The 72089-nt window shown below is 36.6% G+C and overlaps 2 protein-coding genes and 1 pseudogene across 2 annotated transcripts; 2 read left to right on the top strand and 1 right to left on the bottom strand.

Annotated features, from left to right (window-relative positions):
• Positions 1 to 13278: 13278 nt before the first annotated feature.
• Plcz1 (phospholipase C zeta 1) lies at positions 13279 to 64958 on the bottom strand (the record flags this gene model as incomplete). Its single annotated transcript, XM_027955948.2, has 12 exons — positions 13279 to 13364; positions 14122 to 14271; positions 18563 to 18692; positions 23796 to 23965; positions 24988 to 25104; positions 28422 to 28578; positions 30109 to 30357; positions 31520 to 31669; positions 37186 to 37330; positions 41565 to 41766; positions 46464 to 46695; positions 64827 to 64958. Coding segments are annotated over 12 exons (1920 nt in total), but the record flags the coding sequence as incomplete, so codon positions are not given.
• LOC114108385 (U6 spliceosomal RNA) lies at positions 16911 to 17009 on the top strand (annotated as a pseudogene).
• A 1868-nt stretch (positions 64959 to 66826) lies between the features above and the next one.
• Positions 66827 to 67726, top strand: Capza3 (capping actin protein of muscle Z-line subunit alpha 3). The gene has a single exon (XM_027955998.2). The coding sequence runs from the start codon at positions 66827 to 66829 to the stop codon at positions 67724 to 67726; it is 900 nt and encodes a 299-aa protein (XP_027811799.1).
• Positions 67727 to 72089: the final 4363 nt, after the last annotated feature.

Here is a 72089-nt window from a genome sequence, read left to right as displayed (position 1 = left end):
ACAACCCAAGATAACTTCAACATACTACCTGGAGAACATTTTTAACTTCTCTATTCTTTATTGTCTTCATTTGTAAAATATTCAGAAATCATTATCAGGGTTAAATTTGTGCAAGGCAAGCAGTTAACACAACGCTTGGAATATAAGTCTTTATGTCACTATTAATATTATCATTGTTATTACTGTTATCATCACTGGTGATGATAGGTGGAAGTGCATGTTATGGTTTGGATAAGAGGTTTCCCCCAAAAGCTCCTGTGTAAAGGTAGGAATATTCAGAGGTGAATTATTAAATTATGATACTAGTAGTAGTAACCTGATCTATCCATTCTAGCTTCACAGACTGACTAGGTGATAACTGTAGGCAGGTGGGGAGTGGCTAGAGGTAGATTACTGAAGTCATGCCCTGGAAAGGTTCATCTCCTCTACCACCCCTTCCCCTCTCTCTCTGCTTCCTGGTCACAGAGCAGTGCTCCTCCACCACACTCTCCTGCCATGAGGTTCTGCCTCATTTTGGGCCCATTTAAACTGAACAAAATAGATCTTCTGATGCTCCAACATTTATATTGAAAGTCCTTCAAATGAACTCTTTTTTTATTTCTTCAAACAAATAAGTTTTCATTTTGTGTTGGGCTGAGGCTCAGACCCTGGGAAACAGATTTGGAATCCCAGCAGGTGAAAGAAGATGCAAGGCATTGTAGACATGCTCTATTCAGAGGTGGCAGCAGCCCCAAGGCTCCCAGTCCAAGCTTCCCGAGTCTTTCCACAGGCCAAACAAAGAAGGCACGTTGCCAACAGGTTACATAAGTGAGCACATGCTCATAAGCAAACGTTTATGACCTTGAGTACATATGCTGAAATAAAGTTCCTGACCTTGGCTACATACTAAAAACACAGCCACTGGAAGTCTTAGAGAGGGAGTCTATCTATAGCCATCTTGGGTCTTCCCTATAACCCACCCCTTCAGTCCACACATTTGAAGTCTTCAGCAATGATCCCTTAGTGTAAAGAGCACAGCCCCACATCCATGGGCCACAACAACCACATAAGCCACAACAATACACAGCCAGAAAACAAACCCCATTGCCTAGGATTACTAAAAGCCATTGCCTTAGTTTCATCCCACATTGAAGTAGCAATGAAAGTCTTTCTCAGCCACATTCAATTGTCAAGGATCATAGTCTGGGGTAGTTCAGCAGCAGAACTCACAGGCACTTCAGTGCAGACCAAGCAGGTATTCACTACTCTAGGTTAAGTGTGTGCAGAGTCCATGATGGCATTGGTGAGGACACACCTACTGATGAAAGGACAAACTAGTTAAAGGCACTAAGCAAGGCAAATCATGTCTATCCAGGAGAATGCATGCCAGCTTTGAGTCTTGGAAAAGCACAGTCAACACCTGGGGTGGCTTGCCTGACACAGTAATACCATATTCATACAGCTTGGTCCTCTACTTCGGTAGGCTCTGTGTTTGCCAGCATTGAGGAACTCTTAACTGGCCAAAGGGAAATGACAAAAGTGCCCTTTAAAATCTATGTCCCATTTGCAGGACCTGGCCAGATAACATGTATCTGAGGGGGCCACTCACTAGTTACCCATGGTGTCACAAGGAGATCACTTTCAAATTTTTCCCCCGTGGGGCTAACAGAGTTATCCAGTGAAGGTAGGGAGCCTGTGTTGTCCAAGGCCATGTCCAATCCACAGTTTGCCCCCCATTCAATCCAGTGGTAGCAGGAAAAAGAACATTCCCTTGCTGCCCAAATCCAAGCTTAAGTACATCTTTTGTTGTTACTTGGATCTGTATTGGGGACACTGTGCAGTGCAGCAAAGCCCCCATAAGAGCTGGTCCCTCATGAGGGATACTCATTCAGACCTCGTACAAGAACTCAGAAATGCTGTACCCATCCCTTCATAAAATGTGGATTGAGTTCAGTTTTAGGTCTTTACGTAAGCAGGCCATTACATCTCTATTATGCCTGCAGCCTGTGGATGACATGAGACATGCAGCTTCATTGAATCTGTAACTGAGTTGCCCATCACAGCACATCCTGACCTGTGATAACTCTCTAGTGTGAGGGGCTGGATGCACAAGGCCCTTAACACTATCAGGGCCTTATACTACACTGATTTGCTTGACCACTGGGCCAGGCAAATAAGCTGTATCAACTGCCATCAAGGTAAACATGGTCCCCTCCAACCCTGGTAAAGGAACAATCTAGTCAACCTACCATTATGTCAAGGTGACATGCCCACACATTACCTGATCATCTGTGGCTCCAAAGGATCAAGGATGATGATGCTCCCAAGGGTGAATCAGGAGTGCTCCACATCAAAGGCAGACCCCACTGTTTGACTACATTCCACATGATTTTCACACCTGCATGCTGTAGGCAGCAGTGCAACCAAGCTGTCAGGTTGGTGGGAAGTGTCTGTTTCAACCACTGCACCCCAGACAAAACATCTGCTTCATCATTCCCTGGGCCAATCAGGGGAACATGGCCAGTAATATGCCCTGTAGTCACCTGTTCCTGGTGGCTCAGCTCCCAGAGAACTTGGCCCTGACCCATAGCACAGCTGTCAGCATATATCACTCTGGGGGATACTTCATTTGCTATCATCATCTAGACAGTGTGTAGCTCACCTCACCAGCTTTTTTCTCTTTTACCAGTGTCAAACTAGTTTGTGTCTGTCTTTGGTTCCACAGCCTCTGCCATCCACACAGGCAGTTGTCCGTAGCTGAAGACATCAGTATAACAAACACTGGACAGAATAGGTGCTTTACCTCCAAGGAATGGCATGTTTCTGGTTTACCTACATAGATAACAGAGTTTAGCATTTCCTAAAGTCTCTTGTCCTGGCCAGCTCCTAGCACACCTAGGCTGTCCTGGCCCATTTAAATGCCTTCATGTCATTGATGGTTTTGCAACCTCTGCTATAAGAAGTGCTAACTTTTTCCCCATTTTTAGGGCACTATGCATAACATCATCCACCCCAAATCTCACACGTGTAACAGTAAAGCAGCCAGGGGCTCTCCTGGCCTCTGTCTAAATTGCTTTCCCAAGCCCACCTACTCCACTTGGTAGATGAAATATGGTGGATTTAGTTACCTGCACTGATCCTGACAGCTGTTCACCAGAGCCATTGGCTGCTGCTTTTTAATTTTCTGCATTACCACTCACCAGGCTTCCAGGTATTGAACCCCTTCCTTCTCCTCTTCTGACTCCATCGCACACCGTAGAAGACAGAGGGGTATTTTCAAAGTATACTGGAGATCCTCCTCCAGTGACCATACTGTGGCTTCCAAAACCTCTCCCTTATCTTGAAATTTCCTGTCCTGGCAGTCTGTCATAAAGCTGCATCAGTTTTTGCTCTTAGAGCTGTAACACCTGTCTCCTGTCTCCATCAGCCATGTGTGTAGCTCCTCAGGCTGTGTCTCTGCTGGGTTCACACCAACACTGCCATCTTTCTCCTTGGTCACAGGCCACACCTGGATTCCACCACTCCTTTCATAGTTCACCCCCTGGGTCCATGTTCACCCACAGAACAGTCAGAAAAATTCAACCCACTTGTCACGTTGTCTTCTGAGTGGCACAGTCTGGTAAGTGGGCGCTAAGTGCTTGTAAAGCCTTCTCTATGCTCACAAGGAACTGATCCACCATACCCCAATTCTCCACAGAAGTCCATGTTAATTGGACTACGATAACCAAGTGATATGTGCTGCTTAGTGGCCATAGGTCCCCCCCCCTTTCCCCACCCATCTTCCAGGGTTGAGGTATTTCTCACCTCTATGAGATTCTACTGACTCGCCAATTTGGGGGCTGAGTCTCAGAAACTGGGAAACAGATTTGGGATCCCAGCAGGTGGAAGATGTGAGGCACAGTTGGGATAGCAGACTTGCTTTTTTCGGAGGTGGAAGCTAGACTTCCAACTCCAGCTTCCTGAGTCTTTCCATAGGCCTTTTTTTATATGTAGGCCAAACAACGAAGGCATATTACCAACAGGTTACATAAGTGAACACATGCTCACAAGCAAATGTTTATGATCTTGAGTACATACATTAAATCAGGGTGTTCATAACCTTGGCTGCATACTAAAAACATAGCCTTCCAGAAGCCTAAGTGAAGGAGCCTAACTATACCCATTTGGGGTCTGCCTTGTACTTGGGAAAATAATTTAAGTTTCTAGTTAAGTGTATTATGAAGATAAAACTAATGTGTACAAAAGCATTTTTGTAAACTAAGTGCTATACAAAGAAGATATTGTTTGGTTGGGTTTTGTTGTTGTTGTTGTTGTTGGCATTGAATACATAAAAGAGTAGGAGGTTTGGAAAGAAATAAACATGTCAGAAAAATAACATATGACCATGGCATTGTATGCTAAGGGATTGTGTATGAGTCAGTCAGCATAATGAAAGAGGCTTGCCTGAATCTGAGAAGAGCAGAAGTGATGCCCACATTTGAGACCTGTGCCCTCCACTGCAGTAGACACAAGCCAGATGCAGCTACGTAAATTAACTAAAATAGAGAAAAACTAAAAATTCACTTCTTCACTAGCCACAAATGATAAGCAGGCACATGTGGCTAGTGGCTTCCCTTGTAGACAGCTCAGATATGAAACAATCCCGTTACTGAAGACGATTCTATGGGACACCCTAGCTCTAGAGAAATGATGAAGAAAAAGGAGATTTGAATATTGTTTTCAAACTGCAAAAAAACAATCTTAATCCATCCAGACTGTTATAATAAAACACCATAAACAAAGTGCTTATAAACAATGCACATTTAGTTCTGGAGGCTGAGAATTCCAAGATAAAAGTGCAAATTGGGCATCTGGTGCGGACCCATTCCTCATGCACAGATCCTCTCGCTGCATCCTCACGAGATGGAGTGAGCCAACAAGCTCTTTCAGACCTCTTATTTAAGGGCACCAGTTCCATACGTAAGAGCTCCACACTCACAGCCTAATCACCTGCGCCTCCAGAAGGCCCCCGTCTCTTAATACCATCACACTGGGGATTAGACTTCAAAGACAAACTTGAAAGAAAGGTAATTATTTTATTTTGTTGCAGATCATGATTTTTAACTTTATAGTTTTGGACATTTCCCAGTTTTGTAGAACTAGCATGTATTTCTTAGAAAACTGTTTTGTTTTGTTGGTTTTTTTTTTTTAATGAGAAAATACAGCTGGTACTCATTCTAACTTAATTCTCAGCACCTCTATTACTATTCATTATTAGTCTTCACTGCTCATTTAGCCATACCTTTTCTGAATTAAGATAAGGGTTAGGCTTTTGATGGATTGTTTCTTTACTTCTACTCATTATGTTATGTGCTAACTCATTTCTCACTAGAATATTTAATGTGTTATCCTCTGATGATGTCAATTTCAATATAGAGTCTAGATAAAGTCAAATAACTCAAAAAAGAAAAAATAGTCTAAACTGGCTGTATAACAACTATCTAAAAATAATTTGTATCATTTACTATACTTTTAACGTTCCATATGGTACAAGCTGATTTCTACTCCCACTACAAATCACACTTGAATGAACATACAAGAAAATCAGAACATTTATTTTCATTCTTTGACATTTTCATTACTGACTCTGACTTTCCTATTGACTAGAAACCAGAAGGGTACCAAACCACAATGAGGAACATGACCACCCCCAGGGGATCTCATCTGGAAGGAAGAAGAGGAATAGATGTCCTAACCTCTTCCATCCCTTTAGTCTCCCAGTGGGCTTCTCCACATGGCCTGACCCAACAGGAAACCAGTGCAGGAATCTCTGGATGTAGCCCATTCAGACCCATCCCTAGGCAGAGAGCAAGGTGCAGCAGGATGGAGAATAGATCTTCACGAGCTAGCAAAAAATGTCTGGCTTAGATGAAACTAATCCACAATGGTTTTCCAGAAGTTTGCTGTAAAGTCTAAACTGTGCGTGAACTGGTCAGAATAAATTAAACTGCAGAAATGTTTGCCAAGATGGTACATATAAGAGAATTCAAAGAAAATTAATTTGGTTGAAATAGAAAAATTTTAGAAATTAGTTTGGAAAGGCATGAAAAACACAGGCTTGAGGAAGAATAGAATGTATTCATGTGTTTAATGGATAAATTGATTCATATACTGTACCTCAAAAAGATGAAAAAAGGACCCTTTCAAAAGTTTTAAATGTTCTAGATGATTCCAGTGTGCAAATAAGGTTGAGAATCACTTGTCAAGACTGAGGACAAAAATAACTGAGTAACTTAAACAGATAAATCTAAAATGTTCAAACACAAATCTATCCTTTGTTTTAAATATCTATAATTTATTAATTTCAGCATAAAACGTGGTACTTGTGAACATGTGTGTGCATGGATGCATGTGTGTTTGTGCATATAGAATAATGTATGCATTTGTGTGTGCAAAAATTAGTTTCAATCAAACTACCAAAGAAGTGAATTAACATTTTTAAAAACTCTAATCAAGAGTTTACATTCCAAAGATGGCTAGTCACAAATATATAGTAAAATGCTTCAAATGTACCTGCCTATGTCTATATAAGGATGTGTCAATTAGCAGAATATGAGAAATATAATTTTCAGGGGTTAAATAAATAGTATTGAGAATTTGTGGGTTGGCTATAAATATCATACAAGCAATTCCATACAAGTTGCCGGCAAACCCAGCATCCCACAGTCTAGAACAGTGCTCTGTGCTCAGTATTCATTCAATCTTATGTTCTCCCACTTAGGGAGGATTCAATCACTTGATCAGATTAGAGGGCTGGCTAATCCTGCTGTTAGAAAATATATCGAACATATTGTCACATTTGAGCAAAGTAAACCCTTCATATATTGTTAATGGAAGTTAGTAGTCAGAATTCCCAAAAGAGAGCTGGAACCATTTATTTTTATGATTTATAGTTCTTCAGCTTTTGAGATTTAATTGAAGTTTATTATACTTCACATATTTAAACTATAATTTGATTAGTTTTGAAATTAAACCATTTTCATAATGTCACCAAGATAACATTTCATCAATGCCAAAAGTTTCCTTGTGGCTCCTTTTTAATCCATTCCCAATCCCAGTGATTTACTTTCTGTCACTTCAGATTGCATTTTCTATAGTTTTAAATAAATGGAGTTTTTTGTCTACCTTCGGTCATTCATTTTAATGATTTTTGAAATTCATTGATATTAATGCATGTATCAATAATTTATTCCTTTGCTGCATTAAATAGTATTCTATTATATGCATATAACACAATTTATTATCCATTGACCTACTAATGGATATTTGGGTTGTTTCCAGTTTGTGACTATTGTAAATAAAGCTGTTATTGACAGTGTAGGGAAGTTTTATTCTTTCCCTCTGAAAACTTTATAAATAAGGTGACAACAGGCAGATTAACAAAAAATAAAAAATTTATTAATGTACCTAAACACAGAAGCCACACATACACAGAAAGAGTCAAGGAGGGCTGGACAGTTGCAGAGCTAAATGAAGGGCTGTGGTCTGGGCTTCTGGAGAGAAGGGAAGCAGCAACAGGCTTTGGCAGAGGGAGGAGAGGCACTGATTGTCCTTTTATGTAGATAAAGTCTCCCAGATAACAGCCACCTATGGTAATCTGTGTGCAGGACAGATATGAGACCCCCAATTCCTTCTCCCTATGAAAAGATATTTCCAGAAGAAAGGAGAATAACAGATAGAAAAGCCTGTATCTGCTGGCAGTTTAGTTCACTAATGTAGTTTTCCTTTATGGATCTGCATTTCTTCTACAAAAGGGCTGACTTCCAGAACCATTCCTGAGTCTGCAGAGGCCTGCAGATTCTCTGAATAACTAACCTGAAATATGTCAAAGAAATACATTTGGGGTGGGATATTTTAGTCTCCCACAATCATCATGTAAGGGTTCTGTGTGGATATGTGGTTTTGTTTCCCTTGGCTAAGTCTCTAGGAGTGAAATGGCTGAGTCATTTGATAGGTAAATGTTTAACTTTATAAGAAACTGCCAAACTCTTTGCAAAGTAAGTGTCCCGTTTTACATTCCCACAAGCAGTGTACAAGAGTTCTGTTTGTCCATATCCTTCCCGACATTTAGTATGATCAGTCTTGTTTTATTTTAGTCATTCTAATGAGAACTCCTTGACAGGGATCAGATAGACATGAACAGTGGGAACATGAGGTTAAAGGAATAATTCTATAAACTGGGCCCAATGAGCTGACCCCACATGCTTTCTCTTTCAAAAAAGAAATTTACCTTAAGACCAGTCTGACAAGTAGTCAGGGTATGTACATTATATTCCTCAGCAAACTACCTGTTATACACAGGAGAAATGCAGACCCAAAATTCTGATAACAACAGCACAGGTTGCCCTGAAGATGGGGAAGACTTTTGTGAACCTTACACAGACCAGAACTGAGAACTCAGAGAGGTAAGAATAATTCCCCCAACCATAAAATCTATAAGAACATGTTCCAATTAGAACTAGCCAACATGGACCAAAGTGACCTTGAGTTGCCATGCACAGTGGAGACTTGAAAGTCTGATGTTGTCCTGCTGTCAATCAAAAGTCAAGAGGTGGACTCTCTGGAAATTTCCTTGGGACCTCCAATGAAACTGGAGGGCACCAGGGTGCACCATCCCTTTCCTCTCTGAGGGGCCCCACTCTTTCCCTTGAGAGTGATCCCTTTTCCCTTTACCTATCCCTTCTAATAAACTCATGACTGCTACTCTGAGCAACATATCTGAAGTCTTTCTGACATAGAGGTGAAGGGAGGTGAAGGGATACTTTGGGGACAGCCTCGTTTTGCAGGAGTCCTCATGCCCTTGGAGTTCTATTTTGCATTCCCCTCATGTTGGTCACCTTTTCATATGTTTACCAGTCATTCACATATTTTCTTGTAGAAAGTGCCTGTTCAAATATTTGGCCCATTTTTCTTAGTGGGTTGTCCTTTAATGTGTATGGTGGTAGTGGTGGTGGTGATGTGTCTATGTGTTTGTGTGTTACAATATTTTTCATATTTTTTAACTTATCTTTTCATTATGATGTATTACAAAAAGCAAAAATTTTTATTTTGATGAAGTCCAATTTACCATTTCTCTTATGTCTCAATCATTAAATGTTCCACAAAACCTTTGCAACCTACCCCAAGGTTACAAAGGTAGTTCATCTGCTTTCCTCTAGAAGTTTCATACTTTTAGGTTTAAGTTTATGATTACTTTTGGGTTGTGTAAGGTAAGTGACAATATTCTTTTCTTTCAGACTAGTCTGGATTAATATTCCTGGTTCTTTCATTTACTATAGACCACAGGAAAATCAGTGTCTCTGGCTCTGGTTCATTAATGCCATGTAATATAGGATTGCAGAAAGGATTATGGTTAATTTATATTTAATACTAGGTGCACATTAGGCCCTGCTAACACTACAGATATAGTGTCTATCACATTAGAAGAGTGACTGTCTTGGGACAAGAATGGGAAAGATAACTGAAGTATATGAATTAAACTGTGCACAAATTGAAGGTAGACAGAGGCACTGATCCCTGAAAATGATAGGTAGTTGAAGCATTTACAACCAACTCCTCACTGTGTGTTAGGCTGGTGTATAAGGACAGGAGACACACAAATGACCAATCTCCTCAAACATTCAAATTCCACTTCAATTCACCCCTTTGGTGTTTGAAATGAAAAATTTCCAAAGTCCTTACAGAACCAAGTTTCACAAACGGCTCATATTTTGTGTTCCAAGAACTCAGAATGCATCTTAGTTCTAAGAGCTAAGAATCCTTTGTTGATAGACAGACTTCCAGAGGATTATTACTTTGAAAGTAATGCAATTTAACAAATGTTTTTGCAGTACCAAGAAAATGAGGGTCTTAAGAATTCTTGAAGAATGGAATCCAGTTCATATATTCCCCAAATAAAACATCCGTTTTTCAAGCCCACTATTAGAGTTTCACTCAAAAGTGAAACTCCATTTTCTCTGTATTAACTGCATGTGCTTCTTCCCAGTGTGGCTCCCAAATCTCCCCTGCTGGAAGCCCTTTTTGGGGTGCATGTTTTGCATTCCTTTAAAAATATGTTCTTCCATATACCAAAATTTCAAATAGAAATCTTCTTTTCATGGCTACAGAGAAGCTTCACTACATCTCTTTCAGAGAAAGATTACTTCATTCTTCAGCAACAAGCCTGTCATTTATCCTCCAGTGCCCACCATTCCCCAGACAGACGCCATGGTAAGTCTAGGTGAGGAGACCATGCTCTACATGTTTCCTGTTCGAGCCCCAAAAACACAACAAGAAAAAAAGAAAAGCTCAACATTAGCAACATAGTAAAACTTCCCATCACACCGATCCATACAAAGTAAAGAAGAGTCTGTGTCATTCTTCTTTAGCCACAGACCACTGGGGTCACACACCTGGTTTCATTGCTCATTGCTCATTGAGGTGCATGCTATAGGGGTTCAAGAGTTGTCTCCACAGGAGGGTGTTAGCAAGGCTCACTCTTGCATTCAGGCTGTGTTAGACCATGTAGGGGAGGGTCAAGGAAGTAAAGCTCTCCTCTATATCGAATGTCATCAAAAATAGAGGGCAATGGTATGATTGGACTAAATCTTACACACAGGAACAAACTGAAACAAAAGGTAAAGAACCAAGTCATTCCTGCTCCAGGATAGCATTTGTTTGTTTTTAACCAGGGATTGAACCCAGGGACACATGACCACTGAGCCACATCCCCAGCCCTTTTTTATATTTTATTTAGAGAAGATGTCCCACTGAGTTGCTTAGGGCCTCGATAAATTGGTGAACCAGCCTTGAACTCATGATCCTTCTGCCTCAGCCTCCTGAGCTACTGGGATTACAGGCATGTGCCACCATACCTGGCAATATAGGGCATTTTTTGTGTTTTGAAAATATTCATACTTGTTGAAATGTGTTGAGTCATGATTAAAAAGGGATCCTCTGCTTTTGTCCTGTTGCTCCATAACATAGAACAACCTTGTTTGGAATTGATGTTCTGCGAAGTCATTATGGTCAGCAAGGAAACACCTCGTCCTGACACTGAACCAGATCCAGCTCCCAGCATCTCCAACGCTTAGTTGATGGTGTAAAGTCAATTCCTAGCTGTCACTTTTATCAGTTGTAAGGAAGCATAAACCAAGGAATACAACTTTATCTGGGAGAATATGAATGGCTTCCCTGAAAGACTGATTTTTTTTCTTTTTCATTGTAGATGGACACTATACCTTTATTTTATTTGTTTATTTTATTTTTGTTTTTTTAATGTGGAGCCGGGGATCAAACCCAGTGCCTCACACATGCTAGGCAAGCGCTCTACCTCTGAGCCACAACACTGACCCCAGGAACTGATATTTAAACTGAGTTTAATTTAAACGGTCTTCAGTCACCACAGTCCAGGAGTTCATTTAGTCTTTTCTTCTTTTTTCCTCAACTCATAACATTACTGTTTCTTACAAATGAATTACGCTTTAAAAGGAAGAGTCAAAGCTGGCTTCTCACACTATTCCCAATCTTCTCTAAATGTGAGAACATTCCTTGGTCATGGAGTTTCTATGTGTACTATGTATTAAAGGTTCTTGTGGGAAAAAAATATCATAAGACATCATAAAATTGTTGGACAAGAATATTGCACTCCAAATTGTATTTCTGATGGAGAGTAAAATATTAAAAAATGAAATAGTTGATTTTCAAAGTCACTGAGGTGAGTTTGATGAGTACCTGAAGATAAGAAAAGGAAATGCATCCTTTTTTCTCCCTTATTTCAGAGCTGCATGGTAAAGACCAGAAATAGAAGTTAATTTCACTGTAGTATTAATGAATTTTCCTGCAAAACTCACTTGATGAAAGTCTTCAAATCTCATGAGATTGCAGATCTTCAAATGGCTTTAGGAGATTAGAGAAGGTTAAAGTCTTGGGTCAATGAGCTGAACATCCCACCTGCTGTCAGGCTGGACAACAGATAATTTAAATAAGATCTATCTATCGTCATCTGCAAACTGGAAACATCCCTCTAAGAACTGGCTGTGCACGCCTACTGAGAAAAATGCACTCTGTGGAATATTAATTTTCCAAAAAATTAAATCCAGACAGTTCATGTGAATCTGTAAGTTAAGCATTGAGTAATCTAGGATATATCTGACTATTTATGGCTTGGAAATTTAAATTCACACAGGTATTTGTATTTGTAATATTTGTTGTTGAGGGTAAATAAATATCAAATATGCTTGATGGGTTATTTTACATTTTGTGGTCATCAAGAAATAATACATTATTATACATCTCAAACAAATAGTCATTTTTGTTTTGTTTTGTTTTGTTTTGTCCAAAGATTGGATTTAGTTTCAACAAGTATCTACTGGAGACCACCTTTATTTATCAAACATTGTCCTGAGGGCTTTCACACATCACCATGAGACAACAATATGGCAGGATAAGTGTTAAAACCCCTGGTGTTTTGAAGAACAGTTTTAAAAGATTCATATTTTTCATAGCATTTAGTAAAGCAAAGTCCTGCAGATGGTGAGAAGTCCAGTGTGAGAAGTAGCACGGGAATCTTATGCTGACCCAGAGACAGTCTTGAAAGTTCACTTAGTACAGAATCAGAATATTGCAAATTAATTCAAGCTCCAAGCATGCAAGGCACCATAGTAGCTTTCTTTTATAGATATGGAGCCTAAATATAGTTTGAATGCACATCAATTTCATATGCACTTATAAAGATGTCTGTATAATTACAGGGTACCAAATCCAGTGCACAGTATCTAAGAACTAACATGAGATTCAGGGCTAATTACTCTCAAGGATAAAAAAGGGCATAGAGGGTCTGGCAATCTAATTTCTTCTCACTAAAATATGCAGTAGTGGGTGCCTGGGAGTTAAAACACTCAGACTTCACATCGTTCATACTGTTAAATATTTGCCAACATATCTTATACAATCAGACATGTTTTAAAAGCTTGTAAGTCCTACTCATTAAAAATGATGGAAGCAAGTTGAAAAAGCAGTGTTGGTGATAAGGACAGAGAACCAGCAGATAAGAACCCCACCTGAGAAAAGGGGGAACCCACTGAAGTGCCTGTTTTTGTTTTTCCACTGCTCTATTTTGCATTATTTAAAGCAAAGTCCTCATGAAGTGAATGAGTTCAATATTTCTGTTTTTATACATAAATATTTTGCTTTATGTTAAAAAAAAGAAAAGCTATGGACATTCATTTTGGCTGTTTTATTGTGGTGTATAGCTAACAATGTGTCAGGTACTCTCTGTTGCTATCTGATGTACCAAACATAAACAAACAGTGAAGCAGGCTCAAGATTCTCACCCGTTTTGGAACACAGAGGAATACGACGGTAACCTGCAAAAGGAATTGTATTGAATTAAAACAATAACAACAAATTAATCAGTTATGAACCCAAAAGCGCTACTGAGAAAGAAGGTGCTTTTTTCTAAATGTACACTTAAAACCATGGCTGTAGAATTATAGTTCCATCTTGAATGTTAATTTTCCACACAAAAAAATTAAATACTTGCAGTTTCTATTCTGACTTCCAGAATTATGTGCGCCTGAACTGAGCACACAGCGTACTCCAAAATTAGCCACTTCTCTGCTTCGAGAAGACTCTGTTTCCTAGGTACACCTCAGATGATGTTAGAAAAGTTAGCATGCTGAAGCAAGGTAATTAGGAGCATAGTATAAATCACCCTGGCAGCCTTGGAAAGGGTGGGACAAGGATCATCTCTGGCCCCAGTCTCTTTTCCTCAGGCAAGAGTGAATTATTATTGCCTCTTCCATAAGTCAGATCCCTTTCCCTTATTCCTTATGGTAGTTATGACTACTCTTCACTGAGACAGAGAACTATGATCCATGTAAAGAAACACACACACACCACGTTTATTTACTTAAGTGTTCCTAGGAAGCCCACATCCCCACTCTACCTTCCACATGAGAAGACATTTCTGAAATTCCATGGAAAGAAAATAGGTGTGAATGCATAAATTTTCCTTTACATCTTACTTCAATAGACAGAGGTGTTTGGATTTCAAAGTGTGCCTTTGATAAAGACAAGATATGTTTAATGTTCACATAATCATCTTACTTTTAAGAACATTACCTTTGTCCATGCATAGAACTGGTAAAGTATATTGTCCAAGAAATTCATTTCCAGTTAGTAAACCTTGATTTTCAACAACAAAACGTATCAATGCCAGTTCTGGCACTTGAATAATAAATGTGAATGTTTCATTCCATCTTGGACTAAAAGCTGAAATATAAAGGAGTAGATACAAAAAAAAAAAATCATAGACACCATCTCTAGGGAAAAAATAAGTAACCATTACTCTTCAAAATTTTCAACACTTTGATAATAATAACAACATAGCTTGTGTTTCAGAGCACTGGAGTTTTTAATTCTCTCAATGAGAGAAATAAGTTATAATAGTAACAATATTGGCTAAGCTATGTTCTAAAAAGATTACATAGATCACCTCCTTTAATCCTCACAATGACTTCATCAGGATTATTACTGCCCCCATTCCCAGATAAGAAACTGAGCCACAGATGTTACAGAACTTCCTAGGGTTTCACATTCATAGGAACTAAGTGGTGGAGGAGTCCATACACAGGGAGTCTGATTTCAGAGCAGAAACTTCAAATCATCCTGCAATATGACTGATGTGCCTAGGCATTCCCTTAACAAACAAACTGAGACATGAAGAAGTTAACATCATTTCTCGATTCCAGGTCCTATGACACAAATATCTCCATACATAGTTTTTGAACTAAAAGCTAGATAATGAATTCTCTAAAGCCAGATCTTCATCTTTCTTTTGACTAAGTGATCATTTCAAGATCCAAAGTGGATGAATAATTTTGTTCTCTGACAAAATAATTCATCCAAAACAACCAATTCCTTGCCAAAGCAAGAAATCCAAATGGTTTTACAATATGACCCAAATTATACAAAATGTAGAGCATAATTTAATGGAATCAAGATACTCACATTCAGATCAAATATATATTTTACTCAGTAAATACTCAAGGGTTTGGAAAGAAATAATATATATTGTTTTCCAGGTATAAAGGAATGCTACACTTGCTATGTCAATAGTTTTTGTTCTTTTCAGAAGCACTGATGAATTTGTGACTAATTATACTAACACTACATTTTCTGAGTTGCACCTGTGGTCATAAAGGCACATTTAGCAAATGGCAATCCAGGATGTGGTCTATGCCCATGGAAACTGTAAACTAATTGGCTCATGCTGGGATAATAACTTTATTACCTTGACCTAAGAAGAGAAAGAAACATATAGAGTTCAGGAGCAGATTTAGAGTTAATTCTTTATAGACACTACACACTGTCTACAGAAAATTCTTAAAAATGAGTTATATTTGTCCTTCTCCAACCCCATTCATTATATCTACCATTTCTACCTCCTTTCCTTCCTTTGTATCACTATATATCCCTCTGTCTCTGTCTGTCTTACTCTCTCTCTCTCTCTCTCTCTCTCTCTCTCTCTCTCACACACACACACACACACACACACATATATATATATATAAATGTGTATTAGATGAGAGTCTCCTAACTTTAGGTTGTCAAAATAAAGGTAATCCAGGATATGGAATTTGATAGAGGTTAATGTAGTTTCTACATATGACAAAAACTAAGGAATTACCTTTTCACTTTATCCAAATATGATCCTTTTCCTCCCAGACTCTCATGTCGATAATGACATTACTGTCACCCCAGTTAAACTCTTGCAATCCCTCTTGTCCACTCATCTAGACCTTTACTCCTGCACAATGTCCCTCACATTCCTTTATTACTTTTCTGATGTCACAGCTTTCCTTACCACCTGATTTCTACATCTTTTCTTCATTGAATTCATACCCTGACTCTGTTTTATTTCTTATTTCCCTTCTTCCTACCTGATCTACAGACACAATCCTCCTAACACTGAACTCTGTTTTAGTATCATATTCCTGTTCTAAAAATCTTAAGAAAGTCCAAAAGAGCTCAGTGTGGCTTTTGCAATTTTCCATGACCACCTCCAATATTATATTCTTCTTTTGCTTTCACTAACCTTTCCTAGGCACCCTGTACTCCACCCACCCTGAGTTCTTGGCTTTTCCCCAGCATGTTTAAATTGTGTCTTCTTTATGCTTTAGGACTCATTAGTCTTTCTTCCTTAAATGCCCTTATTCTCAATCTATGCAAAAAAAATCTACATATTCTCCAAGAGCCATCTCTAAATAATGCCCTTTGCCCATACAGTTCTTTCTACTCTCTTTGAAGAATTAAGGAATTCACATCATAATGTTTTACTTGTATCTCATCTCTTTACCTGAACTGTAAGCTATCTATAATAAATTTAATTGATAAATACAGGATAATATATTTAATAATTGGGAAATACATAATATATTTAATAAACAGAAATTTTAAGTCCTTTCATACTTGTTAGAGCACCAGGTCTTTGGCATAGCAAGAGCTCTGATTTGATGAACTTAACTGAATTTCTATGGAACAGTTCCATAAAGTTCAGGGATGTGATCAAAATTCTAGAATTTTGGTTCTATATATTTTGCCATGAAGACTCAAGTAGAGGATGGAGGGAACAAGAGGTGGCTTACTCTAAGCTTCTTCACACAACAGTTACTACTTTTTGACACTGCCACTGGAATGTGACTTCAATCTAAGGGGTGACAAATAAAGCAATAACTCCTCACCAATATCCCATCCAATGGATAACCTGCAACAAGGCAGCAAAAATTTCCCAAATCTTTTTTTCCATGACTTTTGCCTTAGAGTCCATGCTGAGAAAGGATTAGGAGAGTGCAAATGAAGCAGTCTGTGGACATTGTTCAAAATTATCATTCAAGAAAAATAAGACTATGGTCCCTTCAGCAGCACATACACTGAAATTGGAATTATGCAGAGATTATTTGCCTCTGCACAAAAATGACACACAAGTTTGTGAAGCATTCCATATTTGGGGGATGGATCTGGAGACTACCATGCTAAGTGGAATAAGCCAATCCCCCAAAAAACAAAGGTGTACCATTCTCTCTGATATGTGTTCAATAAGCCACAACAAGAGGAGAGAGGGAGTATAGATGTTCAGTGAATAAGGCAAAGAGGAATGAAGGGAAAAGGAGAGGGATGGGAATAGGAAAGGCTGCGGAATTAATCTGACATATAAGAATATATGTTCAGCTGGGCGTGGTGGCACATGCCTGTAATCCCAGCAGATTGGGAGGCTGAGACAGGAGAATTGCAAGTTCAAAGCCAGCCTCAGCAAAAGCAAAGCACTAAGCAACTCAATGAGACCCTGTCTCTAAATAAAATACCAAATAAGGCTAAGGCTGGGGATGTGGCTCAGTGCCCCTGAGTTCAGTCCCTGGTACACCCCCCTCCCCTGAGTTCAATCCCTGGTACAACACCCCCCTGCAAAAAAAAAAATATATATATATATATATATACATATATATACACACACACACACACACACACACACACATATATATATATATATATATATATATATATATATATATATATTCACAGGTACATATATGAATATACCACAGTAAATTTCAACATTGTTTTTCAACATTGAATTTCAACATCCACAAGACTGGGATCCTAATTAGGATAAGATATATTCAATGCTTGTATAAATATATGAAAATAGATTCTACTGTCATGTATAATTAAAAAGAACAAATAAAATTTTTTAAGAAAGAAGAAGAACAAGACCACACCAGATCCTCTCCCAATGTCATTTAGTCTAAAGCATATTTCCAGACCCTGAAATGAAATACACTATGCTCTGGAAATATCTATTTAAAGAGGATTCCAGATGCAAGGATCAGTTCCAAGGTCTCCTCTAAGGTGATCCTGACTAGGGCTTAATCCCAGGAGCCTATCCTTTTCAACATATTTCCTAGGTAATTTCAACCTCAGAGAAGAAATGATAATGCCAGTACTGAAATTACATAAAATGTCTCTGGATACTGGAAGGTGGAAAATCTTACCTAAGTCATTCCTTCCGATACTGCACTTCTCTTTTGGCAAAAATGACTGCATTATGAATCTAAATATTGGATCAGTAGGTTTTTATGACTTCTTTAGCCTGAGTCAGAAGCTACATGTCTTTGATCTAAAATAATTCAAGCAGTGAGGTAAAAATGTGTAATACATTGTGTCAGAACAATCATGAGATTTTTCATTTAATACAAAGATTACACACTAAATAGATTTGCAGCTGTCAAAATGTCTCTCAGAAATATGGAAGAAAACATGAAAAGGAGGTAAAAGTGAAAACAGCAATAATTTTGCATGTCAGATACATTATTCTAATTTTTCTATCTGTTATCTGAAAACATACCTAAATAACCTCATCACTATTGAACGGTTTTTCAGTTAACATTTCGGTAATCTTGAACATAACAACCTTTGCCTTACGAATAACAAGTGTGTGTGTGTGTGTGTGTGTAATTTGCAAGCTTTCCAACAAGAAGACTAATAAGATATATTAGGAGCTCACCATTTTTTTTAACTACACGAGTCTGCTGTTTCATATGATCATTTGGAACACCAAAAACTTCCACAATCACTAATGTGTCAATCTTGTTAGAGGATGAGTTACCAAGAGGCAACTGGATACCACTGATGAGCTGCACAAATGCATATGAACATGAGAATTTAGCAGAATATTAAACTGCATTAACACAATTTCAAAATAAAATCAATTGCATATTCTAAAAAAATTGATAGACTCTATCAGTTCCTACAAAATTGAATCTGTAACACAAGGCAAATTTTAGAATCAAAGTCTTTTGCTCTCAAGTATCAATAGATAAATACTAAGACCATGTCTAAATCATTCCATTTTACTAAAATGTGTTTAGTACAGCAGAATCCACAAGATCCAGGGTTTGAGTCATTACCATATTTTATGGAATTCTGGCTGGGAGGTTCTTATACCAGGTGCTATCCCTAAATTCATACTAAGTATACTGAAAAAAATTAAAAGTAAAATGAATATTCCTTCTCAAATGTAAAAAAAAAATTCATGATTCATTATAATATTTTCTGATAAATGAATGTTTGAATAATTTATCAAATTTTGCATTATCCATTTTATCTGTATTGTCATAAGTAACCTGAGTTTGATAAAAATCACATATCTCATATGCATATTAGAGACTGGGTATCAAAAGAATGTTAAACAAAGTAATTAATAATAGTTTTACTTAGATATTTATTAGCCAAGCTAATTATTAAAGCAGAACTTTGCTTTACTTTTAGGAACAAACTGAATCCAAAAAGGTATTTATAATGTACTAACTTAGGGTAAGAAATGGAAGTTAGGTCATAACTTTAATTCCTGAAGACTATATAGAGGAATAATAAATAATTAATTTAGGTTTTTGGGGTGTTTTTTTTTTAAGAAAAATAGAAGGAGGGTGGGAGAGATGTACAGAGGGTTAGAAGGAGGGACATTTATTATGGCATTTGCTAGAAACCTGAGTGATTACAAATATTTGGCAATCAATATTCATCGGGCCTCAATCAGCATAATTACATATCAAGTTTTTAGAAAGCACATAGACCTGTAGTACACTGGTCCCAAATATCAGTGTGTACCAGCTAACTATCAGCAAGTCAGGTAGCAGACCTTTACCAAAATGGAGAAGCTCTGCTTTGGTAAGCCTCAGGCCAAACAAAATAAAACATTGCCTAATTCCTAATTTTAGTATACATAATTGAATATGAAACTCTAATTAACAAAGCCCCTGTAAGAGGCACTGCCGAAGACGGGGTGTCAAACAGAAAACCCTGCCGCTGGGCAATCAGAGTGGCTCTTTCATCCTGTGGTCTTACACATAAGATTTTGAATCTAGATAGTGATTCCATGTTTTTATAAGTTTGAAAATAACTGATCTAAACCTAAATGCTGTTTGTAGATGACAAAGATTAAACCAGAAATGTTGAATGCCTACATGGGGAACATAAGAAAGCCAAGAGTAAAATTATCCCTTCTGATTTCCAGGTCATGTTCCACACAATGTGTGCAAGTCATGAAGTAACTACAAATCTCCATAGAATAATCAAGAAAGAATTCACACAGCCATGGCTGAGAGAACCACTAGCTCTGACTGTCTAACTGCACCCCACTTATACCTCTATGAAACTTCAGAATACAAGGGTTTTGGTTAACTTTTTTGTTGCCGTGACTAAAAGACCTTGAAAAGAACAACATAGAGAAGGGAAAGTTTACTTTGGCTCACAGTTTCAGAGGTTCTGTTCATGGTCAGCCAACCCCATAGCTCCAGATCTGAGTTGAGGCAGAATATCATGGCAGAAGGGTATAGCAGAGGAAAGCAGTCAGGACATGGAAACCAGGAAGCATCAGAATTCTGCTCACCAAGGACAAAATACAAACCCCAAAGGCACATTCCCAATAGGCTTGTTTCTCCAGCCTGCCTACAGTCTACCTGCTTACAGTTACTGCCCAGTTATTCCATACCAGCGGGTTAATCCACTGATCAGATTACACCTCTTATAAACTAATCATTTCACCTCCAAATTTCTTGCATTATCTCACATATGAACTTTTGGGGGACACCACATATCCAACCATAACAGCTAGCAGGTGGCATCTGTAAGAACCTGTGCACACAAACTATCTTCCACATTCTCTTTCTGATAAATAGGTACATATATTCTCTTTACTATTCTCAACAGGAAAAAGAAATAATTCACTCAGTTAACTTACATGTATTGAGCATAGGCTTTGTGTTAGTTACTATAAAGAAGATTGAACAAAACACGATTCTTATCCTTAAGGAATCCACAGACAAGTAGGGGATAAGGTTAAATAACAAGTCAATAAATGATAATAATGTGTGGTATGTGCTATAGCTTGTGCATGAATAGGGTGTGATGGAAAAAATAGAGGGAAAATACAAACCTAGCTATAACCCAGCCAAGGGAAAAATCTTTCAAAAGGAAGTGATTCCTAAGTTTTGCAAAATGAGTCAGAATGCAATAGGAGGAGAAGGATGGAAGAAAAGTTTGGTCAGAAGAAAAAGCATATGCAACATAGAGGTGGATCATGATCAGAGAAGGATCCTACTTCCATGTAGGTGTAGAATAAAGTTAAGGCTAGAACTGGTGAGAAATAGGGATAGAGAAGTAGGTCAAGGCCTAAGTAGAAAATAAATCAGTAAGCAAAAATAAATATGAAATATGCAGATAAGATTAGCATTGTAGCTAAGTCTCTCTAATCAACTTGCAGAAGAAGGATGGAGAAAACTGAGACAGGATACCTGAAAATCCCTTAGGAAGCCAAAGAGGCCCAGTGACTGAATTTCTGAAATCAGGCAGCAGCATAGGAGATCAGACTAGAGAACAGATAAGTGAGATGATAGGAGTAGAATCAGCAGGATTTAAAGATGAAGAAGATGTATAAGATTGAGTTGTTCCTTCCCATATTCTAGTCTGAGCTGATTGTATGTGTGGTACCATTCATTGACAAATAAATAAAATATCAAAAGTTGGGCTCGGGATGTGGCTCAAGCGGTAGCGCGCTCGCCTGGCATGCGTGTGGCCCAGGTTCGATCCTCAGCACCACATACAAACAAAGATGTTGTATCCGCTGAGAACTGGAAAATAAATATTAAAAAATTCTCTCTCTCTCTCTCTCTCTCTCTCTCTCTCTCTCACACACACACACACACACACACACACACACTCTTTAAAATATATATCAAAAGTAGATTTAACTACGAAGAGATGTTTAGGTTTTAAAATATTAAGTTTGACAGCCTGGTGATTAAATAGATAGGGGTACTAAATAAACTATTAAAATAGTCTTAGGTTCTAAAAGTGAGGTCAGATTAAAGATTTCAGTATTGTTGGTGGTTAAACAATGAATGTTTGTGAAAGAAAATTAAAACAATATTTAGTTAGAAAGGAAAGTGAGACAGAATCTCTCAGGTGGCAGATTAAATTGAGAGTGAATATGTCTTAAAAGGCATTAAAGAGAGATTCAGGTGGAATGGGAAGGATCTTACAAGAGGCTGATACACCTCTTCTCACTAGATCAACCATTTACAAGATGCAGAAAGGCTGTCAACACTACAGTAATGTTATATAATAAGCTCAATTGTCACTATTTTGCCAGATCCTAGAAAGAGTGTCAACTAATCAGTTTTGGTGAATCCACTGTTTTAGTCAATTTCTTCCTTTCCAGCAGATGCTCCTAGTTTAGGGTCACAAAATCCTGGACAGCCAGAAGCAAAGTCAGCTCCATCATTCATTGGCCATGGCCACCATCATTTCAATCCCATTCATCTTCACTGTATACTCTTTCCACATTAATTTCTGGAAAACAACTCTCAAAACTCCCATTGACTGCTGAGCCAAAATGGGCAGGGCCTGAAGTAGATAAGACTTGTCTCCCAAACCATGTGATGTCATGATAGTGGAAAGAGCTGGGGTAGGAAGAGTTTCCAGAGAAGCATACTCAAGCTCACTGTTTCAGGGCCTCTGGCATCCAAGTAATGAGGGACAAGAGCTCTAAACAGTCAGAAGAGCCAACAAAACTGCACTAAGTAACAGCACAAGACACAATAAACCAATCCAGAAATAGAAATATCAGTCTTCACCAAAATTCCAGAATGGGTTCTGATAGGGATTCATGTGGTTCTAGAAACAACTAGTTAAATAGAAGGGGACCAAAGAGACTATACCTACCCAATTTATTTGCAAATGAGAGGTGCTAGTATAGTTTAAAATAGGGTTGCTCACAATTAAGTGGAGGAAAAAATGCAAGTAGAGATTTCTCAAAAGATTCAGTGACATTTTTTAAAAGTATATAAATTTTCTATTTAGGTTATAAAGAATAAGAAGGAGGTTCAGAAAAATCCTTACTAATAGAAAAAAAAATTTCAGATGACTGCTTTTGTTGTTAATGAAATGACACAGGATGTTATGAAACAAAATATGAGAATGAATTAATAAGACCAGAGTCTGAGAGAAGGGCACTGGTAGGATAGAGACATTAAAAAGGAAGCCGTATGAGGTAAATAACAACTGGGGAAGAGGGACCGATATTGCGAGGGAAAACTTTGCACCGACATTTAAACTAATGAAGACTAAAATCAACAGATAGAATAAATGTTAAAAGCTCTCCTAAAATGCAGAGGAGAGGGGAACATTCTAAAGTTGACATAAATTGGTAGACATAAAGGACAGATACTGGAGAAAAGCATACAGACACTTTTCCTTTCTAAGCAATCAAATCATGTTCATAGACATAAGGGGAGGAAAAGGTCTGAACTACAAAAGATTAATTCTGGAGATTAATGTAAAGAAGACAGCTCCAGCGATTTCCTGGTGGAACTTTATTCTTTAAAGTTAAAGAGGGGGAAAAAAAGTAGCAAGGTCATCAGTGGACTGAACTCAGACCTCTCTATAACAATGTTAAATGCTGAGATACAATGGAATAGTATAAATAGATCTTTGAGAAGAGAAAGTTCTGGCCTCAATATTTCTATTCACAGGCAGGTAATCATTCATGTAAAGATGCAACAGAAAGGCATTTTTCAGATATGAAAAAATGTTGAAATATCACCAAATTTATAGTAGTACCTGAAATGATTTAACATAAGCTTAAAAGGCATTAAAGAAAACTAATGGAATTCAAAAATATTAATGTATGCTATCTTATTTATGTAATAATCAAAATAAGTAAAAGTCATCAATCTTACCCTCATTGTAAGTATAAGTGGATTGCTGTCTCTTATTTTACTTGGATTAAAGTTTGATTTAGCATCTCTTAGGAAGTGGGGTTTCAAAATATATCCACAGCCACCATTGTCCAAAAATTTCCCATTTTGCAGATCCATGGGCAGACCAGGAGTTTGGAAATTCAAGGCCACTGTGAGAAAGAAGTGTTTTGACATTGTCAGGAAATTAGGGGTACAATTAAAAAGACACAGTTAAATGACTTACTGAAATCTAACCATGGGTTATTTTGCTTCAAATATTCTGAGAACAAACATCACCAGCCTAATGATTTATGATTTTTAAACTTTTTCCTCCTGCCGTGTCTGTATTAATGTATGTTGGTGGGGTGAAAAGTTTAATCTGTAAATTAAATTAGATTTGAGTAAAGAAGTCAAATGGTACACAGTGTAGATTACACAGTAAACAAACCACATGTCAGGTAAGTTCAAGAAATATAAAAATTTTAAAAATCGGTACTTTAAATGTCAGAGGTGAAGATACCAACTATATCACAGACTTTCAGGTCAAATGGGTGCTGTTATCATGTGAGGATTAGTGAGAAACAGGATGATAATTGCTAAAATATAGAAGTAACTTAATATAGCCTAATAAGTAGCCACTGCATGCAGTAGCCCCGGCAGGGCCCAGTCTCCCACTCTCCTCAAGCCTACCAGCCTTGCCACAGTCCATAGAGGATGGGCTAAAACCAGGCACTTTCCGACTGGCTAGTGCCAATACTGCACCAGCTGTTCCGTTAGAATAAGGAGAAACTTATATGGACAAATAGCCACACTGTACGATCCTACTCACTTTTCAAGACTATGAATATAGAATCTCTACAAAGTTTAAGTGACAGAGGTCAGTTGATCTGAAAAAGACTTGAACCTGACTTTCTGGCAAAGGAATGTGATCTTCTATGTTGTCTGCACATCTATTTCAGTTTGTTCCCTTCCTCCACCACATATGTCCCATGATAACTCCTCATGAATTTGGTTGCCATGTCACCAGCCCTCATCTAGATTTACCCTCTTCAACCTATTTAGGAATGACTTCAAATCTTGAAATCAATGCTTCATCACTTTGTGCCCCCAGTGAGAAGCTGTTTTCATGTATTTTTCATTAATTCATAAAATTAATTCAACTTACTTTTGCAAACAACCCAATGTAACATACCCATTTGACAACCTATATTCCAAAACTCTTGAGGATTAAAGTTAGAAGAGTCTGCTCTTGTTGCTTTAGGATATATTCTGGTAATGAAATTCTTGGTGTGAAAAATAAACTCATAGGCTACAAGAAAAATTATTAAAACATTGTGAAAGATTTAAAATAAATAAACTACTACTTCTATGTATTATATAATTCTACAATAGTTTCAATAAAGTTATTACATATTATTTTGGCAAATCTATTAGTAATTCAGGAAAATCAAAATGAATCCCATGCCTTTTATATAGTATAAATCATATTTGTTGATTAATAATAATTTCATTACCCAATTTATGTACACTGATAATTCACTTGAAGAAAAGAATGAATTCATTTACATTTCTTTTTTCCCAAATCCAAATTAACTTCATTTTACTATAAGAATATATAAAATTTCCAAAATAAAATATATTTATTTTTTTAAAACAAAAGTAACATCTTTCCCCATTTCTTCTAACTTTGATTTTCACATCAGGATAGAATCACATGGTAAGTCATATGAAGCAATATGATGCTAGCTAAATTAATTTGATTGATCATTTCACGGATTCACAGGTCCTAATATAACCTCAGTTCATTCAGTTCAGCTCCCACCCCTCCACTCCATCATCTTCTCCCCAAATTCGTTCAATCTCTACTGTCTTTCACTAAAAAACTCACCACCACTCAATAATGTTATTTACCCTCAATATCTTTCTTACTGAAATAATGTCTATGTACAACATTCTTGGTATTTCTATTTATTTATTTTCTATTTAAATTACTTGAGATTTAAAACTAACACATACCTTTTATCATTTAGAACTCCAGTAAATTTTCAAACATAGATTTCATGTTTTTCCAATATTTTCTTCTTCGACTAACCAGATCCTGTTCCCATAACCATTCCTGCTAGTATGATGGCCAATTGTGGGATAAGCAGTAATTGTGTATGGCCCACTATATTTGCTAATGGAACTAGGACAAAACCATTTCTTCCCTCACCCTAAAAAGTACTCATTAGAAAGTATTGTCAATTTTTAAATTACAATTAATTTTTCATCAATACTTATTTTTGAAAGTTGCACTCTCCTTGAAAGTTATTTTGAAACCATTCATGTAAACATGCCTGGGTGTATCATGCTCTCTTATTTAGTTCTAAGGGATGTCTGTCCTTAGGCAAAACACATACCCTTCCGGGTCTTAATGTTTCTCATGTACAGAGTAATATATGATTAATCACTGAGGGCCCATTACATAATATGATTTTGTCACTTCTGAGATTTAACTTTAGATATTAAACATGATTTGATATTACAAATGTAGTAATTTGTAATTCAGTCCTTTATAGAAATATGGAGAAATTAAACAAAACAAGAAGAAATAAAATTACATGTAATATCATCACTCAGTTAAGAACCACTGATACAGATTAGTATATATCTTTCCATTCTTTTCTATTTATATGCTAATTTTTCAAAACTGAATAATATTGTTTATTCCCTTTTACAAACTGCCTTTCTTTATTATTAATGTGAGAATCTTTCCATTTCAATAAACTTCATCTACTACATTCTTTTAATATTTATTATATTTGCAATAATACTAGGTATCTTTGCAGTTAAAACCTTTGCCAACTTCATTAATTAGTTACTACTGACTGTGCAAAAAAAGCTCTATACTCTCTGAAATCAGACAACAATGCTGCACTTTAAGATTCTACCTAGCACTACCCAATTCTTTCCAAAAAATTTTGCAAGTTTTAATATGATGAGATTCAAAGAATTATAACCACTTTTGCTATGCCCAGAGGTCTTGTCCTCATAAATAATACAAATTTCCAATAGTTTTGAAGGAACAGAGGCCAGTCAATAAAGCAGAACATTCAAACACTCTTGACCATATCACACAGCAAGAAATACATTTTACATATCAACCAAACACACACATACACACACATAAGCACACAACTGTTTCATAAAACAGTGCTTATTCTTACTGCCTGAAATATTCTATTGTATTCTATCTTTCCATTTCATTCTGCACTATTCTACTCTACCCTATTCTATTAACTGTAGTCCAGATCTATTATATTGATTTTTGGTTATAACCCATTGTGGTTTTTGTTTTGTTTTATTCCTTTTTGGGGGGAGGGGATATAAGGGATTGAACTCAGTGGCACTAGGCCACTGAGCCACATCCCCAGTTTTATTCTGGATTTTATTTAGAGACAGGGTCTCAATGAGTTGCTTAGCGCCTCACAGTTGCTGGGGCTGGCTTTGAACTTGCTCGCAATCCTCCTGTCTCAGCCTCCCAAGCCACTGAGATTACAGGCGTGTACCACTGTGCCTGGCTGTTTTGTTTTATTCTTTAAAAAAAAAAAAAAAGCAAACATGGGGGTGGGCTTAAAATATCCAGGATCTTTCTAATAGTTAGTTTCGAAATATGAACTAAAACATACTTCAAAATGCTGAGGCAAAATGCTGCCCCAGTGAGGTTAACCAATAAACATATTAGTCTGCAATACCAAACAAGTTTTCTCAAGCCAATTGCTGGTGCTGATTTTCCTGCTGCAGTGTTTCTACACAAGATGGTTGGGTGCAATTCTTACAAGAAGGATTTAGTGAGTCACCTGTTAACTTAGTTGCTTATCCCTTGTGACACTTTCTATTATAATATCTAAAAAGAAGATGGTCTGTTTCCCATTCTCCTTCCCAGGGATTATTTTATTTCTGGTGTAACCAAACAGAATAACTCCTTCAGATTTAGAGTCAGAAGTCAGTTAGAAGAAGATGCAGAGACAGGTGGAACCTCTGGAGGTGTGCCATGGCCATGCACACTTCACACAGCAATCCAGTAGTCCAGCCTGGGTACTTCCCTCTCCTCTTCTTAGACACAGCCTCCAAGTCTAATGAACTCTTCCTCTTCAATGTTGTTGAATTTACAAAATTCCTGTCTCCACTCTCTCTGCCCTGCCATAAGCCTTCCTCATCTCCTTTCTGCCTGCAGCCAATGTCATCAGAGGTATCTTTCAGAAATACACAGTAGATTAGGCCATTCCTGAGGCTGCAGTCTGGCTCCTGCTCACCTTTGCACCCAAGACAAAGTCCAAATGCTCAGCCTGCCTCTGCAACCCTGTGACCCCCTGCTGTGTTACATAAACCACTCACCAGGGTCCCATCCACAAAAGGGTCCATGCTGGACATTTAATCAAAATTGTATGACTCAAAGAAGGTAAATAGCAGCTAAGTTCTGTGGAGTAAAATTTAACATAACCTTAGGCATATGTATAACCCTATCTAAATTATGTTAAGTATGTTGAAATCTTATGAGAATATAAATATGTAAGTATCATTGATCCACCTCAACCTATATATAACTAACTTAAATACTGCATCGTTTGAATCATAAGCATTTACCTCTCGTCTTTGAAAGTTTTCGAGCTTGTGTCTCACCAATAGAATTATTTTCATTAAATTGCTGATATAGTCTTGAATATTGAAAGCTTTTGAACTTCTCAGCTTTAGTATAAATGACAAGATCAGATAAGGCCAAAGATATTCTTATCTTCCTGACCTAAAAATAAAATGTAGTAATTTCACATTTTTATACTAATCATTTGAAAATTTCCTTTTCCAATCAAGAAAATATACTTTCAAATAGATCATTTTATTCTTTTCATAAGATTATTTCCTCAAAAAGTATTTGGTTTAAGTCACGTGATTATTTTTATGAATATAATATTTAATGGAAATACAGCTAGCCTAAATAAATTTAAAATTCAAATTAATATAATAAGTATTAAGGATAACAATTATTACTATTTTCTTTTTCTCAAAGATCTCAGTTTATTCTCCTGAATTTTGTAAATTTAGAAGTTTTAGTCATGAGTAAGCATATTTCCAGTTTGCTCTAACATTTTGGAATAGCATTTGCTCTTTTACAGACCAGGACTTATTCCTCTATATTTCCAAGTTTGACAGGGTGTGGGGGTTGGGGTAGGAGGGGGAGGATGGGCACAGGACACAATGACACATCCCTCGCTCATGTTTGATCCATGTGTTTAAATAAGGATCATGCAGGTTGGCCCTAGCTAGTAAGAGCTTTTCATCCCCCTAGAATCAGTAATTGGTTCAGAAATGTGCACATAACCAGCTCATAGCTGATGTACAAAATGAAATTTTGCCTACTGTGTTAAGGTGTTCATAGACATGCTACTGCCTTTGAACCTGAAATGAAATGATATAAAGCTGAATTTTCACAATAGTTTTGCACAAATTCAGAGAAAGTGAGACCAAAGATGGAGGAAGAAATAAAATCCTGTTGCCCTTAATTGAGACAGTATACCAAGGCACTCCTCAAAATAAAATTCCTTTCCCTGAACCCGGCATTATGTGGGCCAATTACCTAATTCTCCTTTTAGTTAACCCAGTTGGACTAGTTTCAAGCCACATGCAAACTAATATACCTTCTTTTGATACACTAATATGTATAGTTAAAACACAACATTTCATAAATATTTTCTTCTCTCTTTGTGAGGGTGGAGAAATTATGTGGTTTATCTCTATCTTTTGTACTTTGCACAGTGCCTCATATATAAGAGCTCATAAAAACTGGTGACAATAGTGAAAAAAAAATTAGAAAGAACATAATAAATAATTATTTTTAATTTTATTTACTTTTTGTTTATTTTTTAATTTTTTATTTTTTGCAGCTGTGGTGATTGAACACAGGGCCTAATGCATGCCAATAAAGCACTCTAACCATTTAGCCACATATTGAAGAGATTACTCTTTTTAAAAATATATATATTTTTAGTTAAAGTGGACACAATATCTTTATTTTATTTATTTTTATGGAGTGCTGAGAATGGAACCCCAATGCCTCACACATGCTAGGCAAGTGCTCTACCACTGAGCCACAACCCCATACCAAGATATAACTCTTCTCCACTGTCTATTTTTTCAAAGTAAATTTTAAATGATAGATCCCAGGTTTCATATGGAAGGAAATGATTCTTCTTTCTAGGGTCTTTTCAATTCTCCACCAATAAGAAATTAGATATTTTTCAATCACTTGTAAGAGTCTTGCAACGCATCATGTCACCTTCTTTTTCTTGAAAAGTGTTATTGGAAGTGTCTTTTTTTCCTCCATTTCCGTTTCTTGATTGAGTCTTGTCAAAAAATTATCATATGATTCTGTTTCTTTCACTTCTTCTTCTTCCTCCTCCTGCTCTTGTTCTTCTTCTTCTTCCAATTCCTCCACTTTACCATGCTTATTGAAACCATGCCTTTCATGAGTTTCCTTTAGGGTTCCTATTTTCTTATTTTTAACTAGTACTTTGAACTTCAGTGCCTGTAGAAACAGTTTTGAAAGAGAGACACAATCACACGTTTATGAGTAAGTCTGCATTGTTACAGCCAAGACAAAGTGTTTCGTCATATTTTCATGAGAAGGAAATAAAATTTCCCTAATGTTTAATGACGCTGAGCACCTTTTTGTATGCCTGTTGGCCATTTTTAAGCCTTTTCTGGAGATATATCTACTAAGGTTTTGTGGGGTTTTTTTTAATAAGGATATTTATTTTTCTAGTATTGAGCTATATGTATTCATTATAAATTTTGGATAGTAACCTCTTATCTGGTATATGGTTGCAAATGTTTGCCCCCAATATTTAGGCTGCCATTTCATTTTGTTGGTTGTTTCCTTCACTGTGCAGAAGTTTTTATATGTGAAATAGTCCCATTTATTTACTTTATCTTTTATGGCCTTATGGTGTAAAATCTACCTTAGTAAGATATGTAAGGGACCCATCTGATTGTGGCTGAGGGAACAAGCCAGTTGAAGACTGAATTGAGTTCACTAGAATTTATTAGTAAGAAAGTCTTTGGAGACCATAAGAATTCTGGAGCCGGTGGAAGAGGAAGCCAGACTGGATAGGTTGCAAGGAGATAAGAATATGAAAATCTGGGATGTGAAAAAAGGTAATCACAATTGGAAAAGAAGTGAAGTCCTGGTGGCAAAGGAAAGGTATATTTGCAAACCAAATACTTGAATATGCTCAAAATTTGACAGAAAGAGGTCCTAGATTCAGGAAACTGAAAAGAGCAGATTTATAAAGCAGACTCTGCTCCTTAACTGTTGAGATATTGGATATGTATTGTTTATTCTCTGGACTTCTTTCCTCTTTCTTTGCTTTTTACCCACAAAATATATCAAATACCTGGGGTATATTAATTGCCTTGAAATTGTGGACCCATGAAATAAGATATGAAATCACAATGTGGGTTTTACATATATGTCCATACATTTTCTTTACTTATATATTCTCTTTATTCACCTCCATATTCACAAGAACATTTCCTAGGCAACACATGCAAAAATAAGCCTCTGTAAATAATCAAAACTAAACATTTTCATTTTCATTGGTCTCTAACCTTGTCTCAAAGGCCAATAAGAGAATAACATGATTTGTGGGTTTGTTCTCTTAACCTGAGCATCTTAGGCAAAATGTTACCTCTGGTGAAGGTAGTTTGTCTATACAATCGTCAAGCAGGTCAGAAAGCAGAGAATCTCCAAAAGTAGTCTGCAAAACGTCTGCCATCACTTCTTGCTGGGAAGGGGAGCAGTGGTTTTCTAAAGAGAGCACCACTGGGTACTCAGATGTCTAAAAAATTAACCAATACTATGATTATTAATCAGAACTTTTAAACAAGTTTAATACGATTAATATAAGCACTTTATTTTTACACTCACTTCTAATGTTCAGTACCCTTGCATCATAATTAAGTATTCTTTAAAGTACTTTTACATTTGAAAACACAGAAGCATTAAATCTGCATGAAAAGAGAAATTATTACATTTGCTCCAAAAGTATAGGGAAAAAAATCTAAAACATCAATCAATAGATTCTTGTTTAAATTAATTATACCATATCTATATAAAGAGATGAAACAGATCACTAGTAAAGTAGAGTTACATACACTATTATTATAAAAAGTTATCTATAATACAGTTTTTATAAAGAAAAACACATTGTCCGCTATAGTTCAGATGTTGAATGTCCCCTCATGTGCAGAGGCTTGGTCCCATTTTGGCACTGTCAGAGGTAGAGAAATCCTTAGGTGGTGGGGGCTAGTTGAGGCCTTTCAGGTACCAGGGGCATGTCCTTAAAGAGGATAGTGGGATCCATCTATTCTTTTTTCTCTTTCATGTGCTGATTGTGCTGCTACATGCTTCCACAAAACTTAGAATATATGTATTTCTTTGGTTTTTTTTGTACTGGGAACTGAACCCAGGGGTGCTTAACCACTCAGCAACATTCCCAGGCATTTTATTTTATTTATTTATTTTTTTAGAAACTGGGTCTCACTGAGGTACTTAGAGCCTCCCTAAATTGTTGAGTTTGGCTTTGAACTCACGATCCTCCTGCTCAGCCTCCCAAGCCAATGGGATTACAGGCATGTGCCACTATGCCCAGTTTATACATATATATATATGTGTGTGTGTATTTCTTATAAACTACATGTACCAATAACTAGACCCAAGGTTATTTCTTAGCAATAACTACAAGTATATTTAATTTTTTCTCTTTCCCAAATATCAAGGGTGACTATCTTGAGTGGGAAGTCCAAACTTCAAAGATTGCAAAACTGAGTCACTATGTTCAACTGAGAAGTCTCATTGAGACTTTGCTGTTCAAAGCCTTTTTAAAATCTCAAAACTTGTTCTTTTTTTTCATAAATTTTATTTGCATATTTTAGGTACACAGTGAGTTGAGAGATATATACAGATAGTAAAAGGGTTACTATGGTGAAACAAATTAGAATATCCATCATCTCACATTGTTACCCAATTTTTTGTTTGTTTGTTTTGGTGACAAGAGCAGTTAAAATCTATTCATTAGCATGAATCCCAATAACAGTGTTTTTCTTCCTGTAGTCCTCACAGGATACAATATGTGTCTAGACTTGTACATCCTACATATCTATGACTCTGTATCCTCTGACCTACATTTTATTATTCCATCCCCAATTCCATCCCTGGTAACCATGCTGCTTTTTTTCTCTATCTCTGTATAGCTGAATTTTTTAAGATTCTCCAAATCAGTGTATTATCTTTCTTTCAGTTTCTGACTTATTGCACTTAACATAATGTCCTGCAGGTCCATCCACATTGTGGTAAATGGAAAGATCCCATTCTTTTTCAGGGATAAATAATATCCTATTGCAAATATATGCCAGTTCCTTCACCTGTTCTGACCAACACTTATGTTGTTCTGTATCTTGGCCACTGTGAATAATACCGCAAATAACATGGGGGTGGGGGGGGTGGGCTGCTTTATGAGGTGGTGATTTCATTTCCTTTTGGAACACTCCCAGAACAGGGATTTCTGGGTTATATGCTACTTCTATTTTTCATTTCTTTAGAAATATCCATATAGTTTTCCATAGTAGATGCACCAATCTGCACCAACAGTATATAGGAATTCCCCTTATATCCTCATCAATATTTGTTACCCTTTGACTTTTTGATAAAAGCCATTCTAACATGTGTGAAGAAACGTCCCATTGTTGTTGTGACTTGCATTTCCCTGATGATTAATGATGCTGAGCACCTTTTCGTATGCATGTTGGCCATTCTTATGCCTTATCTGGAGATACATCTACTCAGGGGTTTTGCTTGGTTTTGAATAGGGCTATTTATTTTTCCAGTATTGAGTTATATGAATTTTTATAATTTTGGATATTAACGACTTATATGATATATGGTTTTTGCAAGTGTTTCCCCCAATCTGTAAGCTGCCATTTTATTTTGTTAGTTGTTTCCTTCACTGTACAGAAGTTTTTAAATTTGATATAGTCCTATTTATTTACTGTTTCTTTTATGGCCTCAGCTTTTGGTGTAATACCCCAAAAGGTGATTGTCAAGGCCAACATCCAGGATTTTTTCCTTTTTTTCTCTTTAAATATTTTGTTCTCTTTGGGTATAGTTTCTAATCTTATATTTAGGTCTCTGATCACTTTAAGTTGATTTTGGTGTATGCTGTAAAATAAAGGTCCAGTTTCATTCTTTTGCATGTGGAACTCTTCTCTTCCCAGACTGTTTATTGAAGAGAGTACCCTTCCTTCATTTTGTCCTCTTGGTGCCCTTGTCAAAAACTAGTTGACTCTGTGTGTTTGGATTTATTTCTGTGCCCCTTGTTCCATTCTACTAGTCTATATGTCTGTTTTTTATGCCAGAGCCATACTGTTTTAATTATTATATTTTGTAATGTAATTTTAAGTGAGGAAGTGCTATACCTCCATCTTTTTTCTTTCTCAGAATTGCTTTTGCTGCTTATGGTCTTCTCTAGTTCCAAAAAAAAATTAGTATTTTTTTCTGTTTTGGAGGAAAAGGCCATTAGGATTTTGATAGGAGTTGCACTGAATCTACATATTGCTTTGAGTAACAAGTATGTTAGCCATATTAATTCTTCCAATCAACATGAAATATCTTTTCATTTGTGTCTTCCTCAGTTTCTTCCATCAGTATTTTGTAGTTTTGAGTGTACAGATATTTCACTTCCTTGTTGAATTTATTCCTAGTTATTTTTATGCTACCATAAATGGAATTTTTAAATTTCTTTTTCAGTTAAGGTCATTATTTGTGTATAAAAATGTTGATGATTTTTGTATATTTATTTTGTATCATGTAAATTTATTGAATGTACTTATTAGCTGTAACAGTTTTTTTTTTTTTCATGGAATACTGTCATCTGCAAATAGAGGTAATGTTACTTCTTCCATTCCACTTTTGATTTTTTTTCCTTTTTCTACTTGTCTAATTGCTCATCTCTTATTCTTTAGAGTCTTAGAAGTTATAGGCTTTCCATCCTTGCAAGGTATTTGAATTTTAAAATTGTTTTTGTCTCCTTTTATTTCTTCTGTTACTCACACTGAATTAAATGAGGAATATATCATGCAAATATTTTGGAAGAGTATTTCCTATATAGGGAATAGCTAGTGCAGAGGCTTTGAGATGTGTCTGAAAAAGACTAAGGAGTGAATAAGGAATATAGTACCAGGAGAGTTGAGAAGGGTTATGGAAAACCAGTCATGCAGGGCCTTGTGAGTCATGGTATGGATTTTAGCTTTTATTTTATTTTTTACAGTTAAATAGCAGATTATTTTTCTTACTTTCTTTTTTTATTTGTGCATTTCAATCACACAAATAGTGAGATTCATTATGCCATATTTTTATATGTACATAGAATACTTTGTTCAACTTGAGAAGGGAGATGATATGATCGGACTTGCTACAAAGTCTGACTAAATGTGTTGAGATGAAACACAAAAGGAAGAAGAGGAGCCAAAATATAAGAGGCTATTATGGTAGTCCAAGTGATGGGTGCTGGTGGTTTATCAAGACAATGACAGTTAGTTACTATGAAAAGGAGTCAAGTTCAGAATATATTTTGAAAGTACAGCCACGAAGAAACTGATTGAGGGGTCTGAAAGGAATCCGGGAGAGCTAAACTTGACAACAATGATTTGGGCTTGAGCATTTGAAAGGTGCCATCAACTGAGATGAGGAAGGTAATGGGAAGAGCAGGACTCAGACATAGAGAAACATCAGAGCTCAATTTTTAAATATGGTTAGTTCAATAAGCCCATTCAAAATCCAAAAGGAAATGACACATAAGTAGTTGGATATTTTAGTGTTAGTTGGCAAGGTTGGAGAAGAGGTATGAATTTAGGGAGGACAGGAAAGGGGAGGTCCTAGGGACTGAAACTGACCAAATTGTTATGTGCATGTACAAATATGTCACAATGAATTCTACTAATATGTATAATTATAATGAAAAAAATTAAAATTAAATAAAAAGCTAATTTACAAAAAGAAAAAAATTAGAAATTATCAGAAATTGGATAGTTAAGACAATGCAATACTATCAATGTTTTTATAGCAACAGAGAAATTATTTGATATTTATATCTTAAGAATATTTATTTTATGCCCTTTTAGGATAATATGTAGCAATTGACATAAGTTTGTGATTTTAAGTTTATGTTTTCAGATTATGTAATTCATTGCAGAGTTAGGAAACTTTTTGTTTATTAAATTTATAAGTTTAATTTTTTAGGTATACACTGTTTAAGTTCTAAGAAGACATTGTTAAATCTCTTTGACTGCACTACAATTATACTACAATTGAAGTTCTTAAAAAAATCAAGCATATTGTTTACAAAATAATTTAAAATGTGTGAAGGTATATAATTAGGCAAGGTTTATAAATGGGACCAAGTATTATTCAAAACTCCTTAAAATAGAGATGGCTAAATCTGCCCAATTTATAAATCAGGACATGAAAGGTGAATTTAGTTCCATAAAGAACTAGATCTTTGCCGTAGCAGTGGTGCATACCTGTAAACCCAGCAGCTTTGGAGTCTGAGGCAGGAGGATAGTGAGTTCAATGTCAGCCTCAGCAAAGGCAAGGTGCTAAGCAAATCAGTGAGACCCTGTCTCTAAATAAAATACAAAAAAAGGCCAGGGACGTGGCTCTGTGGTCTAGTACCCCTGTGTTCAATCTCCAGTATTCCTCCCCACCAAAAAAATTAAAAATAAAAAGGGCTGGGCGTGTGGGTCAGTGGTTAAGCACCCTGGGTTGAATCTCTGGTTAAAAAAAAAAAAAAACTAGATCTTTAAATCTGTAACTTTAATAAATTGAATAATAAATTTAAAATCTGAAAGAAACTTATGAACATTCTTCACTATTGCCATTATAGTCATAAATAATTTCACTAATTGTGATAATACATTGTTGACACGTTTTTGTCTTGAAAATAAAAGAGTTAAATATTGGTAAAATGTTTGCTATTATCTGGATCAGTATTTCTCAAACTTTTTTGGCCATAACCCATAGTGAAAATATACTTTATACCTTAACAAATACACATACACACATACTTCCACAAACACAGGATTAAACAAAAAGTTCTATAAAACGACATGTACCTTACAGCCTGTTTCATTTTGATAAATCTGTCTTTATACATTACATGGATTTTTATTGCCTATTAATTGATCATAAACCACAATTTAAAATATCACCTCTCTAAAGTAAGGCCAAGCATTACGTAAGGATTTTGAAACAAGTTGATTCTGTTGAAATAACCATAATTTAACAAAGATATGCACATACCATGAATGCATACTTGTGTATCGACTGGACAACAGTTTTAAACAGAAGCTTGCTAGTGAGTGTGTAACCGTGGTACACAACGGGCTCATTCTGTGATCCGTCCCAGCAGTCAATTTCCAGACAACGGCATCCTTTCACCAGGGCACTAGTGAGACATAAGCAAGACACAGCGTCATTCCTGGACCCTTAGCAATGTGTAGAGAAGTGGGTGGGTGCATATAGTGTCAACATATTCAAAAGACTTTTCATTATTTCACAGTAAATGCACAAATTAATTCCCAATACAGGTGAATTTTGAGTCACTAGAAATTTACGTCCTGAAGGAAGAACACACTACCTGTGTGCTCCAACTTGGTAACTGCTCTTTTCTAATCAACTGATTTGGTTTTGCTCTCCATTCAAGGAATAGTTTACTATAAGAAAAAAGATACCTGCCTCCGTAGTTGTAGGTACCAAACACCCCTGCTCCCAACCCAAACAATTTTGCTTATGGTGATATTTACTGTTAGATGTAATATCATTGACATGCAATAATGTTCATATTTATCCCTGAATGTTATGCTATATTAGTAAGGTTTATTTGATTCTCTCTTCATATCAGGTTTTGGGGAAGGGAATACAAGAGCGGAAAGAGAAGGGAAAAAGAGAGACACATCATGGCAATACTTTCCCCCTGGAAAGAATGTTGGCTGGAGAGAGTCGAAAGTGGAGAGCTTGACAGCTCAGTAAACAAACTGCATGTTCTTAACCATTTTATGTAAGGCCATCTCCAATTCTAATCCAAGTAAGAGCTGGAAAAAAATTTAAATGTATGCAAAGGAAACCTGAATACCTGCTGATCTACGTCAATTTGACTCATGATTTCACTGGGAGGAAACTTTGAACTGACAGCCTCAGAATATGCCAAGTTCACATCTCTATCCAAAGTCAGGAAATTTATATTTCCACTTCTTCTAATGTCTTAAACTGGATTTCATTTTTCCACCTCTCAAATAAATCTCAGTTTCTTGACCTGGATATAAATTCTATCTTAGGTTTATAAGTCTAGGTTTGAATGAATTTTCAGTATTCTTCCTTGTAAGAGGAACATGACAAAATGCTGTACCACACCCACTTTTATTTACACTGTGTCTGTTGGAGCTGATTGCATTCAGATTTTCCCCCCACTTATTAATAATGAATATACACAAATAGGTCTCAAAATCTTAACTGCCAACAGACAGCAGGTCATTGTGTGCTATTTTGAAATAGGTTTGTTTGTTTGTTTCCAGCATTCACCAATATTTATTAATTTATTTTTTAAATGGTCTCAGTGATTTCTGAAATAGGAATAAATATATATATAGCAATAAAATGAATAAAATGAACTTTTGATCTGGGCACACACACACATGGTTGCCTTGAACTTTTCTCTTGTGTTTTGTGGGCACAGCCCAATGTGGGGCAACTTGCCAACCATGGTGCCAGCACCACCAACACAGTGAAATGATTAGTGCTGTGAACTCAGAATCCTGAAATCTCTACCTATTCTTAATGCTCTAGTTCCACAAGAGTAGGCTCACAATAACTGTTTGACCTGGGGTTGACTATTAATATTTATTGTGCTTATATTAGAAAAGAATGTGAACCCTAGAATGTTAGGAAGAGAAGTAGAAGACAGACAAAAGTGGCTGTCTAAAATACAGTCTTGGAAAAGACAGACCTGAATCAAGTGAGGGATGACTTGAAGCACTAGGATCTTAGAACGGATGCTCATCTATTAGGGAAGAGGTTAAAGCAGTTCCCTTGCCACACACAAGAACTATTTTCCCATGGAAACCCAGGTGAACATCTATTTTCCAAGGGGCATTTTAAATCAACCCACAGTCTATAGTCCTCTCATTCTCAGTTGGATGATTTTGTCTCCCAGGAGATGCTTGGAAATGTCTACAAACCAGGGATGAAGGGGAGGTTTGAAGGTAGAGAAAGTCCAGGGATGTTGCTGAACATCCTACAATGTACAGAGTAACCCCCTTACAACAAAGAATCAACTGATTCAAAAAGTAGGGAGTCTGAGAAACCCTGCTCTAAGTCATGATAACCTGGAGAAGGGTGGTCTGAGCACCAAGTGCTTATATAAAACAGTAATTTTTCCAAACAGAAGCACAGAGCACCAAAGGACCTAGGAGAAAATGTAACTTTAAGATCTAGCGCTTCTTTAGGGATCATATTTAGTCCCTTTCTAGGGAGATGACTCAAACAGTACTTAGGTAGGAGTGCAGCTGAGAAAAGAGAAAGCAATTATGACACTAAGACAATGTGCTAAATTCAGGGGTAGGGGGAAGAGACCTTCTGTTCCCTTGGGAATAATATAGATGAAAGAATCCAAGGAGGCAGGGCGTTGGAGAAAAGAATTGGTGAATCTTATCTTTCTTGGAGCTTTCACCCACATAAAATATAAAATTAAATGATTAATGAACTCTTTCTGAGGTTTTGGGGGTTCTTTCTTTTTTAAAAGCACAGTTTTACTCAGGCATGGGGCCGTGCTCTATAATGTGTAACTTCTGAGCCTTGCTATCCACTTGCCTTTGGGTTGTAGGAATGAAGCTAGAACACTTTTACAAGAATCATCTGATTCATTAGTATTTCCACAGGCAAGTAAGGTGGTCCCCTAATTTGGGGCATAAGTCCTAGATTGGGCTATTTTTGCAGAGTTCTAAATGTGCACATTTCTTGGTATCTAGATTTATTCGTGCACGATTTAGACTTTTAAATTGAAAAAGAAACAATGTTTATTTGTAAAGTTTCTTAATTTCCATGAAAGGATGCTTGCTTCGCCCTCCTTTTGGCTGATTATCAAAGTAAATTGTCTTGCCCTTTTCATCAATATAGAGTATCGGTCCTCTGGGATGTTGCCAGAGAACAATCTTTAGCTCTCTACCAGCAGGATAATCTCCAGTCTGTAATCATAGCTACTCAGGAGGCTGAGGCAGGTGGATCCTAAATTCAAGGCCAGACTGCGTAGCTTAATGAGACCCTGTTGCAAAAAGGCTCTAGCTCTGTGGTAGAGCACCTCATACAGCAAAGAGCTGGTTTCTCAAGCTTCATGATTTCAGTCCACAGTATCCTTGTACACTTGACTATTGGGCCCAAAATCTTGATTTCCTCTCTCTCCCTCCTGCCTCCCTTCACCTCACCTAGTCAGCCTTGTTGGCTTTACCTTTTCCAAACATCTCACATTCAGCCACTTACCATTGTCTCAGGTGCTGCCTCCTGAGTTCACCATCTACATATCATTGTCACCTGGACTGTCACAGACCTTCCCAAATCACCTTCAACCTCCCCTCCTGCCCCATCAGTCCTTCCTCCACGTGTCAAACCATGACACTATCTTAAGGGAAATCCCACTCCAGTGGCTTCCCACTGAAGCTTAAATAAAACCCATTCTCCTTTCCATGGTCAGGACAGCCTTCATAACCTGAGCCTGTCCTCCTAATAAACTCATCTCCCTTCATTCACCATTTACTTGTTTCCAGCCACATGTGCTCTCTTCCTCTCTTTTGAACATGTCAAGCCCTTTTCATTTCTTCTGTTTCACATGACCTTCCTCTCAGATCTTTCCATGACTCCCTCTATCATCATGAAAGTTAATTGAGGAACCCTTCCTAACCACTTCATCTAAAGTCAGACCCTCTAACCCATGCTGCTTTCTATCATGTTGCCCTCATTCCTTTTCTCCATGACTCAACTGGGTCCCGAAGATATCTATTTATCTAATTTTTATCTGTCTATTCCTACATATTCATACACAGATGAGTGCAGAATCTTTGAAAATTTTTTCCACTACTCTATCTGTGTGCACAGACTAAACTGAAGTCCAGCATTAGCAGTAGGATACACTGTAGATTGTAAAATTGGAGATGCAGTATGGATTACTTTTAATCTATGTAAATTATTTGACATATAAATCTACAACAACCAGTGTCTATGAATGCCAAGTAACACAATTTACTATACTATGTGTTATCTTTTTTACAGCATTGTGACCTGAAGTCTGGGAATTAATGTTAATGACCTCTGTTAAAATCTAGTATGTTCGGACTAGTCAAGTATGATAAGAAGTCATGTACTCATATAAGAAGTATCCAAATTGTTCAGGACACTTTAGAAGTACCATAACCATGGAGAAGAGGTCAGGCAAGATTAGAAGGAAAGTATAGGATACTAATATATACAATAAATTATGTTGCCACTTCATCCAAAGGTTGGATCATCAAGATTCATATAAATAAACCTTGCATTGACTGCTTTTTACTCTGCACTCTTGCCAACTGAGATAGATACTACCAGGAGCTTCCAGGTGTTTTGAATATAACAGATTTAAAAATCAAAATAAATACCTTACATATCCCCAAAGGTCACTTGGTCCCACTAATTGATCAGATACCAAATATGTGTTATGTGAACTTGAAATAAAGTAATCCTTTAATGAATGACTCATATCTTGATAAACTTTTGTACACTCCTGTTTAAATAGTAGACACTCAGATGAACTCATGAATCTTGTAAAACCTTCAAATGACATCTGTCGTGCTTTCTTAACTATAAAAAAATAAGCAAAAAGATTGTAGAAATACTATTAGTAACATAAAACATTACATCTCAATTATAAATTTATCCAATAGAGTATCTTTTTAAAATATTAATTTGGGGGGTTGGGGATATAGCTCAGTTGGTAGAGTACTTGCCTTGCATGCACAAGGCCTGGGTTCAATCCCCAGCACCACAAAAAAGAAAAAATATATATTTTTTCTTTTCTTTTTTGTGGTACTGGGGATTGAATATATATATATATATATATATATATATATATATATATATATATATATATATATATATATAATTTTATTATCTCAGGGTTTTTTTACATTTTATAAATAAACACAAGTACATCTATCATAGATCAGTGAGCATCTACAAGCTACATATGTAGGTAACAAGCACCCAGGTCAAAGGACAGAACATTACAACACCCCAGAAACCTGCCTCCAACTCCCCTCCCAGTGAGCACCTCCACTCAAATGAATCTACTGTTCTAGCCTCTAGAACATATACTAGTTTGTTCTGGTTTTTATACTTTATATGAATGGACTCATACAGTGTGTGTTTTATGCCAGGTTTGTTTTTTTTTTTTTTTTGTTCTACACTGTTTTTAAAATTTATTGCTTTAATTTCAAATAGTTATACAAGGCTCATTTCTTTTTTTTTTTTTAAAGAGAGAGTGAGAGAGGGAGAGAGAGAGAGAGAGAGAGAGAGAGAGAGAGAGAATTTTTTAATATTTATTTTTTAGTTATCAGCGGACACAACATCTTTGTTTGTATGTGGTGCTGAGGATCGAACCCGGGCCGCACGCATGCCAGGCGAGCGCGTTACCACTTGAGCCACATCCCCAGCCCCAAGGCTCATTTCTAATACTGCATAGTATTCCATTGTGTAAGTATACTACAGTGTATTTACCTATAATCTTGATGAACATTTAGACAATTTCCCATTTGGGGTTACACAAATAGTACTACTATAAACAATGAGAACAAGAATTTTGGTGCAAATATGTATTCATTTCTGTTTCATGCATGCCTAAGAATGGAATCACTGGTTGTTACATATGATCATCTACAGAAAATTATCTCTGAAAATTTTTTATTCAATATACTATGTACCAAAATTATCTATTTAAGCAGAACATGGGGTCTGGAACTAGAAAATATGGTTTCAAATCCATACTTGTTTATAACCTTGAACTTGTTAACTTCTCTGTATCTATGCAATGGGGATAATTAGAGAACTTATCTCTATGTATTAGCTCTATAAATGTCAGTTGTTATTGCTGCCATTCATGGTTCAGTTTGGCACAAAAGGAAAGCTGAAATGAATTTAAGACTAGAGTGTGATCCTTGGCAAAAAATTTTATTCCTAGGAATTTATCCTGTAAGTGTAGAGACTCAAAGATCAATGTTCAAGCATGCTCACATAAGCATTGTTTATAAAAGCAAAATAAATAGAAGAAAACAAATTAAAGATCAAAATATGGTACAATTGTAAATAGCCATTAAAAATAATGTGTCATAAAAATATACAGTGACAAAAGTAAATATTTATGACATCATAAAAGTGAAAAGGCCAGCTTCCAAAATGCTATTACCATTTTGTTTTTTAAAAAAGAAAAACCCAAAACTAGATAAAAATACATTAAAATTTTATAGGTATGCAAACCCTCTATTTCAAAGCCATGAAAATTTAAGAATGTGTGAGCATACAGAACAAATGTATCGTGTTTTGTAACAGTGATGATTTGCATTAATTTATTATTTTTCCCTGTGCAATCAGCATTCATTGGCCTATAGCCCTTTTCAACTGTGGAACAATTAACAACACTCTTTTATAACAGAATAGAAGACAAACTCAGTTTTTGTCCTAAAAAATCCTCACATAGAAATGAGAATTATTCTCATAGATTTTTTTACAAACTTCATTCTGTGTACATCACATACCAACAGGGCATGGTATTGAGAAGCTTGGCAGCATTTGGAACCATAAGATCATAATTCAAGTTGGCTTTAATAAGAGTAAAGTTATCAATAATCATGTAAATAAAATGCAAGGTGCTGGATGTGTATGAAAGTTCCTAACATAGTCTAAAGCTCAAAAGATAAAATATTATGTTGTGGTCAAAATGCAAACACAATCCAAGGTGTCACTGCCACTATCCCAATATCTGTTTGTATCTTTTAATTTCCCACCTGAAGGTAAGGCTGCCAAGGTAATTTTTGTTTTGTAGTACTCACTAGCTCAATGCTACTGAAAGTGCCCATCTGAAAACTGGCTGGTTCTAGGGGGCAACCACATAAAGAACTTGAGCCAGAATATAAGTCAATTCACTACTTCTTTAAAGAAAGTCTTCCTAAGATGAAAAAGAAAAAGAAGGAGGAGAAGAAGGAGATGGAGTAGGGGAAGGGGAAGGAAAGGAAGAAGAAGAGGGGGAAGGAAGAGGGGGGATGGAGAGGGGAGGAGGACAGGGACATCGTGCAGGAGGAGAGGAAGAGAAGGTCATCATCAGTTCAACTTCTTGGGTATGCTTAGCACTACTGTTGCTGACCATCCTGATGCAAGCTCTTTATCTTGCAGCAAACCTGCAGAAGTTTAATAATGCTCGGGCCAAACTGCTACTAGCACTGCTCTCAGTCACATTACTACTAATGCTTCCAACCAAAATCTCTGTGTGATGTTGTCATGAAACCAAAATCTTAATTTTGGTCTACAAGACCCTACATGATCTGATCTCTGCCTATCCCTGCAAACTCACCTCCCTGTCATTTCCCAAGCTCTGACTACACTGCCCTTTTCCTGTTCCTGGAATTCTCCAACTCACGTCCAATGCTTCTCTCCCCTTCCCCTTACTGCCCACTCCCCCCCATCCCCTGACCTCAGACACAACATGTCTCCCATTTGGCCATATGACTTGTTCTTTCTTGTCATTTAAGTCTCAGCCTGAACATCATACCTCAGCAAGGTTCTCCTAAACACGCAATCTGAAATAGACCTCCCAGATCACCTATTCTCTATCACCTTCTCTGTTTTATTTTCTTCATAGCACTTAGCACTTTTTGAAATGACTTTTATATGCTTAAGTATTTATTTCAGTCTCCCTCCAACCTTCATAAGGAATATAAAACTAGTTGCCTTCTTCTCCACTGTATCCCCAGCCTCTAGTCTAGAACCACACTTACTTGCCACAAATAACTATTTGAATAAATTATAAATGAATGATTGAATGAAGAAACAAGTTTGGTCTTGATAGAATCCATATTACCCTGTGTTAAACATTGGTAGTCTAAATCAACTTTCAAAGGAAGAACTTGAACTTTAATATCTTCCCTATTAAGAGAATATTTTAAGCTGTATTGTCAGTTAACTTTGGTAGAGCATTACCATTATGCTCCAACAATACTTATTGTACAATTATGTAAAGATTTTATTATATTATTTCTCTATTATTTGGTTTAAAATGGTCATAAATGAAACAATTTGAAGTGTCTTACCTATTGAAATATGAAACAGATATCCCAAATTATGACAACTCGTTAGCTTAAATGATCATTTAATTTAAACCAAATGACTATGTATTCAAAACAAAGGAAAATCTGGTGTACTACTGCACAGGAGAACTATGGACAGCAATAATTTTCTGTACATTTCAATAAGCAGAAGAAAGGATTTTGAAAGTTTTCACCATAAAGAAATGATACATGTTTGGATGGATAGATCTGTCCAACCTGATTTAAACATCACTCAATGTTTACAGGCACCAGACATTACATGGTAATATGTACAACTTTTAAATTTTACATATCAGTTAAAAACACATTTAAATTTTTTAAAGAAGAAAAAGCAATCTTTTAAAAATATGTATGAAATGTTGCTGAGGTTTAGCTCTTAAATGGCCTTCAAAGCTCCACATGTAAAGGCTTAGTCCCCTGCTTAGCACTATTGGGAGATGCTAGGAACTAAAGATGGAGGCAAGTGGGAAGGCATGGAAGTGTGCCCATTAAAGACCCCCAACTCCTCCTTTTCCTCTCTCTATTTCACTTCCCAGTCAGCATGAGGCAGGTAAAGTCCTCCTTGACAGTCTCCCTCCACAATGATTGCCTCGCTACCAATCAGCCATGGACTGGAGGCTCCAAAACTGTGAGCCAAAATAAACCTTTTCTTTTATGAACTGATTATTTCAGGTATCTGTTAAAGTAACAGAAAACAAGCTGACACGGTTGTAAACAGTTATGTTTATTAAAAAAAACAGAAAGAAAGAAAAACTGGTGATTTCGTAATATTTTTCCTTTCTAGATTTGTATTCATTGACCTTAAATTTTATGTACATTTCTATAATGCACAAAAATGGAAGAATATCTATAACTTGATGTTTTGTCTTATAGATGAGTTTATAGGAGTACGAGTAACAGAATCTTCATCTCACTTTCATGTCTAAATTCATCTCTGAATACTTTAGAGATAAATAGAAACAGAAAGGAAAGGAGCTAGACAAAAAAGTAGGAAAGAAAGTCATGGCTACATATTATAGCTTTCTAAAAGGTACATATACATGCAATAATATATTTTTTGCATATTCTGGAAAATCAAGTTGACCCATTCAAATATTTGAATTTAATCATCATCATTCACAAAAATACTTTACATATAAATAAATATAAGTATTTTGATAAAACTTTGAAATACAGACATACCTTCTTCGATGGGCTCATATTTCTGAATGATGTCAGAAGCATCAGCTTTATTAGCCTTATTTCTGGATTGTTCTTGTGCTAGAAATTTAGTCAGGTTATTTTCGAAAAGAATTTTCCGGTTTTCAGAATACGCATTGAAAATTTCAGCAATTTCTTCTCTGTGTGCAAAAGTCCGATAAATTGCTCTAAATTCTTCTATGGTGATTCTTCCTTGTTTCAGTCTATCATTGTCCTACTAAAAAAAATGACTGGTGGGCTCACAATGTATCAAAAATACATACAAAATAAATGTTAGAATATTAATGTAATATACATAGCAATTTGAACTTTAAAGATGAGGAAAATTAACACTGGGTTCTTATTGAAGATAAAATACATAAAACTACATGAAGTGATACCCAAATCAGGGAAAGGTTAGTGGATCATAACTTCTCAGAACCCAGTGGCCACAGTGAAGGTATGGGGGAAGACAGCAATTACAGGTTGTCTTACGTACTTCATTTTGGTATTCCACTCTATTTCAGTACCTTCTTAAAACCATACCAGGCAGTGTGCAATCCCACGCCACCTACATTCAGCCTAGACCGTAAATGTCAGAATGAATCAGACACATTCAAGATCACTGTACACAGAGCAGAGTGCCTATAATCCCAGCAGCTCAGGAGGCAGGAGAATCACAAGTTCAAAGCCAGCCTCAGCAATGGCGAGGCACTAAGCAACTCAGTGAGACCCTGTCTCTAATTAAAATACAAAATAGGGCTGGGGATGTGTCTCAGTGGTTGAATGCCCCTGAGTTCAATCCCCAGTATCCAAAAAAGAAAAAACCTGACTATATACTGCAGAGGCTGTAGTAGTTATGCAACACCTTGAATTGCTTGAGTGTGCATAGTGATTTTAGAATCTGGGATAGCAACAGATGATTAGGGTCTACTAAGAAAGAATGGATCACCTGGCTGTTATGGAAATTTCATATTTAAATCTTATGAGATACAAGACAAGGACATAGGCTGGGTTCAGTTCTTAAAAGTAATAGAACCACTTTGAGGTTGAGTGAGTAAATGACTAGCAAACGTCAAAGATTAGTATGAACAGTGTGCATTTGGAAGAGATGGAGAACTGCAGGTAAGATAGTAGAAAACATGTAATTCAAGTGAAAGGCAATGGATATACACTAAAGAACAGATGCAAGTAAAATTATGAAGGGAGAAATCAGGAGGTTTCAACACAAGGCAATTTTAGACACTTGAGTGAGAGAATTCAGAAATGCCTGAGGTGGGGAAAAAAATAAAGTAACTACAGTAGATTATGGTATTGCCAACAAATAAAAACTAGGGAATAGGAACTTCAGCCAAGAAGTATGTTTCATTTCAAAAAACCAAAAAACTTTTTATTTAATATCTTACTCACTCATTACATTTTAAACACCTTGAATACAAAGAGCATGTGTTAAAGGGACATTGTGTTGTGGTGAAAAGCTGACAGAATTCTTAGAGATATATTATATCCCAAACTTCAAAATGTGTGAGATTTTGGACACATAAAATAAACTTTCTGAGTTTCAGAAATTTTTATCTGAAAAATATAGATATTATCACCAATGTCATCAGGCTTCTGTGAGAATTGGAAATATACTATAAATGGTAGTTTTAAACACCAGTATATTGCTATGTATTATGTGTCTTCCCACGCATCATCCAGCCTAGTGTCTCATCTTTAGAAATCTTTCTGTGAAGTGTGCAACATTATAGAATCTCTAGGGCATAACAGGAGACAAACATGCTAGAAATGATCTCTTCATTTCATTAGGAAAAATTCAGAGGGGGTGATTAGACAATCATATATTAAGGGATCCATGAAGCAATCTGAGCTGGAAACCAAATATAAAGAGCACTGAGTTGGTACAAAAAGGAACACCAATCATACATATGGAGCAGCTAGAAGAAGCAGGGACTCAAAGTGCAAAGTGAAAATGGAGATAAGCTGGAGAGACAAGCTGAGGTCTGTGGTTGTCAAATCAGATACTGGTTCTGCCAAGCTCTTTAAGTAATAATAGTTCCTTAAAATTTTATAATCTTAAAGTCATACATATTGGAGGTAGGCAGAACTGTGACCACCAACAGAAAAGGCCCAGTGGCCCGCAGCGAGACAGAGCTTCCAATCACTCCTGCAAGGTAGGCGGGCCTGCGACCCACGGGCAGAAGAGGAGCAGCGGCCTGCTGAGAGGCAGAGCCGCCCCCTCCCCCTGCGCCAGCAAGGTAGAGGGAACTGGGACCACCCACAGAGCAGGCCCAGCGGCCTGCTGAGGGGCAGAGCCGCCCCCCACCCCCCGCGCCTGCCAGGTAGGCGGAACTGTGAACACCGACAGAAAAGGCCCAGTGGCCAGCGGCGGGACAGAGCTTCCAATCACTCCTGCAAGGTAGGCGGGCCTGCGACCCACGGGCAGAAGAGGAGCAGCGGCCTGCTGAGAGGCAGAGCCGCCCCCTCCCCCTGCGCCAGCAAGGTACAGGGAACTGGGACCACCCACAGAGCAGGCCCAGCGGCCTGTTGAGGGGCAGAGCTGCCCCCCACCCCCCGCACCTTCAAGGTAGACGGAACTGTGACCACCATCAGAACAGGCCAGGCCTGCAACCGACAGACAGAACAGGCCCAGTGGCCTGAGGAAGGGTAGAGCCGCCCCGCCCCCCGCGCCTGCAAGGTAGGCGGACCTGCGACCCACTGGCAGAACAGCACCAGAGGCCTGCAGAGGGGCAGTGCCGCTGCCTGCGCCTGCAAAGTAGGCAGAACTGCGACCACCGACAGAACAAGCCTAGCGGCCCGCAGAGGGACAGAGCCGCCACCCGCGCCTGCAAGGTAGGCGGACCTGCTACCGACCGGCAGAGCAGGCCCAGTGGCCTGCCGGCGTGGTAGGCACATTGCCCCAATTGGAGGAGGGGCAGAGCCGCCGCCCGCGCCTGCAAGGGAGACTTTGCAACTATACAAGACCAATATAAATATATAGGGGGAAAATTCAATAGCACAACAATTTCACCAAGTAGAAAGGAACGCGAACAGTATGAAGAGACAAGGAAAGAAAGGACCACAAGCAATGCAGGTCAACTCAACTTTAGAAGAGGTAATAGCTGCTGCAGATGGAATGTCAGATAAAGAATTCAGGATATACATGCTTCAGATGATCTGGAGTCTCAAGGAAGACATCAGACAGCAAAATCAGACAATGAAAGATCACTTCAACAATGAATTACATAAACAAATCGAAGAAGCAAAAGATCAACTATACAGGGAGATAGAGGTTATAAAAAACAAACAAACAGAAATCCTAGAAATGCAGGAAGCAATAAACCAACTTAAAAACTCAATTGAGAATACTACCAGCAGAGTAGAACACTTAGAAGATAGAACATCAGACAATGAAGATAAAGTATTTCAACTTGAAAAGAACATAGACAGCTCAGCAAGACTGTTAAGAAACCATGAACAGAACATCCAAGAAATATGGGATAACATCAAGAGACCAAATTTAAGAGTCATTGGGATACAGGAAGGGACAGAGTTTCAAACCAAAGGAATGAGCAATCTATTCAATGAAATAATTCGAGAAAACTTCCCAGACTTGAAGAATGAGACAGAATCCCAAATCCTAGAAGCCTGCAGGACGCCGAATGTGCAAAATCATAAGAGACCCACACCTAGACACATTATAATGAAGATGCCCAACATACAGAATAAGGAGAGAATTTTAAAAGCTACAAGAGAAAGGAAGCAGATCACATTTAGGGGTAAGCCAATCAGGATAACAGCTGATCTTTCAACACAGACTCTGAAAGCTAGAAGATCCTGGAATAACATATTTCAAACACTGAAAGAAAATGGGTTCCAACCAAGAATTGTGTATCCAGCGAAATTAAGCTTCAGGATGGAAGATGAAATTAAAACCTTCCACGATAAACAAAAGTTAAAAGAATTTGCAGTTAGAAAACCATCTCTTCTAAACATCCTTGGCAAAACATTACAGGAAGAGGAAATGGAAAATAACAATGAAAACCAACAGTGGGAGGTAGGACAGTAAAGGGGGGAAAAATAATCAAAGAGGAAAACAAACCATGTTTAGTAACATAAATAAACAAATATGGCTGGAAGAACAACCCATATCTCAATAATAACCCTAAATGTTAATGGCTTAAACTCACCAATCAAGAGACACAGGCTAGTAGAATGGATCACAAAACAAGACCCAACAATATGCTGCCTACAGGAGACGCATTTGATAGGAAAAGACATACATAGGCTGAAGGTGAAAGGTTGGGAAAAATCATATCACTCATATGGACTTCGGAAACAAGCGGGAGTGTCCATACTCATATCAAATAAAATAGATTTCAAGCCAAAGTTAATCAAAAGAGATAAAGAGGGACACTACATACTGCTTAAGGGAACCATACACCAACAAGACATAACAATCATAAATATATATGCCCCAAACAATGGTGCAGCTATGTTCATCAAACAAACTCTTCTCAAGTTCAAGAGTCTAATAGACCACCATACAATAATCATGGGAGACTTCAACACACCTCTCTCGCCACTGGACAGATCTTCCAAACAAAAGTTGAATAAGGAAACTATAGAACTCAATAACACAATTAATAACCTAGACTTAATTGACATATATAGAATATACCACCCAACATCAAGCAGTTACACTTTTTTCTCAGCATCACATGGATCCTTCTCAAAAATAGATCATATATTATGTCACAGGGAAACTCTTAGACAATACAAAGGAGTAGAGATAATACCATGCATCCTATCCGATCATAATGGAATGGAACTGAAAATCAACGATAAAAGAAGGAAGGAAAAAGAATACATCACTTGGAGAATGAACAATAGGTTACTGAATGATCAATGGGTTATAGAAGACATCAAGGAGGAAATTAAAAAATTCTTAGAGATTAATGAAAACACTGACACAACATATCGGAATCTATGGGACACATTGAAAGCAGTTCTAAGAGGAAAATTCATTGCTTGGAGTTCATTCCTTAAAAAAAGAAAAAACCAACAAATAAATGATCTCATACTTCGTCTCAAAATCCTAGAAAAAGAAGAGCAAAACAACAGCAAAAGAAGTAGAAGGCAAGAAATAATTAAAATCAGAGCTGAAATTAATGAAATTGAAAAAATTGACAAAACTAAAAGTTGGTTCTTTGAAAAAATAAACAAAATCGACAGACCCTTAGCCATGCTAGCGAAGAGAAGAAGAGAGAGAACTCAAATTACTAGCATACGGGATGAAAAAGGCAATATCACAACAGACACTTCAGATATACAGAAGATAACAAAAAATTATTTTGAATCCTTATACTCCAATAAATTAGAAGATAGTGAAGGCATCGATAAATTTCTTAAGTCATATGATCTGCCCAGATTGAGTCAGGAGGATATAGACAACCTAAACAGACCAATATCAATTGAGGAAATAGAAGAAACCATCAAAAGACTACCAACTAAGAAAAGCCCAGGACCAGATGGGTATACAGCAGAGTTTTACAAAACCTTTAAAGAGGAACTAATACCAATACTTTTCAAGCTACTTCAGGAAATAGAAAAAGAGGGAGAACTTCCAAATTCATTCTACGAGGCCAACATCACCCTGATACCTAAACCAGACAAAGACACTTCAAAGAAAGAAAACTACAGACCAATATCTCTAATGAACCTAGATGCAAAAATCCTCAATAAAATTCTGGCCACTCGGATACAAAAACATATCAAAAAAATTGTGCACCATGATCAAGTAGGATTCATCCCTGGGATGCAAGGCTGGTTCAATATACAGAAATCAATAAATGTTATTCACCACATCAATAGACTTAAAAATAAGAACCATATGATCATCTCGATAGATGCGGAAAAAGCATTCGACAAAGTACAGCATCCCTTTATGTTCAAAACTCTAGAAAAACTAGGGATAACAGGAACATACCTCAATATTGTAAAAGCAATCTATGCTAAGCCTCAGGCTAGCATCATTCTGAATGGAGAAAAATTGAAGGCATTCCCTCTAAAATCTGGAACAAGACAGGGATGCCCTCTCTCACCACTTCTGTTCAACATAGTTCTCGAAACACTGGCCAGAGCAATTAGACAGACGAAAGAAATTAAAGGCATCAAAATAGGAAAAGAAGAACTTAAATTATCACTATTTGCAGATGACATGATTCTATACCTAGCAGACCCAAAAGAGTCTACAAAGAAACTATTAGAGCTAATAAATGAATTCAGCAAAGTGGCAGGATATAAAATCAACACGCATAAATCAAAGGCATTCCTGTATATCAGCGACAAATCCTCTGAAATGGAAATGAGGACAACCACTCCATTCACAATATCTTCAAAAAAAATAAAATACTTGGGAATCAACCTAACAAAAGAGGTGAAAGACCTATACAATGAAAACTACAGAACCCTAAAGAGAGAAATAGAAGAAGATCTTAGAAGATGGAAAAATATACCCTGTTCATGGATAGGCAGAACTAACATCATCAAAATGGCGATATTACCAAAAGTTCTCTATAGGTTTAATGCAATGCCAATCAAAATCCCAACGGCATTTCTTGTAGAAATAGAGAAAGCAATCATGAAATTCATATGGAAAAATAAAAGACCCAGAATAGCAAAAACAACTCTAAGCAGGAAGTGTGAATCAGGCGGTATAGTGATACCAGACTTCAAACTATACTACAGAGCAATAGTAACAAAAACAGCATGGTACTGGTACCAAAACAGGCGGGTGGACCAATGGTACAGAATAGAGGACACAGAAACCAATCCACAAAACTACAACTACCTTATATTTGATAAAGGGGCTAAAAGCATGCAATGGAGGAAGGATAGCATCTTCAACAAATGGTGCTGGGAAAACTGGAAATCCATATGCAACAAAATGAAACTGAATCCCTTTCTCTCGCCATGCACAAAAGTGAATTCAAAATGGATCAAGGAGCTTGATATCAAATCAGAGACACGCCGTCTGATAGAAGAAAAAGTTGGCTATGATCTACATACTGTGGGGTCGGGCTCCAAATTCCTCAATAGGACACCCATAGCACAAAAGTTAATAACTAGAATCAACAAATGGGACTTACTCAAACTAAAAAGTTTTTTCTCAGCAAAAGAAACAATAAGAGAGGTAAATAGAGAGCCTACATCCTGGGAACAAATCTTTACTCCTCACACTTCAGATAGAGCCCTAATATCCAGAGTATACAAAGAACTCAAAAAATTAGACAATAAGAGAACAAACAACCCAATCAACAAATGGGCCAAGGACCTGAACAGACACTTCTCAGAGGAGGACATACAATCAATCAACAAGTACATGAAAAAATGCTCACCATCTCTAGCAGTCAGAGAAATGCAAATCAAAACCACCCTAAGATACCATCTCACTCCAGTTAGATTGGCAGCCATTTTGAAGTCAAACAACAACAAGTGCTGGCGAGGATGCGGGGAAAAGGGTACACTTGTACACTGCTGGTGGGACTGCAAATTGGTGCAGCCAATTTGGAAAGCAGTATGGAGATTTCTTGGAAAGCTGGGAATGGAGCCACCATTTGACCCAGCTATTCCCCTTCTCGGTCTATTCCCTAAAGACCTAAAAAGAGCATGCTACAGGGACACTGCTACATCGATGTTCATAGCAGCACAATTCACAATAGCAAGACTGTGGAACCAACCTAGATGCCCTTCAATAGATGAATGGATAAAAAAAATGTGGCATTTATACACAATGGAGTATTACTCTGCATTAAAAAATGACAAAATCATAGAATTTACAGGGAAATGGATGGCACTAGAGCAGATTATGCTAAGTGAAGCTAGCCAATCCCTAAAAAACAAATGCCAAATGTCTTCTTTGATATAAGGAGAGTAACTAAGAACAGAGTAGGATCGAAGAGCACGAGAAGAAGATTAACATTAAACAGGGATGAGAGGTGGGAGGGAAAGGGAGAGAGAAGGGAAATTGCATGGAAATGGAAGGTCCCTCAGAGTTATACAAAAGTACATACAAGAGGAAGTGAGGGGAAAGGGAAAAATAATACAAGGGGGACAAATGAATGTCAGTAGAGGGGGCAGAGAGAGAAGAGGGGAGGGGAGGGGAGGGGAGGGGGGATAGTAGAGAATAGGAAAGGCAGCAGAACACAACAGACACTAGTATGGCAATATGTAAATCAATGGATGTGTAACTGATGTAATTCTGCAATCTGTATATGGGGTAAAAATGGGAGCTCATAACCCACTTGAATCAAAGTGTGAAATATGATATATCAAGAACTATGTAATGTTTTGAACAGCCAACAATAAAAAAAAAATAAATAAATAAAAATAAATAAATAAATAAATAAATAAAAAGTCATACATATTGTCAATTATCTTAGTAAACAAACATGATTCAACTTACTCTCTTTAAATTCTGAATTTTGAGGTCTTTAACAGAATGTTACAGAATTAATGTAATTTTATTTTAACCCCAATCCACTCTTAAATTTTCATAAGAGCTTAAGTCAATAAAAGTCCAAGTGGGCCTATGATATCTGAAAATTTTTGTTGATTAAGGGTATCTATATTAAAAGTTAATAGTCCTACTATTTAAAAAAGTTAATAGTCCTATTGCAGCATTAAGTAAAATACACATTATCCACTGAGTAACAAGTTTTGTTACTTTCAAGCAGGGTATAAACTTGGTCATCTGAGAGGTTCTCTGATAACTTATTTTGTTTGTTGTGTTTTCCTAAAGGATCAAAATCGCCATTTGAGATATTAAAATTAGAGACATAAAGATGAAACCAAATTCCACAAATTCAGATCATTGCTACAATTGATCAACACCAAAGAAGAACTGAGGGTCAAAATTAATGCAATTATCAAAAAAAAAGAAAAACTACACAAAATAATTAAGCTTGTCTCACTGAAGATGAGAAGATCACTGAAGATGGGAAGACCTACGTGGAATGAGAAAGGGAAGGGATAAGGACAAGAAGGAGATAGATGGTGGTGGAGAAGATGGAGAGGACTTAGTAAACAGAATGATGATGGGGGAAGCAGAGAGAAGAAAGCAATTGCAGGAAAAATTCAGGTCTGAGTATCAAGGTATTTAGCAGCAGTTAAAGCTTACAGTACCAATGTATTAGTATGTCCCTGGTCTATGAACATGTGTAGAAGAACGGATTATGAACTAAAACCACACAAGACAGTGGAAAGACCATACACCATCAGGTGAATTAACAGTAGATATGCAGAAAAAAAATTATGTCAGATGCATATGTGATCACTTCAACTCCCTTCTGAGTGTTCCCAGTGCATTTATTTGTCTTCAGGAAGAAAAAATATACTACTTGTTGCATGGATTCTGAGACCAGTTGATATCATTGGTGATTTCTGTTCTTTTCCTTTCCCTCCTTGTCCCTCACTCTGGGTGCTCTGAATTTGTTACAGTATACATACTCATCCATGTCTTGCTGTGGAGTACAGGCTGTTCTTTCTGTCTGGAATACCCTTCTTCTTTTTATTTATTTTATTTATTTATTTTTTTTGAGGTGCTAGAAATCAAATCTAAACCTGCACACAAACATTAGACAAGCTACAACAGTAGTTTGAATATGGTTTTGTTGTACAGGATAAAAAAAAAAACTAGGAACCTTTTCCTATTTAATAGTAGGTGAAGTAATTGAGAATCAATAAATTGCTCAGGAAGAATTTATAAAGTCAGATGAAAAGAAATAAAGAATGAACTTTAAGAGGAAAGTAGAAGGAATGGTCAGAAGATGGATGGAAAAGGAATGATAAGAGATTTGGGGAAAAAATAGGAAAGAGTGATGTTCAAGAAGACAGGACAGATAGAATTTTAAGAAAGAAGGAATAAATAAAATACATAGAGAGGCCAACCAGCAGATATAGCATTTTAGACATAAAGAGGTTTTTAAGATAAATGTGAATACAAAACTTATCTCAATGGATCATTGAATAAGTATAAAAGAAAATATAAAGAATTATTTTGGTTTATCTGCTAAAAAAACAAATGCAACAGCAGAGAATATGGTGCTATTTATTTTATTAGATAAGACTTAAAAAGTTTATATTGTGGAATACCAACCACAAAGGTAGGAAACCATAAACCTGAGTTCAACCAAACAGAACACAAGCGACAGAACGATTTCAGTTTGCAGGTTTGAGGACAGACAATAGAGTCTGACTTTTAACTTCCAGTTCATTCTACACTGCTGCCAGATTATTTATCTTAAAATATGCAATTCTTTCCTGGTCAAAACACTTCAATGGTTACTCAGTGCTTCCAAAAAGAAACCCAAATTCTACGGTCTACCATTCAAAGACTTCCATGGTCTGGCATTTGCAGCTATTTCTTGACACCTGTCTTCATGCATGCTGTACTCCAGTTATGTTTGATTACTTCTGTTCTTCAAGGACTCCTTGCATGCATGCCACACATGTTATGGCTCACTTTTTAAGATCCATAAAGAATGCCACCTCCACCATGGCATTTTCTAAAAAAAAAGCCCAAATCAGATAGGCTTTTTATCCTCAGAGTCCCTGTTCAAAATTCTCATGAGATTTATTAAGACCATTTTACAAAATAGTAATTTCTGCATTCCTTTTTCTTCTAAGAGAAAGATAACACTTTGTTTATTTTTTACAATGCATAGTTTCTGAAAGAGTGCCAAGCACATAATATAAATTTAGTAATGATTATTAATTGCCTAGAAAATTTCAAGACTTAAGTCCTATATTACAAAATTTTGCATTAAAAAAGATTGAATGTCATACTCGACCAGCAATCAAAGTTGTAACCTAACAGGTATATGTATTGAAATAATATGTACTATTTCCTATAAAATATTTTATTTTTTTTTAATTTTTTATTGTTGGTTGTTCAAAACATTACATAGTTCTTGACATATCATATTTCACACTTTGATTCAAGTGGGTTATGAACTCCCATTTTTACCCCATATACAGATTGCAGAATCACATCAGTTACACATCCATTGATTTACATATTGCCATACTAGTGTCTGTTGTGTTCTGCTGCCTTTCCTATCCTCTACTATCCCCCCTCCCCTCCCCTCCCCTCCCCTCTTCTCTCTCTACCCCCTCTACTGTCATTCATTTCTCCCTATAAAATATTTTAAATGTTATAAATTAAAGACTGTAACATGGTAAAAGCAATAAAGTTACTTTTAGTAAAAGAATAAAAAATACTTAAGACATTGCTGCTCAAGCCATGACTCAATAATTAATCTTATAAAAAGAAGTTCAGAATACATTGCCAAGATCATAAAGTTATATGTTCTTTACTCAAATTTAAAATAAAAAGTCACCTTGTAAAAAAATAAATTCATGTCAAGATTTTATGTCAGCTCCTTAGGAAATCAATAGATGTAATGCATCTTTCCAGAGCTTTTGAACAATTATAAGTGCTGTAGTTTCAGCTGATACTTGGCTGTAGTTTCAGCTGATACTTTGAATGCCTACTTTTTGCATGATCTAGGTACATTCATAAATAACATCTTATTTAATATTCATAACAATCCTGTGAGATAACTATATTAGGATTCCATTCTGCAGATTAAGAAATTCACTCAGATATTTTACTCACCAAGAACTACATAGCTGGGATGTATTAGAGCTTAGAATCTCCACACTCAAAAACACTAGAAGATTTTGTTCACCAAACTAAGTTTCATTATGGCTTAACAATTTGTTTACTCCAGCAAAAAGTACACTATAAAGTATAAAATTTTAGTAATAAGAGTTAAACAAAGAATTTACTGTCCAAGATGACTCATCCTCAGCTATCCCCAAAATTCAAATTAGCCCATGTACCTTCTCTAAGTATTCTATTTAATCAACATTTTAATGCATGTATGGAAATTTAGCCTGAGGCAACAAAGTATCAGAAGGCTGAGATTTGTAATAGATAAGAATGGCTATCAACATCTCTAGCAATTAGAGAAATATAAAATCAAAACAATTCTAAGATGTCATCTCACTCCAGTCAGAATGGAAATTATCAAGAATACAAGCAACAATAAATGTTGATGAGGATGTGGGGATAAAGGAACACTCAAACATTGCTAGTGTGACTGCAAATGGGTTCAGCCATTATGGAAAGCTGTATGGAGATTCCTCAGAAAACTTGGAATTGAACCACCATTTGACCCAGCTATCCTACTCTTCAGTTTATACCCAAAGGACTTAAAATCAGCATACTATAGTGACGCATCCACATCAGTGTTTATAGCAGCTCAACTCACAATAGCTAAACTATGGAACCAACCTAGGTGCCCCTCAACAGATAGGATTAAAAAGATGTGGTATATATACATAATGGAATATTACTCAGCCTTAAAGAAGAATGAAATTATGGCAGGAAAATGGATGGAGCTGGAGAATATCATGCAAAGCCAAGTAAGCCAATCCCAAAAATGTTTTCTCTGATATGTAAGATGCTAACTTACAATGGCAGGGGTGGCAGGGAAGAATAAAGGTACTTTGGATTAGGTAGAGGAGATTAAAAGAAGGGAGCAGGTATGGGGGTAGGAAGGACAGTAGAATGAATTAGACATTATTACTCTATCTTCATATATAACTACACTATATCAGTGTGAATCTACATCATGTACAATCAGAAAAAGGAGAAGTTATACTCCGTTTTATGTATGATGTATCAAAATGTATTCTACTGTCACATATAACTAATGAGAACAACAACAAAAAAAGAATGGCTATCATCAGCCTCATTTATAAGTAATTTGTTTGTAAAGCTTGAGGTCATTTTAAGGAAGTTTTTTGATGTGTTCTAAGAACACCCTGCTGCTTTGATTTTTATAATTAACAATGTTGTCATAGCTACTCCAAAAAGATTTTGCTTAACAAAATAAACCTGCTGGCCTACCTATGTCTAAATAGCCATAAATTTTGATTAGTGAGTCATTTCTATACTTTTATAACTGTTGAACATTCTACATAATGCTCTTAAATACAGCCTGTATCTTACTCAGTTCTACTTCAAACAGATGATGTCTATCTTGAAGACAATTCAAAGCAACCTGATAATCACAGAATAATATTTTCCTTGTTTCACATTTGGTACAGATTTTAATATATCACTACTTCTGTATTGTGCTGTGAATTGTATTAAATCAAAAAGTGAGCTGTCTCTCCCTTTGGGAGTTAACATTGAGGGGAAATCCTTCTTGTAAAGGGCTTTTCACTGAAACTCGTGTCTGCAAATGCAGCCTTAGACATGAGCTGGTTAAAATTCCTACAGCTTATGGAAGCATGTACTACTTGGATTCTGAGAAACAACTGTGAAACTGTCGTCTTTTACTGTGGTCTCCTGAGAAGTACAGCTTTTCCTTTTTGGATTCCCTGTGCGTGGTAAACTTGAGGGCTAAGGCTTATTGAGAGAAGTATGAGACAGGTTCCCATAGGTCTCATGAGTTTCAAAGTGTCTCCTGAGACAAGGTACTGACTACCTTTCCTCTGGGTTAGCTTTCCCAGGATATTTGTATAGCAAATAGCTTTGGTAAAGATAGCGTCTTCCTCCAAAGGAAAAAGCAGGTTTGCTTATTATCCACTGTATTAATGTTAATGACAGCCTCAAGTTAAAGATCAGACTGGCTTATCATCCTTCATTAAAGAGCTGGAAACCATCAACTTGAGTTTCCTCTCTTACAACCCCCAACAAGCAACATCCCACAGCAGGCATCTGGTCCTCTTCATATCATTCTTTGGCAACTGGGGTTTGGTGAAGTAGCATCAAAATGCTAATACTGTGGTAACTGCTGATTTTCTTGTCTTCTCTCTTTGACCTACAAGCCTGCCTCAGCAAGGATCCATGATACTACAACAGGCAAACTTGCTACCTGGCAAGTAGGGTAAAATGTCAGGGTAAAATGTCCTTTATAGTCTGTCAGCAATGACAGCTTCAGGGGAGATGGGGTTATCTGAGTACTCACTTTCAAAAAACAAAATCATATTTGGGATTTCTGTATCCCTCACTATCTATACTAACCAATCTAGCACTCTTGTCTCATTCTTCAAAAAAATGTGTCATGTTCCTAGACCAAAACTCACCTGAAACACTTAGTCATTCCTGCTTTATTCACAATCCTTCCTTTGTCACTTAGTGACAGAATGGAGCCAGGTTGTCAGGCACAGTGGTGCACGCCTGTAATTCTAGAGGCTCAGGAGGCTAAGGCAGAGGATCAAAAGTTCAAGGCCAGCCTCAGCAATTCAGTGATGCCACAAACAACTTAGTGAGACTCTGTCTCTAAATAAAAATATATAAAAAGGGTTGGGGGTATGGTTCAGTGGTCACCCCTGGGTTCAAACCCTGGTACCAAAAAAAAAAAGAAAGAAAGAAAGAATGAAGCCAGATTCCCCTCCTGATAGTTCTTGTTTAAAAGAGAATTAGGGATATGGTTTTCTCCTTTGGATTAAGCAAAACAGGAATGTCTTATTACTTATTCCTTTTTGATATTTTTAAACTAGTTTGCTGAAGCCTAATTGATTTGTAAAAAGTTTACATATTAAATGTATACAAATTAATGAGTATGGATATAAGTGTAGAACCATGGAAACATCACTATAAACATAACCACCCCCTTCAAAATTTTCCTTCTACCCTCTTTATTAGTGTGTGTGTGTGTGCGTGTGTGTATTAACAACACTCAACGTAAGTTCTAGCTTCATACCAAATTTTGAGGATATGATACAATGTTATTTACTACAGGCACCACCCTATAAGTAGATCTCCAGGACTTATTCATGTTGTTTAACTAACACTGTATCTTTTAACACTACCCTGCTCCTTATACCCCCATTCTCTGCTCCTATCAGTTTGACCTTTTCAGATCCCTCACATAAGTGGTATCTTGTAGTGTTTGTCCTTCTGTGTCTGGCTTATTCCACTTGGTTTAATGGCCTCTAAGTTTATACATGTTGTTGTAAATGGCAGACTTTCTTTTAAAACATGAATGATTTTCCATTGTATGTATATGCCACATTTTTTTATCCATTCTTCTGTTGATGGACACTTACGTTGCTTCCATATCTTGACTAGAGTACATAAAGGTATGAACATTGAATGCAGACACCTCTTCCAGATCTTGATTTCAATGCTTTTGGGTATATGCCCATAAGTAGGATTTCTGGATCATATGCTAGCTCTATTTTTAATTTTTTGAGAAACTTCCATACTGATCTACATTTGCTTCACCAATTTACATTTCTATCAACAGTGTACAAGGGTGCCCTTTCCTCCATATCCTTTCAACCCTTGCTATCCTTTTCCTTAAATAGCTATTCTAATAGATGTATGATAGTTCATGTGGTTAGATTTGCATCTTCCTGGCAATTAGTGATATTAAGTACTTTATATACCTGTTGGTTAGGTGTATGTCTTTTTTGGAGAACTATCCATTACAGTTTCCTTGCTCATTTTTAAATCAAATTATGAGTTTTCTCTTGTTGAGTTTTGGGGTTCCTTTACATATTTCAAATATTAACCTTTGTTAAATATTTTACAAATATTTCCTCACTTTCTTTGGGTTGCTTTTTATTTTGTGATTTTAACTGCTGTGCAAAAGCCATTTATTTGATATAATCTCATTTGTCTTATTTTACTTTTTCTACCTGTGTTTTGGCATTAAATCCAAGAAATCATCATCAAGATCAATGTCAAGAAGTTTTTTCCCCATGCTGTCTTTAAAGATTTTTATATTTCAGGTCTGACAATTCTTTAATGTATTTGGTGGGGGGGGGGGGCGTAGCAGGGATTAAACCCAGGGTCACTTAACCACTGAGAGCCGCATCCCCAGACCTTTTTATTTTTTTATTTTGATACAGAGTTTCGCTGTGTTGCTTAGGGTCTCACTAAATTGCTGAGGCTGGCTTTGAATTTGCAGTCCTCTGCCTCAGCCTCCTGAGCTGCTGGGATTACAGGTATGTGCCGCACACCTCACTTGGCTCTTTAATGAATTTTGAATTGATCCTTGTGTATGGTATAAACATTCACTTTTGTTCTTTTGCATGTAAATATCCAATTTTCCCAGCCCCTTTTATTCAAGAGACTCTATTTTCCCCAGTGTGTATTCTTAGCACTTCTTTTGAAGATCCGTTGACTGTATATGAATGGGTTTATTTTTGGACGTTCCACTCTGTTCCATTGGTTTATATGTCTTTTTATGCCCATACCATACTATTGATTACTGCACCATTACAAATATATTTTGAAATCAGGAATTCTGATGCCTCCATCTTTATTCTTTCTCAAGACTATTTAGTCTATTCAAGGTCTTTTCTAGTCCACTATGAATTTTAGGAGTTCTTTTCTATTTCAGTAAAAAAGAAAAAAAATGCCATTGGGATTTTAATAGAGATTGCATCAAAACTGCAGATCGAGGGTAGTATGGACATATTAACATGGCATGTCTTTCATCTATTTGTACCTTTTTAAATTTTTTCATCAATGTTTTGTAGTTTTTTTTTTTTTTAACAAGCTTTTCATCTCCTAGGTTAACCTTATTCCTAAATATTTTGTTCTTTTTAATGCTAATGTATATGAGATAATTTTCTGGATTTCTTTTTTGAGTAGTTCAGTAGTGGTGCAAAGAAATGCAACTGATTTTTGCACGTTAGTTTTGTAGTCTGCCACCCTACTGAATTCATTAGTTATAATAGTATTTTGGCAGAGTCATCATAGTTTTCTTCATATAAGATCATGTCATCTGTGAACAGATAATTTTATTTCTGCCTTTCCAAATTAAATACCTTTTATTTATTTTTCTCAACTAATTGGTCTGGCTAGAACTTCCATTACTATATTGAAGAGAAGTGGTAGGAGTGGGTGTCCTTGCTTTGTTCCAGACCTTGGAGAAAAAACAATTTTTCACCCACTATTTTAGCTGTGGACTTCTCATACACAGACTTTATCATGTTGAGGTAATTTCCTTTTTTTTTTTTTTTTTTTTTTTAATTTTTTATTGTTGGCTGTTCAAAACATTACATAGTTCTTGATATATCATATTTCACAATTTGATTCAAGTGGGTTATGAGCTCCCATTTTTACCCCATATACAGATTGTAATTTCCTTTTATACCTAATTTCTTGACAGCTATGTTATTTTTTCATAAAAAGATGTTGAATTTTTTCAAATGATTTTTCTTCCTTTTGGGGGATGATCATGTGATTTTTTTATTCTTCGTTGTTAATTGACATTGATGGGTCACATTGATTGATTTCTGTATATTAAGTCATCCTTTCTCACTAGGGATAAATCCCATTTGGTCATGAAGTATGATCCTTTTAAAGCGCTACTGAATTTGACTTTCCAGTTGTTTTGTTGAGGAATTTTCCATCTACGTTCATCAGAAATATTGTCTTGTAGCTTATTTGTGGTGTCTGTGTACGACTTTGGTATGAGGGTTTTTCTAGCTTTATAAAATGACAGTGGAAGTGTTTCCTCTTCTATTTTCTGAAAACATTTTAGAAAAATTGGTATTGATCCTTTAAATCTTTGGAATAATTTACCCAAAAAAGCATTTAGATCTAGGCTTTTTTTCCTTGGGAGATTTTTGATTACTAACTCAATCTTTGCCTGTTGGTCTATTCAGGCTTTCAAGCTCTTGATTCAGTCTTAGTAGGCTGACTATTTTTAGGAATTTCTCTATGGATTCTAAGTAGTTAGATTTGTTGGTCTATCACTGCTCATAATAGTCCTTTATAATCTATTTTTTATATCTGTGAGATCAACTGGAATGTCTTCACTTTCATTTACAATTTTATTTTTCTGAATCTTCTCTCTTATTCTTAGTCTTGCTAAGGGTTTATCAATTTTATCTTCTCAAAAAAACTATTAATTCCATTGATTCCTTCTATTAGTGTTTATTTCTATTGCACTCATTTTTGTACTAATCTTTATTATTCCATTCCTTCTGCAAATTTTGGACTTAGATTCTTCTTCCATGCCTTATACGGCCAAGGCTAATTATACACCTAATCCAAGATCTGATGGAAGCATTCCTGTATAATCAGGAAATTGTTTTAAACCAATAGTCTGTTATTATTTCAAATTTTGTCAAAAACTAGTTTTACCTCTTATCTAAATTTGCTTCAAATTGATTGTAAATATAATTAACATAATTTCTTTTATTCTTAAAGAGATTCATTTTTCATGTATTTTCTATAGAAAGCATTCAAGTTAGCTATTAATATTTACTCATATTGAATTAAGTTCTTCCTAGAATGGGATAGGCAGGGGGTGGATATCATCTCACCTTAAAAATATTTTTCACATGACCAAAATTGCAAGGAATATCTAATTTTTCAAGTAATCTATGAGTTTTTTCTATGTTAATTTTTCCACCTCTAAATTCATCCTGAATCTTCGATAAAAACCATGTATGAAGCAAAAAAAGTTAAGGAAATTCTCAAAGAAAGTCATTGAATATTTAAAATTCTTAAATATGTTATCTTTCTTCAGTTTACAGTATTTATTTTAATTTTAAAAGATGATGTATTTATGATTAAAGTAAATGACAAGATATGATAAATAATATTTAAAACAAAATTAAAAAGTTACTATTCTATAATAAAGATATGAAAAGGCATAACAAAAACAAAATACCAGAAATGAACTTATTACTTGGGAAACACATTAAAACGCTATTATAGGGCTTTGCTTGGACTTCACAGGCAGCTGGGCTCCAAGATTCCCTCTCACTTTACTTCCTTCATGCAGAAAGGTGGGAAAAATGATACTTAATCTTATGGAAGGTGGAAGCATTAAATAAATTCACACTATGTCACTGAACACAGATTTTGCTACTGAGCATTCAAAATATAGTAACAATGAGTAAATACTATTATAACTTTATTCAAATGTCCAGTTTAATATATGTCTCCAAAGCAACATTCTAGGAACAATCAATAAGGCTTCAAAATAACTTGATAACTATATATTTGGTACAAGGGACAAAAATAAAATAATCTAGTGTACTTATTATATACAGATACACTACAAAAATTAGGACACTTCAATCTGAAAACTAAGGTTAAGATAAAATAATCTAGCAATCTATAAAATCATAAAAGCTATAGGTAAATACTGTTCAAAATCCCACTCAATTTCAGATTGTCAGAACCTATGAAAAGTCTTCAAATTGAATAGCCATGTGACAAAATGTGTGTTCTTATAGGACGAGCCACAGGAAAGTGCAGGACAGATAAGGGAAGAAAGCCATAGTTCACATTTAAGTGAGAGACTTCAGACTGGTACTTTTCTAAAAAGAATGAGAAAAAGAGTCAAAGAGGATAAACTAAGAAAAAGACAAGGAAAAAGGAACAGAAAGAACTTTGCAATGGATATCTTGCTTCCATATTTTCATGACTTATCCTGAAGTTTCTCCTTGCTTAGAAGTCTCTCCTCAGTTGGTGTTGTCACAGGTTCCAAATGTAACTAACTCTGCCTCTCTGTGGAAAAGGAATTTCTTGGTACTCATCGGCTGTTGCCACTGCCACCACTTTTCTAGGGAGAAAGCAAAGAACACACAGTGGTTTGTTGCCTTTGTTCTTTGAAACGAACATACTTAAATGGCACGGAAATATCACATAAGACACGGTCACTGCATGATCCTGCCCAACCTTTTGGGTTTCTTACATTTTCTAACCACAATGATTATAAATGTCACATCCCTTGCTGTCCGGCACTTTTCTGTTGGCTACTGCTATATCTCATTTTATTTTTACCATTTTGTTCAAAGCCTTCAAACCTCTCATCACAATGTGCTTCCAGTGGGTTGGGGCAGCTATTCTAAGGGCCTGAGTAAAAATCAATGCCATTGTGATCCTTGAAGATTGGAACATGCTGTCAAACACTCCCTAGAAACTCTGGGTAGTTTCTCTAGGTCCCTGACAACATACAACGCACATAGACACACACCACTTTTGAAGAAGCCTGTTCAGGAGGCTAAATTCTTAAAATCTTCAAAATTGGTATAGCTGGTTGACTGGGCACCACGCTGTTAGGTGACTGTCATTTTTTCTTTTGGTCTGAACACCCATTGTGATATCATCAAAAGTTCCACACTTCATAAAGAAGCGTGACTTTATGACTTCACTGGGAGACTCAGAGCTTGCCAGCCTGTCTGTTTTCATGGGTGGACATAATGATCTTAAGCTTGAATGATTAACACCTTGATGGGAAACGTGTCCCATGGAATGTTTTCTCATCCTTTGAACACTCATTTCAGAAGCTTTGCTTCTGCTGTAACCAAACATGTCACTTAGTGTTCTAAGTAGGAAAGAGAAAGAAAGAGTAATTCGCAGACTATTAATACAGGCACCTCCAGGGGAATTTGTAAATGCCTTTGATGATCTCTGTCTGCTTATACGTGATGAAAAACTCATGCACCATCAAGGTGAGTGTGCAGGCCACCAACATTGCCAAAAATATTCTGTTCCACTCTGCATCGATGGAAATCCAGTACTCTTATCTCACCACAATGTAATGGGTGACTACCGATTTTTTGACTATCAAAGCAAACTTTCTTTCAAATTTGACCTGCTTCAAAATCAGTTGAGAGACATCCGAAGTCACGGTATTATTCGGAATGAGACTGAATATCTGAGAACTGTTGTTCTGTGTGCCTTAAAACTCTACGTTAATGACCACTTTCCAACAGGAAACTGCAATGTGCTGAGAAAAACTATCAAAAATAAGGAGTTCTTGATAGCTTGCATCGAGGATCACAACTATGAAACAGGAGACTGCTGGAATGGGCTTTGGAAATCTAAATGGATTTTCCAAGTGAATCCATTTCTAACCCAAGTCACAGGAAGAATTTTCCTGCAAGCTCACTTCTTCAGGTGTGTCAACCTTCATGTCAAAATATCTAAGGACCTGAAAGAAAGCTTGGAAGTAGTTAACCAAGCCCAATTGGCTCTAAGTTTTGCAAGACTTGTGGAAGAGCAAGAGAATAGATTTCAAGCTTCCGTCTTAGACGAATTACAGGAGTTATCCAATGAAGCCCTGAGAAAAATTATACGAAGGGATCTTCCAGTGACCCGCACTCTCATTGACTGGCAGAGGATACTCTCTGACTTGAATCTGGTGATGTATCCTAAGTTAGGATATGTCATTTATTCAAGAAGTGTGTTGTGCAACTGGATAATATAAAGGATTGCTCCTGGTAATTGTCTTGGCCTAACTTGGTGTGTTTCTGGCAAACAGATGTTTTCCTAAAGGTGAGCAATCCCTAGAGATGCCTAGTCCATCCAAGTTCACATAGGGAAAAGTATAAAAAGTCATTTCACTCAGGCAGTATTCACCAATATGGAAAGAAAGTGTGGAGCAAATGTATTTCACAGTGTTATCTACCATAAAAGCAGACATTTATTAGAATCTAAAATACCTTTATAGAAGTGGCACTCTAGAAATGTATGAGTGGCCAAGATTAAGGCCGTGTGTGTGTGTGTGTGTGTGTGTGTGTGTAGAAATGAATTCTTACTGTCTTTGGAACTGAGAAGTTATGCAAATGAACATCACTCTGCAAGTGATATCTTACATAATTCAATTCAGTCCTAGACCAGCCCTGAAAGCATAGATTTCAACAAATGACATTAGATTTGGATGTTCCATGTAACCAACTGATATCAGAAATCTGGTCTAGATAAAGAACTGTTAGTAAACTTGGCTTCACTGCCACTATACTCCCTCCTCCCTCTCCACCCAACCAAGAATTTGGGATTACTCTAAATCCCTGGGCTTGTCTTCTAAATAACATGGTCTTGCAAGTCAACCCAAAAGCCTGACCTCCCAGCCTTGTATAGAGGAACCCTTGTGAAATCATCACTGTAAACACTTCTAAGTGCTTACTGCCTAACGTGTCTTCCTCTAAATGTTTTTCATATAACCTTTCATCATTAGCCTGGTCCCAGTATTATCTCCATTTTACACAAGAAGAACCTAAGATTTCAACTTGTTTAAGTCATCCAGGCACACAACATTTTACTCTGTGCAGCTGTTACAATAGAGTATCGTAAACTGGGTAGCTAATAAACAACCAAAATTCATTGCTCTCAGTTCTGGAGGCTGAGAAATCCAAGACTGAGGTGCAAAACAGGTTCATTATCTGCTGAGGGCCTGTTTTCTTTGACAGAGTGAGAGGGAAATGCAGCTTTCTGGGGCTTTTTGCATAAGGGCACTAATCTCTCATGCAGGTTACAAATTTATGACACTCCCAAGGCCTCACCTCCTAATATCATCATCTTGGGGATTAAGTTTCAACATCCAGACCACCGCACATAGTGACAGGCATGAGTGACTCTAGAGCATATGCTCAGGATGTCATGGCTCTTCACAGAGGCCTATTGCATTAGGAGTAATAAACTCTGCGGGACAGTGATTTAGGCAAGCATTCTACTAACAGATACCCCAGAAGAAATGGGACCTTTCTAGAAGAAATGGTGCTTTCTAGTGAAAACAAGCTTCCTATACTATCACACTACCAACCTTCCCAGAACCATTACCACTTAAAACCTCCTTAAAAGATTATGGGAGAACAGTAGGTAGGCATGCAATTTGAAGGGCGAAAGGGATCTAATTCTACTTAATAAACGTTAAAGTAGACAAGATTCTATTCAAGAATTTCTAAAACTCAAGTCTCTTTTCCCTAATTAGTGATTCTTAGAGAATATCAGAATTATCTGGGATGTGTCTTTAAAATTAAAATTACTGGGGTCTATGTTGAGAATATAAGTTAGTAAGATGGGAGACATCTCTCTCCCTCCCCATGCCCCCTCTTTTCCTGCGTTTAAAGCCCAGGACCTCTTGCAGGCTAGGCAAGCGCTCTACCACTGAGATATGCTTGCATTCCAGGGATGTATACATTTTTAACAAGCATCAGAGATGACTCCAATACAAAGGAAATTGGAACCATGTTTTGAGAAATACTGCCCTATTTTTAAAATAGCGTGGTTTTTTTCTTTCTATTTAATTAAAATAATTTCCCACAAAATTATTATCCAGTAAAAGTCATTTCCAGTGACTCCAGTGACTGGAGTCACTGCATGGATAAAGACAGGCTTCCATCTGTGAAAAGGGTGAGAAAAAACTTTCTAAAGTAAACAAATAAAATTGGTTTCACAACACTGAAATTGAGACATTGGGTGAATTCTTTAACAAAAATTTGATTGATATTATAGTTATATGTGTAAGTGTTTTCCAGACGGTGCCAGAATAGGACTCAATGGTTTATGAAACATCATCTACACAGACATTGAGTTCCCTCTTCTGAAGCACGGTTTCAAAAATAATGTTACTAATATTTCTATATATAGAAGTCACATGGACAAATTGTGGGAAAGCACTCAAGATATAAGGTATTTTGACCTATTTTCTTCCACCCGATTTTATGGAATTCTTTTAAATATTAAGAATATGCAGCATATAAAATTTGAATCCTTTTTTACATAATGCATGTATCATAAGCTTTCTCTCATGTCATTTAAAACTCCTGAGCACATAAATTATTATGTTGCATTCATGCTATAGATGCACCATAGCATGATAGTCATTTCTCTCTTCAAATGTAATTTTAGTTCTTAACATTTTGTTATTAATTATGCTGTAGGGCACATTACTTTGTCCACACTATGAATAATTTCCCTTAAGATAAATTCCCTTAAGTTGCATATTGAAAAGACATGAAGATATTAATTCTTACTACACATTGCCAAATTGTTTTCCAGAAAAATTTTAACAAATTTATATTCCCTGCAGTCACATTAGAAGAATGTCTATCTCATTAATCTTTATTATATTAAATATCACATTTTTATTTTATCAGCAATGAACCTTAAAACAATACAAAACAAAACAATAGAAAGGTATCCCCATAACTTATGCCACATTACCACATGAGACCAAAACCACTACTACGAAGATATTATTTGGTAGTTATTTGATTTACATGGATAATGGCATAGCGGGAAAGTGCACAGTTACTTCTTGTTTTCTATACTTCCATTTTTTTTCTCTCTCTCTCCCCCCTGCACATACACATGCATGCACATGCATGTGTGTGCACATGCGCGTGCGCACACACACACACACACACACCTAAACTATAAATACACATACACCCAAAACACTTCACATCTTGAGGAGTCAGTGTGGTAAATCATAAAGACAGGATTCTTTTTGTTTTGTTCTAATATCCAGATGTATTTTTCCCTTCAATCCCACTCCCAACTGGACTATAAGCTCCATCAGAATGGGACCTTCTCCAACCCCAGGTACCTAGTCCATTATTATATAACATATGGAAAGTACTCAAAGGCAGGCAGGAAGACCAGCAAGAAGGGGGAAGGAGGACATTATTGAACATGAACCATGTCAGGTTTAGCAGGCCTTAAAAGTTTATAAACCACTAATACCAGCTGTTCTGTGCATCCCCCACAGATTCCCACTGCTAATGTTGTTCCCTTACCCCAAAGCAGTGATTTCATTCTGAAGTTGCCATTGGCCTCTCCCTGCTCTAATGAAAACCTTCACTCTTTCCTCTAAATGGAAAGAGAGTTCCCTTTCAGTATGTTTAAGAAAATCAAGTATTTCTAAAGTCATCTATTTTTTCAATTTTATGATCCTCTCTCAAAGATTTTTTACCCTTCCCCTTGAGGGCTGGTCCAGAAGGCTAACTGAATGACCATATCATGTTCTGCTCAAAGCAGAGTCCAGAAGGGGCATTATATCTTTCAACACTCCCCTACATCAATCTGTGCCCTGGACTCACAGCCGCCTTGTGGTCAAAGCAGACTTCCTCCATTCTTCTTTGCTTGCACCTTCATCCCAAGGTACAAAACCCAACCAGTCCCTTCTCCTGTCATGCAGGTCTGGGAATAATCAAACAAGTAGGGTTCCTGTTTGACTCAGGTTGTTCCAAAGTTTATAAAGGCTCTACACATCATTGACTAAATTTTAGAGAATCAACCACTCATCCAATCTTTTGACCATATTCCTGGTTTATCTCACCTTCTCCTCCACCTTCTTACTATTGCTTACCTCAGGTTGAGGGCCCTTTACTTGGATAATTTCAGCAGGTTCTTATGCTTTACCACTATTTGTACAGAATAAGTTTCCATTCTATCTTTTCCTAAATTCTTGTGAAATCTATCTCCACTCTACCTTGGTCACTGCTCTTTGTTTTGATGAGCAATTATTTTTTTTTCCATTGACTCCTATAGATTTTTTTAATGATATGCTTTGAAGTTTTTCTTCTCTACTTAAGCTCTACTTCTTCATTATTGCTTCATACAGCAAATGACTTGTTTACTAAGAAGACATAGATTTTCAAAAATAAAAAAGAAAGAAAGAAAAACTCCTAGATCTTCCTCTCTTAAAAATATAAAAATACATTCATTTTCTTCTCCAAATAAGAGTATGGCTGGTAATTAATCTATCAGTCGTCGTCTTCTTCTTCTTCTTCTTCTTCTTCTTCTTCTTCTTCTTCTTCTTCTTCTTCTTCTTCTTCTTCCTCCTC

The sequence above is a fragment of the Marmota flaviventris genome, chromosome 3, assembly GCF_047511675.1.
Source record: "Marmota flaviventris isolate mMarFla1 chromosome 3, mMarFla1.hap1, whole genome shotgun sequence".
In the NCBI taxonomy this organism is placed as follows: domain Eukaryota; kingdom Metazoa; phylum Chordata; class Mammalia; order Rodentia; family Sciuridae; genus Marmota; species Marmota flaviventris.
Note: the sequence above shows the minus strand (reverse complement) of the source record. Positions and strands in the feature narration are given on the sequence as shown.

Coding starts and splice junctions, on each gene's coding strand:
- Capza3 (XM_027955998.2), top strand. CDS start 66,827: ATGTCACTTAGTGTTCTAAGTAGGAAAGAGAAAGAAAGAGTAATTCGC.